Below are 66,093 nucleotides of genomic sequence, written 5' to 3'. Positions count from 1 at the left end.
ATTCTCAAAGAAGGAATTTCTACCTCGGCTAGGATGACAGCCTCAGTACCATAAACCAGCATGTAGGGGGTTGCCCCGGTGGACGTGTGAATTGTGGTGCGGTACCCTAACAGAGCAAAGGGTAACTTCTCATGCCACTGCTTGTGATTCTCTACCATTTTCCTTAGTATCTTCTTAATGTTTTTGTTGGCGGCTTCTACGACTCCATTCATCTGAGGTCTATAGGCGATGGAATTCTTGTGCTTGATTTTGGAAGTTTCACATATAGCTTTCATCAGATCACTGTTGAGGTTGGCGGCATTGTCAGTAATAATGGACTTAGGAACTTCGAATCGGCAGACAATACGATCCTTGACAAAATCTGCGACGACTTTCTTGGTTACAGCTTTGTAAGATGCAGCTTCTACCTATTTTGTGAAGTAATCAATAGCTACCAAAATAAACCTGTGTCCGTTTGAAGTAGTAGGCTAAATTGGACCAACAACATCCATTCCCTAGGCGGCGAATGGCCAAGGTGAGCTTGTTGCATTGAGCTCATTTGGCGGCACTTTTATCATGTCGGCATGCACTTGACATTGAAAGTATTTGCGGACATACTGAATATAATCCGTCTCCATGGTCATCCAGAAGTAACCGACCCTGAGTATCTTTTTAGCCAAGACGAAACCATTCATGTGCGGACCACAAGTCCCAGCATGTACCTTTTCAAGTAATTTAGAAGCCTCTTTTGTGTTGACACATCTCAATAAACCCAAATCAGGAGTTCTTATGTACAAGTTCCCTCCGCTGTGGAAGAAGTGATTTGACACTCTCCGGAGTGTGCATTTCTGAATGTGATTTGCATGCTCTGGGTATTCTTCTTTTGATAAGTACCCCTTGATGTCATGGAACCAAGGCTTTCCATCTGCTTCTTCCTCGACATGAGCACAATATGTTGGCTGATTATGGATCCTCACCAGAATAGGATCAATATAGTTTTTATCTGGATGCTGTATCATTGATGACAAAGTGGCTAATGCGTCGGCAAACTCATTCTGAATTCTGGTACATGTCGGATTTCTATATTTGTAAATCTCTTCCTCAATTCCTGCACGTGGTGCAGATATGGCAATATCTTGGAATTCTTGGTGGCCCACTCTCCTTGTACCTGGTGCACAAGCAAATCTGAATCACCGATCACCAACAACTCTTGAATGTTCATGTCGATTGCCATGTTGATCCCTAGTATACATGCTTCGTACTCTGCCATATTGTTGGTATAGGGAAATCTGAGTTTAGTAGATACGGGATAATGTTGACCCGTTTATGATATCAAAACGACTCCAATGCCCCCTCCTCTGAAATTTGAAGCTCCGTCAAAGAACATCCTCCAACTGTCGTATGCCTCGGTAATGTCTTCTCCTACAAATGATACTTCTTCATCAGAAAAATACATTTTTTAAGGGTTCGTATTCTCCTCCCACCGGATTTTCAGCGAGGTGATCTGCTAATGCTTGTCCCTTGACCGCCTTTTGAGTTACATAGACGATATCGAACTCATTTAGTAGTATCTGCCATTTAGCCAACTTCTCAGTAGGCATGAGTTTCTGAAATATGTACTTTAGAGGATCCATCCTGGATATGAGGTATGTAGTGTAGGCACAAAAGTAATGCCTCAATTTCTGGGCTGTCCAGGTCAAAGCACAGCAAGTGCGTTCAAGCAGAGAATACCGTGCTTCATAGGGTGTGAACTTCTTGCTCAAATAGTATATGGCCTGCTCCTTTCTTCCTGTCTTGTCATGTTGTCCCAAAACACATCCGAAGGCTCCATCTAACAAGAATAGATAAAGTAGCAAAGGTCGTCCTGGTTCTAGCGAGACTTGTCAAAAGCTTTCTAACAGTCCTCATTCCAACTTGTCTCGACAGCTTTCCTCAACATCTTGAAGATGGGTTCACATATGACTGTGGACTGTGCTATGAATCAAGTGATGTAGTTGAGTTGTCCAAGGAAGCTCATCACATCCTTTTTGCTTTTAGGTGGTGGTAACTCCTGAATAGCTTTGACTTTAGTCGGATCTAGCTCGATCCCTCGGCGACTGACAATGAATCCCAATAACTTTCCTGCGAGAACCCCGAACGCACACTTTGCGGGGTTCAACTTCAAATTGTACCTCCTGAGCCCGTCAAAGAACTTCCTCAAGTTTGCTATGTGATCTGCGGCCCTTTTGGATTTGATAATGACATTGTCCACATACCCCTCTATTTTTTTGTGTATCATATCATGGAAGATGGTTGTCATGGCTCTCATGTAGGTGGCCCCAACATTCTTCAAACCGAATGGCATCATCTTATAATAATATACACCCCACGGTGTAATGAAAATTGTCTTCTCTGCATCGTTTTCATCCATCCAGATCTGGTGATAACCCGTGAAGCAATCTACGAAGGATTGGAGTTCATCGATCAAGATGTGTATATTTGGCAGTGGAAAATCATCCTTGGGACTTGTTCTATTTAAATCACGATAATAAACACATACCCTAACATTCTTGTCCTTCTTCGGAACTGGCACGATGTTATCTAACCAGGTTGGATATTCGACTACCCTGAGAACTTTGGCTTTGATCTGCTTGGTAACTTCCTCCTTGATTTTCAGACTCATGTCTAGTTTGAATTTTCTGAGTTTCTACTTGACTGGAGGACACACGGGATTAGTAGGCAACTTGTGAGCAGCTATAGATGTGCTCAAACCGGTCATATCGTCATACGACCATCCGAAGATGTCCTCATATTCCTTTAGAAAATGGATGTATTCTTCCTTCTCTGTTGGTGAAAAATGAATGCTGATGCGAGTCTCCTTGACGGTCTCAGCGTCTCCCAAATTTACTGCTTCTATTTCGTCCAAGTTGGACTTAGGCTTGTTCTCAAAATTCTCAACCTCCCTAACAATTTCCGCGGGTATCTCATATTCCTCCTTTGAGTCACTATTCTCATGTTGTGTTGCCTCATTACATGTCACAGTCACTGGTTCATCAGGAAAAATAATAATAGTGTTGTGGAAAGAGAAAGTGTAAAGATATTAGTGAATAATAAAGAGCAAATGCATTTGATTAAAACTTGAGAAATTGTTCAAACAAAATAGGGCTCAATGAATCGAGCATTTATTTTGAAACAAGTAAAGATTAAAACGAAAATACAGGAAATTTTAAATGCCTAAAATGGCTATAGAAGTAAATCATGCCAAGCTTCCCAGGGACTCGGTGGGCTCGGGATGGTGTGGCGGTCTAGTTTCTGAGAACAACTCTCTTTGCCATAGTTTGAATGGTGAGGCCTTCTTCCTCTTCCTCCTCAATTATGGCACAACAATCCATGTCCTCGTCTTCCAAGAACAAATCCTTCAGCCCAGCTAGTGCTTCTTCTTCTGTAGTTCCCTATATTGTGTCGGCCTGGTGGAAAGCTTGTTCCAAATGTGGTACCGGTTGCTCAAAAGGGTAATATGGTCCGTTCCATGGAGGCATCCACTCCCTATACTCTTGTCATGTATACTGGTATCCGAGACCAAAGGTGGTACCATGATTTTTCAGCCGTATCGGCTTGGTGATACCCTAGAGGTTCTTTCCCAACCCTTTACCGGGTTCATATCCGGACTATACTAGTATGCTTTCTATTTTGTTACTCCACCACTTATCCTTCTCAATGAAATTAACCCGTTTGATGTGATGATATGTTTCCCCTCCTAGCCTTCTTCTATGTCTAATGGTCGGGATGGTTTGACTAGTGTAGATAGGGTTACTCCCATCTCCATGAATGATTACCTCCTGATGGTTCCATTCAAATTTTATGGTTTGATGTAGTATAGAGGGCACGGCTCCAGCAGCATGGATCCATGGTCGGCCCAACAGAAGATTATATGAGGCTGGTATGTCAAGCACTTGGAATTCAATGTCGAACCAAGTTGGCCCCATCTGCAAGCAAAGGTTGATTTCCCCGATCGTGGCCCTCTGGGACCCATCAAAAGCCTTCATATTCATGTTGCCTATCCGTATTTCATGGAAACCTTTGTCCAACCTTTTCAGGGTGTCCCATGGACAAATATTTAGACTCAAACCTCCATCAACTAGGACCCTGGCAATGAACTTGTCTTCAAATTGTACCGTAATATGCAATGCTCGATTGTGATTCTGACCTTCGGGCGGCAGCTCATCTTCGTGGAAGATAATCTTATGGATCTCCAGCACTTGACCGACTGTGTTGGCCATTTCTCCACCATTGATATTATTGGGTACATAAGCCTCACTCAGTACTTTCATCAAGGCGTTCTTGTGTGCCTCTAAATTCTGTAATAGTGACAGGATAGATATTTGAGCAGGGACTTTGTTCAGATGGTCAACAACAAAGTATTCCTTTGCTTTCCCTTTCCTCCATAGGTCATCTGGCCCAGTCTCAATGACAGGCGGCCTAGTAGTGGCATCCTTACTTGAACCTTCCAGGTGTTCAGGTGTATAGACTCTTCCAGTTCTTGTCATTCCTTGTGCAACATCAAATTCCTCTATCTTAGTCTTCCCTTTTCACCGAGCCTCGGCAACATAATCTTAGGGTATTGCTTTTGAGTTGAATGGGTTGTGGTTGACACCGTTACAGTAAAAGGTGTGACCACTTCTACTTCAAATGGAACGGAGGTGGCTACGGGCGAAGCTACTTCTACCTCGAATGGAGCTGATGTAGTTACCTCAACATTAATAGGTGCCTGAGTCTGAACCACGATAGGAGTAAGTGTGACTGCAACCTTAAAGTCATCGCCTTCTTGAATGAGCCCGATTGAGCCCGCAGGGTCCCATTCTTCATTTATTTCTATAACATGTACACCGTCACCTCTATGATCAGGGAGGGGATTGTTGCGGACATTAGGTGTGGCTTCCTTTGCTTGTATGACCTTGTTGTCAATGAGTGTCTGGATCTTATCCTTCAACATTCGGCACTCAGCGGTGGTGTGCCCTTTCATACCGGAATGGTACGCATAAGTTTTGTTTGGATTGACCCATTGGGATTGATTTTCTAATGCCACAGCGGGAACATGAGTGACGTAACCTGCGGCCTTTAACCTTTCATACAATTGGTTGATGGGCTCAGCAATGGCAGTGTATTATCTGGGCGGCTTGCGGTCAAAGTTGGGTCTTGGTCTTGGATAATTTTGGCGAGTTGGTGGATTTGGAAGTGGGATGGTTGGGAATTATAGGTGTGATGGACAATGGTTGGTTGGGAATATCTGGGAGATGAAGGTTGATATATAGGTGGTGATGCTTGGTATGTGGGTGGAGGTGTTTGATATGCGGGTGGATGTGTTTGATATGTGAGTGGAGTTTTTGGGCCTTGGGCCACCATTACTGCCCCAACATCTCTCTTCTTCAATATGCCACCTGATTGTAGTGCCTTATTTGTGGCCTGCAATGCCTCAAAATTTGTTACCATCCCGCTCTTGATTCCTTCCTCGATCCTTTCCTCGAGCTTGTTGATATTGGAGAATTTGTGATTTTTGATGACCATCAGTCTCTCATAATATTGTGAATCATGTGCCCTATCGAAGAATTTATTCATCTATTCTTCATCCAAAGCAGGCCTGACCTTGGTGGCTTCCGACCTCCAACGAGTAGCATATTCGCGGAAAGTCTCAGTAGGTTTCTTCTTGAGATTCTGAATGTAGAAGACATTCGGTGCATTCTCTGTGTTGAACCTGAACCAGTCCATAAAATCTGACGTCATGCTTACCCAATTGGACCATTTCTTGGGATTCTGGCTGATATACCAAGACAAATCATCCCCAGTAAGGCTTCTCATAAAGAGCTTTATCCGAATCTTTTCATCTTTTCCAACCCCGAAAAGTTTGTCACAGTAGGTCCTTAGGTGAACCCTGGGATCACCTGTACCATCAAACATTTCGAACTTGGGAGGTTTGTACCCCTCTGGCAATTCCACATCTGGCTGTATGCATAGATCTTCATAGTTCAAACCTTTTATTCCTCTATCGCCCTCATTACCTTGAACTCGGCTTGTTAACTTCTTGAGTTCTTTGGCCATGTTCTTAATGAGCAGGTCCTTCTCGGAGGGTTCCGGTGCACAGGAGATTGGTTGGGTAGAATGTGGTATATTTTCCACGTATATGGGGTTGCTCTGATGGGTGCCAGGGACTTGGGTATAGTGATGGTCATTGATGGAGTTTTGTAGATCGGGAATGAGTGGTGGTGTATTTTGGGGAGTACGGTAAGTAGTGGTTGGTGGGTACGGAATTGGTTGATGATGATGTTTTGGTAGAGTTGGTATTGGAAATGGATTGATTTAGGGTGGAGTTGCGTATTGATTTGGTGCGGTAGGATTTTGTGGCTGTTGGTTTTGTGTGTTTTGAGGAGGTGTTGGGTTCTTTGTATTCTGTTGGTGGATATCAGGGACATTGAGGGTCAGTGACAAGTTTTCCAAATTGTGGACCTGCTCGAGTTCTCCTTGTAACTCTAGTATCTTTTGTCCCAGTCTCAGAACCAGGTCATTCGGGGCCGGAGTACTACGGCTGTCGGAAGTCTCTGCGTTCTCAACGTTTTCCTTTCGGATTCCACTTAAGTCATCCATCTTTGATTTTCCTCTGCCTTTTGTGTTGCTTGGAGAAGGAGGAGGTGGTGGAGGGCCTCTAAATCTGATATGATATGATGATGAGGCCAGTATGAGCGAACCAACCTAAGGGGATGAGAATAATAATAAAGATAAGCAAAAACAAAAAGGTAACAAGTTAGTGAGGATTCTGAAATGTTTGCATTATTTAAACATATATTGCAAAATGTAAACTCGTATCCTAATTTAGGAGCCTCGTTGTGCTCGAGGTAGGCCTAGCGACAAAGAAATTTGGAGAACTTCGAATGCCAATAAATGCTTCATTTCATAATATAAAAGTATACAAATCCAAAACGACACTAACATAATAATAAAACAAGTTACTACTGGCACTTGGCCTTATTACATATTAGGAAAAGCAAGTAAATCTAATTTATTTGGTCCTAGAAGGACCTTCCCTAGATTTTATCTTTCGGACTCCATCATACAGATCTCCCAGCTCGCGCAGTCCCAACAGCAAGTAGGCTCTAGCCAGATGTCCTCCCTCAGCTCCCTCAGCATTCTGGCAGTTTTCAATCCCCTTTATGACTTTGCCCTCCAACTCCAATATTCTTCGCTCTAGATATTCCAGTTTCCTGTTGGAAGTGATTGCCATCTCTTTCCATTCCTCGATCAACCTCACGTTCCTATCATGTATTTCCCGATGCTCATTCTCAGAGTCGTGGACCCTCTTGCGCAACCTGTTGTATTTGACTTGGGCTTCAGCTTCCTCGTCTATGATTCTGTTCCCTCGACCAGTCCCTGGTGTCACCATCCCTTTCAGATTGTCCTCCAACCATGCCGGGTAGAGAGGCTCGCACCCCGCATGATATCTGTCTGGCTTAATAGTGCTTTCCTCCACAATAATTTTACAGTGCCGCATGTGCCGAGCTTGGCACTTGTAAGGGACGTTGTCGTCTTGGAAATCCGCCCTGAAATGACTCATCTTGACGACCCTTGGTACAACCTGTTTTCTGCCTGCTTGCCTCATAACTCGCATAGGGACATATGGATATATCCCTCTCAACCCAATCAACACCAAGTGCGGTGCATCCCTGGACCTGATAATAAACTCGTATGTTGGGAACATTCAACCATCCACTGCACCTGTCCCTCGGTCAGATTGTCAAAGAACTCTACCCATTCGCTGGCACTTTCCAGCTGAGCAAATATGTCTGGAATGTAGGTCATCTGCTTAGGGTGATGGAAGGCAATGTGGTCGTTCCAAGCCCTTTGCGAAAATTCTTGACGATAGAGACCCTTTTGGTGATGCTCCAACAACCATAACTGCAGCAAAAATTACAACCCTCGAAATGCTTGACCCCTCTTTGACAGCGCTCCAGGGCCCTGTAGATGTCGGCTATGATCATGGGGACTATGGTAAATGTTTGCCCATTAATACCTTCCATCAGAGTCTTGGTGATCATGGCCAACCTAGTTTGGATTCTTCCCTTTTTCATTGGGAAAAATATCAAGCCTAGAAAGTACACAATGAACACGAACACTCTGCGGTGGATGTGACCCAGTGAAGTGAGGGTGATCTCATCATGGTAAGTGTAGAAAGACTTGCTATGGCCATACCTCTCGTACAAATATTCGAAAGGTATGTAGGAATCCTTCAAGATCACTAGGTCGACATTCTTTTTTAGCCCCATCAACTTCAAAAATCCCCTTCCCGTACGGTTTTCTGGTACCAAAAGCCCGGGACTATCCCAAGTCAACCCCGCAAGCAAGTCCTCCTATTTCCTCTAGAAGCGGTGTCATCTCTATGTCATCGAAATGGAACACAACTCTTTCACTATCCCAGAACAAGGTGGCAGCCTCGATCAATTTGTTGTTTGGTTCAATATCTAGCAAGGAAGGCAAGTTACCCAGGTACTTTTTCACATGCTTCTTGTCACTTGAGGAAAGGTCCTCCCACCAATCTAGTAGTAATGGTGGGATGTTGCTAACCATACCGAATCTAGGGACCTCTTGCCTCATTTTCTGCAAAACAAAAGGGTTAGACCTTACCCCCACCGGACTCGACTATTTATACATTTATGATCAACATATCAGCATTTAGTTCTCCAAATTAATGCACAAAATGTGGTTGCGTCCGTTGGGATTATAGAAAACCCGATGGACTTTGGATAGGGCTTATCTTAAAGGATCATTATGTGGACAACATAACTGATCCGACTAGGTTTGACCATGATGCATGCATAATTTAAACAGAGTAAGGTTTCTATGGGGTTTTAGGCTGATACCCTCAAGCGGACAACTTGAGGGAGAAGGCACAGAACCGTCGACTGCTCCACTGATCGATTGGTTTTACCGCAAATAAGCCTTTCCGAATTTAAGGGTAGTAATAAGAAGACCGCAATCACTCATTAAAGCGTTGCTATAGGATTTGAGACGCACGAGTGGAATATGATGCGGAGCATGATTTATGCAGCAATTAATAACATGTAGTCAAGTATTTTCACGTAGGAAAATAAATACAGTATTTAAATAATTGAAAGATAGTTACATGAAAAAGGAAATAATGAGACAAGTCAGTTTCAGGGCAATAAAGAAATAATAAATGCTTAAAAAATAGACAGTTAAATTCAAATAAGGGAGAAGGGTACGGGATAAATATGCTTGGACTAATTTGTAAAAGACAAGTTCGTTATGGTAAGAGCCTAAAGGTATCCCCAACAGAGTCACCATGCTGTCGCGCCCCCTTTTTTTCACCTTTTTGACGGTGAAGTCCGGGTTTCGATATTTACGGGGTGTAATAAATCATCTCCTTTTGGGAATTGGGTAGTTGAAGAGTCACCACCTAACAGATTATGGTGTGTTAGGTCACCTAGAGCGATTAACTCTTGGGTTGGTTTGCATTACTAGAGATTAAGGTAAGGGCTCGAAGTAACCTCGAGGGGAAGGTGTTGGGCACCCCTCTTGGTCCACAACTGTGGGTCCCGGCCGAACTTATATTCACAAATTAGTCTATTACAAGTAAACAATTGAATCAAATATGTTGCAAGTAAAGCACGTTAGATAACTCAAGTAATAAGATTTAGACAAATTGTAAAACAAAGGTTTGAATAAAGGAAATTTTTGGTAAATGAGGTGTCGTAGGTTGGTTATCCTATAGGATCACCCCACACAATATCCGGTAAACACTCCTCAATAAGGGGCTGCACGTGACATTAGCGTATAGTCATCATATCCCATATCTACCCTTCCCATCCCCTTATTGGTCATGCATAGTGAGTGTTTGGTCAACGATTTCTATTGCGTACTGCTACCCGCCCCTTCTTAGTGGTCCTGGAGGGAGTTAGGACCTCTACCTATAGTTGGTTCGAGACGTACCCCTAAGGTTTTAAAGGCGAAAATTCTAAGGCGACAATAAAAAACATTTAGGACTTTCAACACATAAAGGGAGCAATTAGAGGATCAGAGTTTCCTCCTCAAATAAACACATAAGCAACACGACTCAAGCATAATTAAGGTTTTTTATTAGACAATGTCCTAAAACATGATATCTAGGTGAATATGCAGAAGACAAATAACCTCTTTTAGACTCAGAAGTTATAACCCTAGCAGTTGCCTGTGGATGTTTAAAGCCTGTTAGGATTAGAAAACATTAAGCAATAGAAAGAGTTTCAGAGATGCAGTTTTGAAAATGCCCTAAGGGCTTGCCTATACGCGGAGTACTGATGTCTATATTAATACAGAAACAAAGCAGGTTTTGAAACGGACTCCTTTAATACCTATATGCATGATATCTAATGAGATTGAGGCAGTTTGAAAGAACCTGTTTCAAGAAATACTTAATACTTAATAAAACCAATTCAGAAATGAACTAGGCGTGATCAAATTGACTTATTTAGACTAAATTAGATTGAAAGGCAGAATTTTGAATATGATTCCCTATAGGCATGATATCTAAGTGTAATACTGATTTTAACGATTTGCAAGCATGGAAACATACATAACACTCGTTGCACCAGAATCCGAATTAAGTCCTATATGCATGACATCTATAAGTTAATCTAATTTTGTAAGACATTGAAAGCATGATTCTTATTACGAAATTATCCGAATCCTATAGGCATGGTTTCTAGACGTGACAAGATGTAGAACCTTATAGACATGATTTCTACTTAGTAGAGCAAATAGATTTAAAAGTAAAGTCCTATGATCATGATTTCTATTTAGTAGAGCAAACATATTTTAAAAGTAAGGTCCTAGGAGCATGATTTCTACCCGTATTACCCTATAAAGCATGTATCTACCCACCTTTTTTACTAAATACCCCAATATCTGTTTACAAGTTATTACAGACCAATGAATGAATTACACAAGTAAATAAAAAATCAAGAAGCTATTCTATTGGGAGCCTTCAATTAGGCCCAGATTCCCCAAAGCCTCCAATGACTCATATGCCTTAATTCCATAGACAATGACATAGTCTAGGTGTATCAAAGTTCCCTAAGGATCTCAAGGATCCCGGGCAGTGCTTACACATAGACTTGGTAACCAAAATTGAACAAGTGCAGTGTGGAAGGGCCAACCTCAGTATGCCAGAGTTCAGAGGGTTCTCAAGAGGATTCCAAGGCAGTACACATACTGGAGGGGACATAACTTATTGACTAAGAGTAGAGCGAAAGTGATTTACACTAGTTGGAAGGTTTTAGTAAAAAAAAAACTGTATTAAAACAAAAGTCTTTTTGAAAGTAATTTAGTAAAGCAACCGAGACTGTTTGAAAAAAAAAAGATTGGAGTAGTTAACAAAGTCCAAACACCTTAGGATAAGTTCATACACAGCCAGAAGTCACAACATCAAGGCAGGTTTGGTAGTCACAAATAGAGGTAAAGTGGGTTTGGGAATACATATGATACATAATTAAAGAAAGACCTGGGAATTAGTATAGTCATGCCCAGAACAAGCTAAATAGACATAGTCACAAAATCAGACATAAAGAACAGACTCACGTGCAAGGGGATAAAGATTTGGGGAATTCATGGTGGTAAACATATAACAAGTAAGAGATGATTGGTGTAGACATGCTCAGAAACAAACAAAAGGGGAAATATACTGATCTCAAGGGAGGGGAAAACATGATGACATGCTAATAATGTAACCCTCAACTACAAGTTTCACAACAAAACCACAAATAGAAGTAAACTAGAAACAAGATGAACTGAAACAATAAGAGAATCATATTGTTGTTGGAACTTTGAATTGAAACTAGGACATACCAGTAAAAAGGATAGTGAGCAGAATGAAAGAACAAGAGAACACAAATGGTTAGCCTTGGCTTGCAGCTGGCTAACTTAAAGCAGTAGCAAGTAGAACAAGAGAGAGAGAGAGAGAGCAGAAATTTTTAAGTATGGGAGATAGTTTTAAACCAAGAGTTCGTGTCTGTGTGTGTTAATGAGAGAGCATACATATAGTTTGAAACTAGGTAGAATAATAAGGTAAGAATCAAAATCAAGCAGTAATTATGGAACTAGGTATCAATTAGTATGAAATTAGTAGAAGTACTCCCTTAATTAAGGGAGTTAATTTCAAACGGTAAGGACAAATAAGGAAAGAGATCACATAAGACTGGAATATAACACACAAGGAAATAGTTTCAGCATAGTGCAATTATAGAACATGTAATTAAGGCTAAGTACATAATATCCCAATTAAGGAAATAACATAAGAGTCGGTTGACAGCATAGTCGACCATAAAATAAGGCAAGGAAAATAACTTAGAGGCTGAAAATCAGTAAAGAATATTATAAGAGATTAGAAGGATATCAATCACAGGGAATCAAGGAGTCCGATGGAAAATAGTACTGATTTAGGGGGGATTTACCATAAATTTCTATGAACAAACGGAATAAACACATGATAGGCAAGAAAAGGCAAAAATTAGAAACCCTAATAGCACAGTAGGGTAAAAATCACACAAAATCAGGGATTCACATGGAACATAGTACTGATTAAAGGAGTTTAACAGAATAAACATAGTAGAGGCGGAAGAAGCAAAAAATTAGAAACCCTAATGAGCATAGTAGGGTAAAATCTCAGAAAACTCAGGGATTCATGAGAAACAAGCAAGCATATAGATTAAACGAACAAATCATCAAATATAGACTCAGAACCTAGGGTTAAGACCAAGAACTAGGGTTTTTACATAGACGAGTTGAAAAAGGAGTAGAAACACAGAATCAGTCGAGATATGCAAAGGATAGAGGTTTAAACATAAAGAAAATTCGGTTTAAACAAGTGTAGAAGAAGCTCCGAGAAACCCTAACTTTAAAGAAAGTAAAAACAACATGAAGAGGTTCGAGAACAGTGTAAAACATAGAAGGAACGGACTCAAATCGGTTAAAAATGGACCAGATCTAAGAGATACAAACGAAAATTAGGGTTTCAAAAGAAACCTAAATAGAGATGGAAGAACCTGCTTAAAACTTCAAAGATCGTAACAAATATAGTATGACTTTGCCCAAAATCACATCGGAGAAGCCATGAACAGCCAAAACAGCAACCTAGATACAAGTCGGCATGACCCAGGGCCCTTGACGGCCTCAAAGAGGATGAGCAAGGCAATGAAACAGCCATTGGAGGCTTGGGGTTGAAGAGTGATCGCCGGAGAAAATCAGAGAAGGGATGCGGTTGAAAAGGATTTAGGGTTAGGTTGAGAGAAAAGAGGAGACGAGAGGATTCATAGGCGGCGAGCTATAAAGAATGACTAGGGTTAGGGGGTATTAGGATTAAAAAAGGAAAGAATGGGTATGGACCATTGATCTGGGAGATCAATGGCCAATATTTGATTGGGTAGATGGGTTCCTGGTTTGGGTAAGTGTATATAGGATCTGGGTCGGTATTTTATTAAGAAATTGGGTTGGGGTTGGGTCCAATTTGGGTTACAATTGAAATGCCAAATCCGGCTATAATTTAAATAGCCACTTTTCCCTATTTAATTTATAATAATTAATAAACAACTTCTAAAAAACTAATTTTCTAAACAAAAATGATTTAAAATATGTAATTATCATTTTAAAAATATAGGAACTAATTTTATACATATAAAATGTATAATCATTAAATGGGCTAACATTGCAATTATATACCATTTAGCTTAAAAAAATACCAAATATAATTGTTAAAATGCATAAAAAATATATTAATCATATTTTGGCATAAGTATAGAAATTAAATGAATAAATCATCATAACAATAATTTGGGGAATAATTATTGGGATTTTATGAATAAAAGGGGAGGAAATAAATCAATTTAAATCCTTACAATTATGGAAAAATTATAAAAACCTTGTACATGCTTATATATTTATATATATGCTATTTCAAAGGTATTTATGCATATAAAAATATATAGAAAAAAATTAGGTATCAACAACAAGAAGAAAGAATAACTAGCAAAGTTGAACTAGGGCCTAAGAACTCATACCTGAGGTGTGGAGGCAACAACTTCAACTCCAACACCGGAGGTTCCTCAATTGAAAGTTTTGTTGGTGGAGTTTTCCTATTCTCAATATCCAAATAGAGTTTCCTAGGTTTGTAAGAGTAAGAGCCCATTCCATGTAAAGCATTCACGCACTCCACTCGGCCTTTATCCTCATTTACATCAAGATTCAACAACACAGCCTCTAGAGGGTCCTCCACATTGTTCATTGCACTGGTATCATCAATTATCACTGTTGTGACAAGGTCCACAAAAGAGCACACCTCAAAACTGTTGGGATGCTTCATTGACTTGCACACATGAAAGACCACTTTCTCATTACCCACCCGAAAGGTGAGTTCCCCTGCTTCCACATTAACTAAGGCCTTCCCAGTAGCAAGGAAAGGTCTTCCCAGTATGATTGGAACTTCATAATCTACCTCACAATCCAAGATCACAAAATCAGCTGGCAAGATAAATTTGTCCGCCCGGACAAGAGCATCATCAATAATACCCAATGGTCTCTTCATAGTTCAATCTGCCATTTGCAATCTCATGAAAGTCGGCCTCGGTTTCCCAATACCTAAAGTCTTGAAAACTGAGTAGGGCATCAAGTTGATACTTGCCCCTAAATCACATAGAGCTTTTGCAAAGTCCGCACTCCCAATGGTGCAAGGAATGGTGAAAGCACCGGGATCTTCAAGCTTCGGGGCCATGGAGTGCACTATTGTACTAACTTGGTGGGTCATCTTGATAGTTTCACAACCCATGGATCTTTTCTTTGTCACCAAGTCCTTCATGAATTTAGCATAGCCCGACATTTGTTTTAAAGCCTCCACCAACGACACATTAATGGATAAGCTCTTCATCATATCAATAAACTTTTTAAACCGATTCTTATTTTTTTGCTTCGCGAGCCTTTAAGGATAAGGTGGAGGTGGCCTCGGCAAATGAGCCTTGGCTTTAGGCACAACCGTTTTCGGCATGTCTATTACGTGTCCCCTAGATAGGTTCACGTCATTCTGAGTCTCCACCTCGACATCTTGAATATTAATCCTCACTTATTCATTCACGTTCTCATCAATCACATTTTCAATCACCAAAGGAATTTCATCATCTTGCAACTTAACTTTATCACTCAAAATTGCTTTTTGCTTGGAGGCATTCACATCACCACCTCGTCCACTTCTTGTAGTTACCGCCATAGCATGATTGTTTCCACCCTTCGGGTTAACTACCGTATCACTTGGTAGTTCCCCCTTAGGGAGAGTATTTAAGGATTGTGAGATTTGGCCTAATTGAACCTCCAAGTTTCTGATTGAAGTATTGTGGGAAGCTAACTGAGCATCAGAGTCCGAATTCTTTTTCATCATATGTTCAAACATCATTTCAATTCTCCCCATATCATTGTTGGAAGAACTAGGACCTTAGGATAGAAATGGGGGTGGATTGTTCGGTTGTTGATACATTGGGGGCCTTTGAAAGCCTTGCCCCCGATTTCCTTGATTACCATTGTTCCAACCTCCCTGATGGTTGTTACCACCCCAATTGTTGCCATTCCAATTACCCTAGTTGTTCTGATTATTGTTTTGATTGCCCCAATTGGAATTTTGGTTGTTGTTCCCACAATTATTATTGCCTTGTTGTTGTTGATTGCCCCAATTGACTTGGGGTCTCCATTGTTGTTGGTTGGAAGAATTGCCCCTTTGGCCTTGATAGTTGTTCACGTATTGCACCTCTTCATTCTACCCATCATAACCATCATCTTGGAATCTACCATAATCATTGTCAAATTGATCCGAACTCCCTTGGTTATGTTAACCTCTTTGTCTTCTTTTGTTCACTAGCATGTTGACACCCTCCATAGCATTTACTTGGCACGGATTTTGAACTGTTGCAACTGTGCCTTTGCTAACTGGTTCATTGTTGTTGTCAGCTCTGCTATAGCCTGCCCATGGTCATGTAGCTCTTTGTGCAAGTGAGTGACCGTGGGGTCACCCTGTGGAACATTGGCCCTACTTTGCCAAGCGGAGGACGTGTTAGCCATCTCATCAAAAATGTGACAAGACTCATCATACGACAGCTTCATGAAATTGCCCCCAGCAAGTTGGTTCACTATGCACTGGTTTGTTGTGTTAATGCCCCGATAGAAAGTTTGTTGGATCATTGCCTCAGTCATATCATTGTTGGGGCATTCCTTTACCATAGTTCTATATCGCTCTCATATCTCATGTAATGGTTCGGTGGGCTCCTGCTTGAAGGCTAAGATCTCATCTCTCAATACTGCCATGTGCCCCGGTGAGAAAAACTTTGCAATGAACTTATCCGCCAACTCATCCCAAGTAGTGATGGAATAGTTGGGAAGTCGCTCAAGCCAATCCAATGCCTTCCTTCTAAGTGAGAAAGGGAATAGTCTCAACCGAAGTGCATCCTCCAACACATTAGTTTGCTTGCTCCCCCAACAGGTATCCACGAAACCCTTGAGATGTTTGTAAGCATTCTGATTGACAACGCCCGTGAAATACCCATGCTGCTCCAGCAATGTCAGCATCACATTGGTAATTTAAAAATTGCCCACCCGTATCCAGGGTGGGACAATTGCACTTGCATATCCTTTGTTAGGAAGCACTCGAGGAGCCACTCTTGGAGGTGGCGGGGGAGGGTCTAGAATATTATCATTGGCCTGACGGCCTCTCCTTTGTCCTTGAGGTACAATAGGAACCTCATCATCAACATTGTCATCTACCTCCTCCCCCGACGGAAGATCTCTAAGCAGTGGATTGTTTGCTGCCATTTTGTACCTGAAGTTGTGACACACACAAATTAGTAACACAGAAGGAAAGAAGAACAATACACAAAACTATTTAAATAGATAGCCAAAACCGTTAACTCCCCGGCAACGGTGCCAAAAAGTGATCGAGGCCAACCCTGCACTACTACAAAGTAGCGAGAGTGATCGAAACAGCTTTTACCCGAGAAGGTCGGGATCAATTTTTATAGAGAGCTAGAAATGAAGGTTTCTATCTAAGTTAGAGATGTGTAATTGCTCTTAATTGCACTTCTAATCATAGTTGGTTTTGATATTACATCTAAATTTATACTAATAAGATGCTAAATTAAGCTAAGTTAAGCTAAGAGTAAGATACTTGAAGGGTTGTCTAAATAGTTAAAAGGCACTAGGGAAGTAACTTTCTCCTAGGTGGATACTTGACGGGTTCTCGGGTCTAAGACTAGGTTGTCATGTTGGGGATTATGATATAACTAATGCACTGAACTTCTCACTCTATACCTCTCGGTAGTTTGAGTGATTTTTCCCTAATTGATTTTCTCAAGACCAATTGGGTATGATAATTTGTGCCAGCAATTTAGGTTCAAGTCGGGTATTACTATTTTTAGGTTTAACCCTTTAATTGGGGCTATCAATATCTTGAATATGCCCCAATTCCTTGTTGGACTAATTTTCCTAGACCCAAGTTCTCTTTCTCAAGAAGAACCCAAGTCAAATAGGCACAAATTAGTGTTTGCAACCACTAATTCAACATTGAAACCATAAATTAGTCCAAATATCAAACACCCATAGACATTCAAGCATTAAAACACAAGACCCATCAAATACCCACACTAGGGTTGAGCCACAACCCTAGCTAATGGGTCTAGCTACTCATGATAATAGAAGAAAACTGATAAATAGATGAAGAAAAACCCATAATATTTAATTACAAGCTAAAACTTGAAGATTCAATGATAAAACTACTCTAAAATTTACTCAAAATAGGTAAGGAACACTGTTCACGAGCGCAACCCAACGTTAAAATACAACTGATGACCTAAAAATGGGAAAATAAACTATTTACACTAGCCCGAATTTTCTGGACAAAAATACCCCTGCGGGGGTAGTGCGGTCCGCACAAAATCGAATGCAGCCGTAACGAGGCTTCTTGGTTTTAATCTCTGCTCTCTGAACTTGGCCACCGCGGGCCGCATAAAATGTACCGCGACTGCGGTGACTTCTATTGCGATCCGCACAAAAGGGACCGCGGACCGCATTGGCGTTAAGCTCCAAATCTTCAACTCTCTGAACTCCTTCTTTGCGGACCGCACAATATCGAGTACGTCCGCGGTGAGTCCATTGCGGTCCGCATGAAATGCTTTGCGGCCGCAATGCTTGATTTCCTGAAATAGGCACCTCTCTGAACCTCCTCACTGCGGACCGCACCAAGTGGAGTGCGGCCGCAGTGGACCTATTGTACTGTGCTTGGACTTGTTCCTAGTACTTGTGCATGTTTCACTCCTTTTTGAGCTAATTTTGACGAATTGTCACCTTGTTGACCAAACCCTGCAAACAAGTACAACATGTAAGCCTTTGAGACCATATTGTACACATTTTTAATCAAAACTCAAGTAAGAAGGAGTGTAAAATAAACCATAATCCCTAGTTATCAGTCATCAGCTTGGATTCCCAACCTTCCACTACTCAGCTCCCTTGTCCAAGGACCTCTAACCCAACATGACTCCATCCTCAAAATCAAAGATTTGTGGGAAAATAATCAATGAGATTTATCTAAACTATCCTTTCATCTCTCTTTTCACATCACCTAAAAAATCCTCTCTATTAAGATATAAGAATTACAGGATGCAAAAGATATCCCGGTTTGGGATTTCACGTCAAATGGCTCCTTTACCACCAAAATAGCTTATAAACTCATCTCCTCACGAAGCAACATTAGCTACAGGTTCTAATATATCCGGAAGTTAAATATTCTTAACAAAATAAAAATTTTCTTATGGCAATGCTCCCATAATCTACTTCCCACAAATGCTTACTTCATCACATAGGCTTAAATATCGATCCTATATGCTCAATTTGTGAAGGAGCTAACGAGTCTCTAACTCATATTATCTTCGAATGCCCGATAGCCAAGGCCTTTTAGGAGGAAGCAAGTCCACAAAATCAAACTCTGGATTTCAATTCTGACCACTGGCTTATGAAGCTCAAAGAGTGGACCATTAATGTGGACCACCTAAATATCACTTGGAATGAATTCTTCCCTTTTGCCATCTGGCACCTATGGCTTAACAAAAATAATAATCATTTCAATAACCTCTGTAAGTTTCTTGCCCTAAACCTTGTGACTATGCGTTGTATGGAATACAAATACACCGAGTTATCCCCTACCAACAATATAAACACTTCCCCAATAAAGGTAAAATGGAGCCCCCCATTGTCAACTTACCTAACACTCAACATTGATGGGTCGTTCAAAGGCTGCTATAACAAAGGAGGAATCGGCGGAATATTCTGAGATAAATCCTTTAACTGGATCCTGGGCCATAAATGCCCGCTTATGACTATACCCCTATATATATGGAACTCATTGCGCTAAAAAATGGTCTTCTTCTAGCAAAAACAAAAAAACATAATTTGAACAACTTAGAAATTGAAACTGATGCTACTGAAATACCTAATTACTTCCTATAATAACTGTTCTCTATACTCTAATCTTGTTAATGAGTGCAAATTGTTACTGAAGGACCTAGAGAACCCAATGATCAGATACAATTTCCGTGAAGGGAATATACTTGCGCACTTTTTGACAAAGGAAGGGTCTAATTAACCAAGAAATACCCCTATCAATAATGCTCCACCCACCAAATATTTGTTGGAAGCTGCTCCAGGAAGACAAAGCTGGGACAACTACTACTAGACTAGTATCTTCCAATGTTCTAAACAATCTAGCCGAGCTTGGGAACATCAATAATTTTTGTAATATGACTAGCAGGCCTCCTGGCCCAGGTGTTTTGGGTGCCACTGCTGAATCACCATCGATATGTAATGCAACTACTTAATTATTAATATATATTTCGTCATTACTTTACAAAAATAAAGTACTATTCAAATCAATTTTCAGCTCCAAATTTATTATTTCACGTTAGTACTTCAACAATGAACCAAATTTTAAGATACATTGATTTCCACATGTTTGCAATAAATTATTTGTGATACAAAAATAAATTGCAACAAGAATATAAATATGGAGAAGCATAATTTTATTGATAAAATGATGCGGGTACAATTCTGTTTATTTCCTTGATTCTTCTTTCCTGATTATCTCCGTGATTCGAGGGTTGAAGCCGCGTATTTCTCGAATGTAGGATGATACAGACCTCCCGGGGATGTATTTGATCTCCAGCTTCTTGAACTATTTGATTGTCAAGAAGTGTCCGGCCATATTTTAATCTCTTTGTGAATATTGATCCCAAGAGTTTATGGGATTTTAAGACACCATATTTGATCTCTTCGTACATATTCCGAGAGTTTGTGGAATTGCTGAAATGGTTTTTGAAGCACACATGCAACCTTATTTATAGGCATGAATTAGGGTTTGGGTGGAGTAGCCATCAAGTAACCGTAATGGGTTCATGTTATAGAGGCCCTAGTCCAATTTTTTTATGCACTAATTTGACAAAATTTCAATGTCTACAAATGCCTCCTACTTCAAGTCTCGTCGAGGTGTAGACTTAACGAGCCACAGAGACGAAGCTTGAAGTACATTTAGAGCCAACAATCTTGTGTTAAGACTCTTGCTTGATACTGCAGGTGATAGTTGTACTTCTGCATTTCTCGGGATGCAGTTGAACTTTTGAATAGAAGGGAATTTCTATTCCTTACTCCAATAAAATAGAGACTTGCTCATAAAGTTTTCAGCTTAAGCCACGTGAGATTATCATGCCATGCTATGTTATTTTAACCTCCCTTCTTTGCTTTTGTATTTGCCTTTTTCTGTTTCCAAGTACAATTGGAATCTGCCTTTTGACATGCACTTGTAAACAAAAACGTTGTCCCAACTCCAAAGGAAATTAGGATCCTGCCTCTTCCTCAATGTCTTGTAATTTAAGTTGTTTACGTAACTAACTCTTTGGTAGAACCCAAGTTAAAAACAGATTATAAGTCCCACTTTTGAGACTCTGTACAAAGACAGAGTCTGATGTACTACTATATTTGCACTTCGTCAATTCTTGTGCAACATATAGTTATTAGTGTAACTAGAAAATCATGAAAGCAATTTTTTCTAAGACATTCTAGTAAATTGGACTCATCATCATTGAAAGGTGAAAACTTTCCAAAGACGAGGAGTAAAAATGAACCGTCCATGTCCAGTGATGTTGCAATGCTTTTAAATCTGCTACTCCAAGCTTTTCATTCTATTGTCACCGGCAGGAATCATTCATGGACTTCATCTTCTTCTTCCATATGTGGCTTTGCGACTTGACATGTCTCACTTGCCGGTGTGCGGCTTTGTTGAAGGATCGTTTTTTTGACTTTGTGGCTTTCACAAGGAACTTGACGCGTCTTTCTTACAGTTTTGCGGCTTGGATGAGCAATCACTTGCATAGAGAACAATAGATGTTGCCCCAGAGGACTCATCCAAGTCAATAGCCTAGAGCATGCGTCGAGTGATCAGGTCAACATAACGACGATTTACAGTTTTTTTTTTTTTTGGCCAACAATTGTTGATTTTGAAACTTGTAGTTTCTGATTCGTTTGAGGAAGAGATGAAGAGCAGAATTGGTCATGAAGAGCAGAACTGGTCCCATTGGGCGTGCCAATTTGTTTACAACAAATTATTTGTGATATAAAAATAAATTGCAACCACAATATGAATATAGAGAAACATAATTTTATTGATAAAATGATGCGGGTACAATTCTGTTTGTTCCCTTGATTCTTCTCTCCTGATTATCTCCGAGATTCAATGGCTGAATCCGCGTATTTCTCGAATGTAGGATGATATGATTGTCAAGAAGTGTCCGGCCATATTTTAATCTCTTTGTGAATATTGATCCCAAGAGTTTATGGGATTTTGAGACACCATATTTGATCTCTTCATGCATATTCCGAGTTTGTGGAATTGCTGAAATGGTTTTTGAAGCACATATGCAACCTTATTTATAGGCATGAATTAGGGTTTAGGTGGAGTAGCCACCAAGTAACCCTAATGGGCTCATGTTGTAGAGGCCCTAGTCCAATTTTTTTATGCACTAAATTGACAAAATTTCAATGTCCACACCACAATTCACTATGAAAATTGACATGACACAATCCCTGAAGAGTATGATGTGCCCGACCTTGCTTCTCTTGATCCAGCAGCCACAACCAAAATAAGTTCACGATCTGATTATTTGTCACATGACAAGAATCTGCCATCCTTTTAACAAATTTTATTTAAAAAAATCTGACATCATGTTAAGCTTGCGAAAGGGCATCAATTGGAGACGTCCAATTATATAGGGATTTTTTCCTACCAATCTATTCATGCCATACCATGTCACTCTTGAAATATTTCATCTAGGCTCTTTCAATAACTTGTCTTAGTTATATACAAGGGCGCTTTTAAAAGTACTAGTCTTAGTGTACGCGCGTTGCGCGTGTTGTTCGTGTTAATGAAAACAAAATTTTTAAAATAATAAATAATATTTATCGGTTAAAAAAATTTAACAGTAAAATTGACCGTCTATTTGTGTAAATTTCATATTTTTTAATCAAAACTATGTTTTACACACACTTTTCATTTACGTGACTTAGCTAAAACAATTGAATTATATTTATTGCGTCCTAATTGAACTGTGTTTTTTTTAACGTCCTAACTGTTAACTATAATTGAACTATCGTTAACAATTTAATTAAGAAATTGACTTATGTAAGTAAAAAATTTCTTGATTTTGTGTTCCTAAATATTAGAAGTTCCTACATAATTTAAATAAGGAAAGAAATTTTTAGTTGATTTCAAAGTACTAAAAATTACAAATATTATTTAATTACGACTTTGTCTAGTGTGAAACCTATTTTTAAGGTCATTTCAAAGTCCTAGTCTTAGTGTACGTGCTTTGCACATGTACCCATAGCAATATATATAACTTTAAAAAATTACATTATTACTTTGTAATAATGTATTTAAGTTATATAATTAAAAGTAAATGAAAAAGTGTAAGCTCCAAAAAAATTGATAAGTGATTATGTAAAGTTTAAATTGACTGTCGTTGATTTACTATTTATAACATATAACTTAATACTTTATAGTTAATCACAAAAGAAAAGGAAGAGAAGTAGAGAAGCATACCTAGAAGGGCTGATGGATGTATGATTTAGATACTTGCAAACGTGATGAATCCTCTTTTAATCCAAATTCTCAAATAGCTTAATCTTTTGTCTAAAAGAAAATTGAATAGAATGGGAAAAGAAAAGGAAAATACATTAGCCTAAATTTTGAAAGATGCTATTCGATAAGAAAGGAAAACTGAATATTAGACACAAATCTTAACCAACATAATTTTTTTCTTAAAGAAATTGAATTGAATGGTTAATAAGGGGAAAACAAAGGCTTAAATGGAAAATAGTTCTTCCAAAGAAATATAAAAGCATCAAAAACAAAGCTTATATTTTATTCTAAAGAACGACAAAGAAAAGCTTAATGAATTCACCTGCTAAGGAGCAATTTATAACTCATCAAGCAAAGTGCCAGAGATCAACAAGTCTTTTTATATTATTTAGTAAAACAATATAGAAGGAATTACAATTAAGATTATATAAAATAAATAAGGAACAAAATTATGTAAGTAAAATCGTGTAATATATATAGTTCAAATACAAAGAAAATTTTATTAAAAATAAAGACTCTCACATTGAAAAGGAGTTCAAGTACTCCTTCACCTAATCTTCTGAAATCCAATATCCTAATATATTTTTATAAAAAATTAAATTGTAAAAATTCATTAGTTAAAAAAACCCTCCTAAACCTATAGGACTATAAAGCGGTCTAAACATAATGTGAATTGAAAAGTGTAGAAAGTTTAGAATGGTAAGGAATTGAAAAGTCAAATCCTAAATATTAGGAAAATAATTAAATGACTATTTCTAAATATAGGATAAATTACCAAATGACTATTTTGTCCAATGTGAACTCTATTTTAAAAGGATAAAAAAGACGTACGACATTTCGCTAAAGGCCTTCGTACTTTTAATATAGTATAGATATATTTTTAAACTAAGTTATCGCCTAATTATATCAACCCATCTATTCAAATCACTCCTTGCAATGTTCCATCTACGTTCTTTCAACAACTTGTCTAGATTATTTACAGGGGTGCTTTTAAACGTGACAATTAAATCTGAATTAGCACCTATTCCATAGAAAATAATTGTGAGCACATTTGATATTTTACAATTACTAGTCTTAAATTTCATTTAATTAAAAGAAGAGTATCATTAGAAAGAAAAAGTTAGTCATATCATAATTTTTTAATTAACAATAAATAAATTAAAGGAATTATTAAGAGGTTTGGTACCTCGTACTGATTATCCTTCAAAATTTTCATGACAAGCTGTCACGCCATGCCGGCTAGGATAAAGGGGCTTTCAAGTTTCAACCCCTACGTGACAGGCATACCATAAATCACATTTAGCATCTAGCCAAAATATATCAAGTCTCAATCAGCAGAAAAAAGAGATTGAAAGCAACTACATATTTTGTCAGCGTGTTCTTTATTTTATCTCAAAGGATAGATCCGTATCAATTGTGCAAAGCAAGTCAGGACAAAAGATCCAGGCTTATGGCATCTTGTCCTATACTACATTGGATCTTCTATATCTACCTAATGCACAATTATGCTAAGTACATAGTACTAGTATTTCTTTATCCCCTATAAAGCAAGTGCATTACTAAGTGTAGTTTTTTGTCCTTTCAAGTTGACATTATTTCTGAATATGCTTACTTTGTCAATGGAATACATTCTCCTCCTAGTAAGAAACTACTATGACATTCTTCTGGCTTCAATACTTTTCATAAGTATTACACTTTACAAAGTATCAGGAAGAACTAAAGATGCAAAAAGCTGCATACCAGGGAGCTTGGGAATACCTTTTGTGGGAGAGACCTTTGCACTTCTATCAGCAACCAACAGTGTCAAGGGTTGTTATGACTTTGTTAGACTCCGACGTGAGTGGTAAGAAACTCCATTTCTCTCTTAAATCCATTGGAAGTTTTTATTACTATCTTGATCTAACACTTAGGCCTCATTTGTTTGCACTTAATGGATGTGTGAATCTTAATCATTACGTTAGTTTAATTTTTTTTTAACTTCACAACCACTTAATGAGTCGTAATAGGTCTGTATAATTAAAAGCTATAACAAAGACTTAATTTCATTAAGATACTATCATCCACATTCATTATATATTATTAATTACCACCGCTGCCTACCCTTATCAACTATTACCATGCTACCCACCACCGCTATACTCAACCACCACCACCACCACACCACCACCCACCACCATTATTGACAACCACCACCCACGATCCCCACTACCCCACCACCTTCATTTTCAACCACAATCACAAACTCATCCACCTCAACTACCACAACTAACCACCCCATCACCAATAACAACGACCACAACCATCACTACCACCACCATCAACCAAAATCACCACTAACCATCGCCTCTAGTCGGCATTCACAATCACCATCGTTAGCCATTATCATCACTAACTATCATATTTCAAAAAATATATATTATTAATAGAACATTAGATTAATTAGTATTTTATTTGAATTTTATGTTTATTAATTTTCAAATAAAAATAAATTTTATACATTCAAATGTTAAAAACAAATAACCTTATTAATTTAGTATTCAGATCTTAATACACATCTTAATATTCAGATACGTATTCAAATTCAAATGTCTTAATCTGAATATACATCTTGATAGACTTGTTAATCTTAAAAAAAATAAACGAGGCCTTAGATTTTTCTATGTTGAGAAAACATAGCTTTTATTTTGAGATGGGACCCAAGGTCAACTGTTTCAATGATAAAGGTCGGAGACATCAATTTCATGGATTTCAGTTCAACATTTCCCCGAATAATTATCAATCACCATATTTTATGGATCAACAAGTTTCTATTTTATGTCAAAAACCCTTCCTCAAGATGAATACCGTTTTGCTATAAGAAAGAATCATAGATGATCATTTCGTCTCAACAAATTTATGTCATTCCCTCTGTTTCAATGTTTCCTCTAACCAGGACTTGGTCCCATGTTCTATTGCCAAGTCTGTGATATTATGATGTGGAAACGCCAATCCTTTTAGCAAACATTTTTACTTTTATACACTAACAGTGTATAAATGTTTTTTATATGTTTTTAGGTAACTTAAAATACTATAGTAATAGGTAACTATTTATCATAAGTGGAACTATGGTAAGTAACTTTCTATGGCAACTTAAATTATGTTGATAGCGTAAAAGTTTCAGTATAATGTTAGTGTATAAAAACTTAAATCCGTTCCCAAATAATCTACAGTATCAATGCATAAATATGACGCTAGACATTCTGGAAACCTTTTTTTTTTTTTTTTTGGTGTCATTTATTCCTCCGGTAGATTATGCAAATTATGGTAGTGTGATTGTTGTTTAATACAGGCATGGAAAATGGTTTAAAACGAGGATTTTCGGGAAGATACATGTGTTTGTTCCAAGTGTTGAGGGTGCAAAAACAATTTTTACCAATGATTTTACTCTTTTCAACAAGGGCTACGTGAAATCAATGGCGGATGCTGTGGGAAAGAAAAGCTTGTTATGTGTTCCTCAAGAAAGTCACAAAAGGATTAGGCGTCTCCTATCTGATCCTTTCTCTATGCATTCACTGTCTAAGTTTGTCCAGAGGTTTGACAACATGCTATGTGAAAGATTAAAGAAAGTACAAAAGGAAGGGAAGAGTTTCACTGTGCTTGACTTTAACATGAAGGTAAGTAATTTGATGATGAAAGATTCTAAGCAAACTCAACAGAGATTAGACATAAGTTCAAGCATATAAGTGCCCGAGCAAAAAATAATTTAAGTTATATACATGGATAATGTAAAAGATTTTTACATAATCAGTGCAATTTAAGTGCAGGTTATCACTCTTTTCTTCAAGATATCATATTAAGTTTTGCTATGAAGAACTACGTAACGATGTATGCTGCAGTGAGTGTCCTCTGACCTTGTGAAATTTCTTTCTGCAGATAACATTTGATGCAATGTGCGATATGCTGATGAGCATAAAAGATGCTTTGTTGCTAGAACAAATTGAAAGAGACTGCACTGCTGTTTCTGATGCTATGCTATCCTTTCCCGTCATGATTCCAACCACCAGATATTATAAAGGCATCAAGGTATGGTTAGAGTACTGTTGAATGCAAAACATGACTTGCAACTGACGTGAAGCTAGAATTTTAACTTTGTGGGTTCAATATTTTAGAACGATGACTTCTATAGCCTATAACTGCATTCTAAAACCAAGAGTTCTCATGTAATATAAGAGAAATCTATCCTAATTAGGTAATGCCCATCCTCAAATTTCTTTACAGGCACGCACAAGGTTAATGGAGACCTTCAAGGCAATGATAACAAGTCGGCGCAATGGGAAGGAATATCATGAAGACTTCCTGCAGTCAATGTTGGAGAAGGATTCCTGTCCAGTCAATCAAAAGCTTGATGATGAAGAGATCATGGATAATTTGTTAACACTGATAATTGCAGGGCAGACGACTACTGCAGCTGCAATGATGTGGAGTGTCAAGTTTTTGCATGAGCACGGAGAAGTCCAGGACAGGCTCAGAGTGAGTATCCATCGATGAAGGAACTAACAAATTCGATTATAATATGCATTCATTCTTTTGCAAACAAAGAGATTAAATCGCCAACTTACAGGAAGAACAAATTTCAATACTCAAAAGCAAGCCTAATGGAGCCTTACTTACCCTGGATGATCTCAATAGCATGTCCTATGCCTCAAAGGTTCGTAGAAACTATCGCGCATCATCTTTTGCATTTGGCTCTTCTCGCTGTATTATATCTGCACCAAAATCCGATAACAAGTGACTCTATTTCCCTCTATACTTAGGTTGTCAAAGAGACACTGAGGATGTCAAATGTCCTGCTATGGTTCCCTCGAGTTGCACTTGATGACTGCAATATTGAAGGCAAGTTTATCCTTAGCATATTACTCCATGATTTCCAATAGTTTGTGAGACTGTAATGAGTATTTCCCTTTCAAAATTACAAAAAATGATAATCAGAATTCCTCTGTTATAGTTGGAACTTCCACAGGAAATTACAGAACTAATGTTGAACTAAGATTCCTATGTTTGTGGCAGGTTTTGAAATAAAGAAAGGGTGGCATGCCAACATAGATGCGTCATGCATACACTATGATCCAGCATTGTACAAGGACCCTATGCAGTTCAACCCTTCAAGATTTGACGTACTAATTAGTTCTATTGCTTATTTTTGTTGGTAAACTTTGAAATTATATGAACATTATTGAACCATGGACTTAGTAATAGTGCATTCATATTTCTCATTGCCAGGAAATGCAAAAGCCATACAGCTACATTCCTTTTGGATCAGGACCACGAACTTGCTTGGGAATTAACATGGCAAAAATGACCATGTTGGTATTTTTGCACAGACTGACAAGTGGATACAAGTAAGTCAACATCTTTTAGAGTAACTTATCATTTTTTTCAATTTTCATTTCTTATGAATTTCCTATGATAACTAACTTTCGTTTACTGTGATTGTATAGGTGGAAAGTTGACGATCTAGATCCCAGCCTCGAAAGAAAAGCACATATCCCCAGATTGAGAAGTGGGTGTCCAATAACTTTGACAGTCTTGCAAGATGAATAGCAAACTTCTTCAAATGGAGCCACTAAGAAGATGCCTTCAGCATAAGCAAATAAATTTTCCGCAGCCAAAGCTGCCATGTATTGGTACAAATTATGAATATCGAGATGTTAGTTGGTCAGAGAACAGAAAAACATGAATTTTGTAGTGTAGCTACCAAAGTTTATTGTGAAAGAATATGGGGCTTAGTAATAGACAGGATAATCTCATCCACCTTTTCCATGCTTTTGCCAGTTGATAATTCAAAGGTATGAGAGGGAAAAAAAAGAACTACTTCTCTTCGTTTGTGGAGAACTGGAATATTTGCGAGAAGACAACTACAAATTGGAAAGAAGCTTTTTCAGTGTATTAACACAACATCTTTAATGTATTGGGGAAAATAAATATTACATATGGAATTAATTATGTGGTTAACATGGCAAGACACGAAGATCGTTAGAAAAGTGACACCCGGAGAAGAGTACTTAAAAAGATGTGAGTCTTAATAGGTACGAGCAAAATGTCTAAGAGACGAGAAGAAACGGTTGCTCGGTCTCTTTAGTAATTTGAAGAGATACCGGTGGAATGAACCAAGATAGTAAAAAAGATAAATTCATTGGTCTTCAATTAATGGGCATGAATGATTACAAACCTTACAAAATCTTCACGAAACAATTACGATTGCCAATTATAACGTTTCATTAATGTCATTAAATGCTCATAATGACTTAATCATAAAGGGGAAAGACGTTATACTTAGAGATGACTATATAAGGAATAGAAATGTCATTTGTATGGGGATGTTCTAATTATTACTGGAATACAATTATTTACGTTTGCTTTATATTGAGTACTTTGCTATTTCATATTCTAATTTTCCTTTCTTATTGCAAAAATATTCTTTTTCTTGATTATCAGTAACCCGAGTACTTCTAAAAATAGGCTTTGACCGAAATTCTTAATTTTTGGTTAAACAAATTGGTTCCGTTACCGGAAATCTGATAATCTTTTCACTTTCCAAATCCATTCTTCTACTAAAAAATCATGTCGAACAACGACAACAACCAACAAAACCTACAAAATCAGCAACATCAGTTAAATCAGCAAAATCAACAAGGAGATGGAACTCCAATCCCCTCACCACGAAACTCTCCTCAACAATCTCGAGAAGGGACACCTGACAGATCTGAATCGCATATGAATGACCAACATGAGGATGATCAAGCTATCGATGCAGCATTGAAGCAATTAATCACAGAACAGGTTAACAATGCTCTTTAAGCTTTTGTTAGTGGGTTGCCAACTGTACCACCAACTCCGCCTCCAAATGACACCGCAACCATAGAGAATCCACGCTCAGGACTCGCTAATTCAGGCAGCGGAGGAACTCCCATCGAATCTCGCGATGGAGGGTCAGGTATCCCAATTAATTCTGATTTACAAAGTTTAGTACTCCCTCTGTTCCAGTTTATATGAAACTATTTCCTTTTGGTCCGTTCCAAAAAGAATGACCCCTTTATAAATTTGGAAATAATTTAGCTTAAACTTATAATTCTACCCCCAATGAGAAGCTTTTATAACCATACAAATACTCTAGACCCCCTTTTTTATTTGTTTAGGACCACAAATTCTAAAAGTATTTATTTTTTCTTAAACTCCGTGCCCAGTCAAACAAGTTCACATAAATTGGAATGGAGGGAGTACTAACTTTGCAGAAACAGCTCAAGGAGCAGAACGATCGCATAGAACAGATACCTGGTGTTCCACCTATAATCAAAGGAGTGAATATAGATAAATACTCTCAACAACCTTGGACGCCAAGTGCCGCTCCTTTGCCTATTCCAGAAAGTTTAAGATGCTCAATATCCCAAAGTACGATGGGACAACCGATCCACGAGATCATGTAACTGCATTTACAACTAGCGTAAAGGGAAACTACTTGACCAAGTAAGAGATTGAATCAGTGCTGGTTAAAAAAATTCGGTGAAACACTCACGAAGGGAGCACTAACATGATATTCTCTTTTATCTGAAAATTCCATTGATTCTTTTACTGAGCTTGCAGATTCATTTATAAAAGCACACACGGGAGCTCAAAAAGTTGAAAAAAGGATGGAAGACATTTTCAAAATAAAATAGGGAGATACGGAGCTACTCAGGGAATTCGTAGACAGATTCCAACGTGAACGAATGATGTTTCCACATGTACCCGACAATTGGGCAGCTATGGCATTTGCTAGTAATTTAAATGAGAAAAGCTCAGAAGCCACGAGGAGACTTAAAGAAAGCTTACGAGAATTCCCTGCAACAACTTGGTATTGATGTTTACAACAGGTACAACATGAAGCTACGGATAGAAGAAGACACTATCACTCAGTCTCGGAGAGATGAAAGGGTAAGTTCAAGACGGCCAGAAACTGAAAAAAGGTCCGGCAAGAACAGGTACAAACCTTATATGGGGCCAGTAGGAAGGATTCACGTTCAAAACAAGAAAACCTAAGTTATGATTCCAGATCAAGGGGACAGAGATTCGGGTTCGTCGTCCAGGTTTGGAAAGGAGTGAGACACGCGAGATACACGAGACAACGACAGAAGTTCAAAAGAAAAGATTGGTGGTTACAGTTTCAATATTAGCACGTCTGAGTTGGTAGCTGTTTTAAGAAGCATGTGAGATAAAGTGCGGTGGCCAAAAGAAACGAGATCGAACCCAAACAGGAGAAACCTAATTTCTGGTGCGAATTTTACAACGATCACGGTCACAAAACAGCAGATTGCAGACTGCTACAAGGTGAAGTAGAGCACTTATTAAAACAAGGTTACTTAACCGAATTGTTTAGTGAGAAGGGTAAGCAAGCATATATGAAGAATAGATAGGAGCCACCAAAACCTCCATGTGATGACCCAAAAGGTTATTTCTTGTTTTAGGAGTCAAATATGTATTTTGAGGCCTTAACAACCTCCTTTTATCTCTTCTCAATTTGCATGCACAGTCCGAGTGCGATACCAGAAAGCTTTTGTATGAAAAAATTGAGAAATAATGATTTTTGCTTTAAAAAATGATTTTAGTTGACTTCGGTCAACATTTTGGGTAAATGGACCTGGACCCATGTTCCGACAGTCTCGAAGGGTCCATAGTAAAATATGGGACTTAGGCATATACTCGAAATCGAATTCCGAGGTCCCTATCCCGAGAAGAGAATTTTTAAAGAAAATTATTTAACTGAAAATGTAATGACTTTTGGAAATCTAAATAGATTTGATATTGTTGGTATTAGGACCGTATTTTAGTTCCGGAGCCTGGTATAGGTCCGTTATAATATTTAGACCCTATATGTGAAATTTGGTAGGAATCGAAGTTGATTCGGACGTCCGGTTGTGAAAATAGTAAATTTGAAGTGTTATTGAGGAAAATCATGAGTTTGAGGTTAAATTCGTAGTTGTTGATATTATTTTGATGATTTGGTCGCACGAGCAAGTCCGTATGATGTTTTTAGACTTGTGGGTATGTTTGGTTTTTAGCCCCGAGGGCTCGGGTGAGTTTTGGATAGGACACAAAGTGATTAGAACTTAAGAAAACTCAACTGATGCATCTGGTGTTTTGCACAAGCCTCTGATCTCACAAATGCGAGATCAGGCTTTGCAAATGCGAAGTCTGTTGGCCTGGGAAATGCGACAACATTGTCGCAAATGCGAAGAAGGCATGGGAAGGCCAACCTCGCAAATGCGAAACTTTGGCCGGAATTGCGAAGGCCCTAGAGGTCGCAAATGCGAAGGCAGCAGTAAATTCAAGGGTTCGCAATTGCAAACCCCTGATCGTAATTGCGATATCTGCAGCCTGTTAAGTGAGATTTTAGACGGGATTTTCACTTCATTCTTCAAAATTTCTAAACCAAACTCCTAAGAGCGATTTTTCTAGAGCAAGTTCTTCCCCAAATCATAGGTAAATGAATCTTAACTCTTTTTCTTCAATCTATTTCATCTTTTTACATGATTTTACTTCAAAATCTAGGGTTTTTCATAGGAAATTGGGTGTTCTTGGGTAGAAATTAGGATTTTCGAATTTTGGGGAATTAGACCTCAAGTTGAGTTCGGATTCCAAAACCAATTGTCTATCCGGGCTCAGGGGTAAATGGGTAATCATATTTTGGTCCGAATTTCGAGTTTAGACTAAGCGGGCCCGAGGTCGGGTTTTGACGTTTTAGGGAAAATGTTGTAAAACCTATAATTATGCATTCAAGTTGAGTTGTTTAGCATTTATTGATGTTATTGAATTGATTATGACCAGATACGAGTGAATCGATGGTGGAATCGAAAGGTAAAGCGATGATTGAGTGTTGAATTACCCGTTGGCTTGAGGTAAGTATTTGGTCTAACTTCGACTTGAGGGAATATGAATTCCCGACTTATTTGCTTGTGAAATCCCATGTGTGTGGCGTATAGGTGTGGTGACGAGTACCTATGCGCCACCAAATTTTTATTTTTTAGCTTGTTCCCTTTCCCGTTTCCTATTATACTATTCTTGCCTTAATTGCTATGTGCTCAAGATTGCTTCCATGTGTTAATTGCTACTTGCTCATATATGTTCCATGTCTACTTGATTCATATTAATTATTGTTCTCTTTATTGAAGTATTTAATTGTTTCATGGTTTCGTTTTATTACATTGTTGGCTTATATTGGCTTGTTGGTGCCTTATGGCATACCTTGGTTGGTCTCACTAAGTAGTTTATACCGGTGAAGTTTCTTAATCATAGTAATATTCCATTATGTGGATTGTGGTATAAGTATATTGGGGAAATTGAATTTAACTGTGGAACACTTGTTTTTATTCATTTGTGATTGGTACTGATATATATATATTGGGATTGGGTTGTATGCCGTAACATGAGGAATAAGGGTGAAAATGTGATTGTCTGGTGGAATCGGGTTGCACGCCGCATCAAAGAGTAATAAGGGTGGATAGGTGGGATGGGTTTTGCACCGCTACAATAGGAATAAGGTTGATATGTGTTGAGGAGTAATAAGGGTAGACAGGTGGGATCGGGTTGCAAGCTGCAATAGGGAGGAATAAGGGTGAATATTGATTATGTTGTTGTTTATGTGATAGGATCGGGATGCATGCCGCATCAATTGTTGTTAAGTGTTCATATCTGTTGAGGTCCATTATTGTGCTGTTGAAACACCCCTAAGGATTGGTTATAGCTAAATACTATTAGAACAGTTGGATTCTGGATTTATTTAATGCTAGTTATTGCTTATTATATTTTGTATTTCCTTTCTGTTTAGTATAAACTGTTGCAGGTTGTATATGTTGTATGCCCCGCCGTAGCCTCGTTACTACTTCGTTGAGGTTAGGCTCGTCACTTACCAGTACATGGGGTCGGTTGTATTGATACTGTACTCTGCACTTCTTGTGCAGATTCAGAGCTCGTGGCTGATCAGAGTTCGAAGGTGCTGCCTTCAGTTCACAGAAGACCCAAGGTAGTCCTGCAGGCGTCCGCAGGCCCTGGCGTCCCCTTCTATCTTTACTGTATTCTATTTTTTCTTTTCCTCCAAAACAGATGTATATTTTTCTTTCAGACCATTACTTATAGTAATGTTAGACAGTTCGTGAGTTGTGACTCTAGTTCTGGGTGGATTTTATTTCGGATTTTGTTATTGTACAAAGTTAAGCATTTAAACTGTTTTCTTCCGCATTTATTTCTGTTGGTTCATTTTTTTAAGTCTTAAATATTTGAAAGATAAAGGAAAAAGGTGTAGTAATCTGTGACGTTGGCTTGCCTAGCGAGTCCAATGTTAGGCACCATCACAACCCCGAAGGTGGGAAATTTGGGTCGTGACACTCCATCACCAAAAAGAACAGTTAATGTCATAAGCGGAGGGGAGAAGGTCAATGGTGTAACATATGTGGCAGCAAAGAAGGTGTCAAAAATCACAGTTACCCACGGGAAGCGAGTTTGCCAAGTTTTCAAAGAACACGTCATCACATTTGATGATGCAGACGCATATGTCGTGTTGACCCCACACAATGGTGCACTGGTAATATCTTTACTTGTACATGATACTAATATAAAATGAGTTTTGATTGATCCAGGTAGCTCTATAAATATCATTCTTCTATGAGTGGTAAACGAGATGCAAGCCGATGATAAATTGGTACCCAAAGCACGGACCTTATCTATTTTTGACAACTCGAGCGTTATTACAAAAGGGGAGATAATACTCACCACATTCGCAGAAGGAGTAGTCAAAGATACCAGATTTCAAGTGATAGATATGGACATGGCATACAATATGATTCTTGGAAGACCGTGGATTCACGAGATGGATGCTGTTCCATCTACCTTACATCAGGTTATCAAGTTCCCTTTGCAATGGGGAATACGACAAATCCATGGAGATTAATAGGCTTCCCGAAGCATTAACTCAGTGGCAGATTCAAGCGTGAAAAATGACGTTGCAAATGAAAAATAGCAATTATAAAATTCAGTTGAGGATTTAGCAACACAAACCTCAACTGTAGATGGACAAACGGATGTAGACTCAAGGCCTAATACTATTCAAGAACCAGAAGAGAATGAAAACATCAAAACAATAATTGAGGAATTGGAAGCAGTGGTGTTGTTTGTACATTGGCCAGATAGAAAAGTCTACAACGGAACCAACCTCATCCCGGAGATGAAAAGTAAGTTAATTGAATTTTTAAAAGCTAACGCAGATTGCTTTGCTTGTTCTCATTCAGATATGACAGGTATACCACCGGAGGTAATGACCTATAAGCTGAATGAAGATCCAACGTATCCGCCTGTCAAATAGAAGAAAAGGAAGCAAGTATCCTTCAAGAACTAGGTGATTCAGGATGAGGTACAAAAGCTCTTAAAAATCAGGTCTATCTGTAAGGTAAAATATCCTAATTGGCTAGATAATACTGTAGTGGTGCCCAAAAAGAATGGTAATTGATACTACTACAGGATATGAACTGTTAAGTATTTTAGACGCATATTCAGGATATAATCAAATAAAAATGGATCATTCAGATGAGACAAAAACTTCCTTTATTACAGACAGGGGGACTTACCGTTATAAAGTTATGCCTTTCGGCCTAAAGAATGCTGGAGCCACATACCAAAGGTTAGTAACTAAGATGTTTCAAGAACATCTGGGAAAAACCATGGAGGTTTATATCGATGATATCCTAGTCAAATCATAATAGGCGGGGATCATATTCAACATCTGTCAGATACGTTTTAGATTCTCTACAGATTCAATATGAAGTGAAATCCCAAGAAATGTGCATTTAGCATGTCGTCAGGTAAGTTCTTAGGTTTCCTTATTTCTAACTGTGGAATTAAAGTAAATCTTGTGAAGATTAAAGCTATTGATGAAATGCCGGATATACTTACGAGAAAAAAAAAAGTGTAGAGGTTAATAGGTAGGATAGCAACATTGGGAAGATTTATTTCTAAATCTTTGGAGAAAAGCTTTAAGTTCTTTTCAGTTTTGAAAAAGCAAAGTCAATTTGAATGGACTGAAGAATGTCAACTAGCACTCAAAAATTTTAAAGCTTACTTGTCAAACCCACTGTTGCTGGCTAAAACAAAGGACGGAGAAAAGCTACTCATCTACATCGTTGTTTCAGAAGTGGCAGTAAGTACCGTATTAGTTCGGGAGGACAAAGGTAAACAATCTCCGATTTATTATGTTAGCAAGTCTTTATTGGATGCTGAAACTCAATATCCTCATTTAGAAAAATTTGCTTTAGCATTAATTATGGCATCTAGAAAATTAAGGCCTTACTTTCAATGTCACCCTATCTCTATAGTGACTGCCTACCCCTTATGTAATATATTGCATAAGCAAGAGTTATCAGGTAGGTTAGCTAAATGGGTCATAGAACTAAGTGAATATGACATCACATATCAACCTAGAACTACAATAAAATCACAGGTTTTAGCAAATTTTGTGGAAGACATTAGCCTAGGGATGGTAACAGAAGCAGAAAAAGAATTGCAGGTATTTAACGGGTCTAATCCAAGTACTTGGACCCTATTTACCGATGGCTCTTCAAATGTTAAAGGAGCGGGTTTAGGCATTGTCCTAATCTCACATGCGGGAGAGACTATACGACAAGCCATAAAATGCCATCCTATTACTAATAATGAAGCAGAATATGAAGTTGTGATTGCAGGTTTAGAATTGGCACGGGAGCTCGGGATAGAGCAAGTATAATCAAAAGCGACTCGCAACTCGTAGTTAATCAAATGCAGGGGACTTATGTAGCTAGAGAGGCGAGGATGCAACAATATTTGGAAAAGTCACAAGATTTGATTAGACAATTCCAAACTTGGAAAATCATGCAGATACCGAGAGACGAGAATGTCGAAGCAGATGCGTTGGCTAATCTTGCATCCACTGCATAAGTGACACATGAAGAGAATGCTTCTGTAATACATTTGTTTCATTCGGCACTCGACCAAGATAAAAACGAGGTAAATTTTAATAATTTAACCTGGGATTGGAGAAACGAGATCGTCAATTTTTTTGCAGTACGGAATACTATCTGAAGATAAGAAAAAGTCTCAGGCACTTCGTCGAAAGACTGCCCATTATTGTTTGGATCGAGGAAATTTATATCAAAAAATGTTTAGTGATCCTTTAGTAAGGTGTCTCGGACCTTCTCAAATGGAGTATGTGATGTGAGAAGTACATGAAGGACATTATTCATGCCGGAGGAGATCCCTGGTAAAAACTCTAACTAGAGTAGGGTATTACTGGCCAAAAATGGAAGAAGAGGCAGAAAATTTTGTGGCCAAATGTGACAAGTGCCAACGATATGGTAACAACATGCATCGACCAGCAGAGTTATTACGTCCGGTTGTTGCACTGTGGCCTTTTATGAAGTGGGAGATGGATATTGTGGGTCCACTACTATAAGCCAAAGGAAAGGTACGATTTTCTATTAGTACTCACTGATTATTTTACTAAGTGGGTAGAAGCAGGTGCCTTCAAACAGGTACGAGAAAAAGAAGTCAGAGACTTCATTTGGTGAAACATCATATGTTGGTTTGGGGTTCCAAAAGGAATCGTGTGGGATAATGGCCCGTAGTTCGTAGGTGTGCAAATCATAGAATTCTTTCAGAGTTGGCAAATTAAAAGGATTACTTCAACTCCTTATCATCCTGTGGACAATGGACAAACTGAATCCACAAATAAAGTTATTATTAATAACTTGAAGAAAAGACTAGAGGAGTCAAAAGGTAAGTGGCCAGAGATGCTACCTGGAGTCTTGCGGGATTACCGAACAACAACAAAAATAAGTACAGGAGAGACACCACTTTCACTTGTGTACGGTGTTGAAGCCTTAATTCCAGTTGAAATAGGAAAGCCAAGTACGAGATACACCCAAGCAACTGTAGAGTCAAATGAGGAGGAGATGCGAGTAAATCTCGATTTTCTTGAAGAAAGGAGAGAAATAACTTTAATAAGGATGGCTACGCAGAAACAAATTATTTAGCGATATTACAATCAGAAAGCTCATCTTAGGTACTTCAAGATTGGGGACTACGTACTCAAGAAAGCTTTTCAATCCACAAGAACAACCAATGCATGAAAGTTGAGTCCAAATTGGGAAGGACCTTACAAGGTTCGAGGTATCGCTGGAAAAGGTGCATATGAATTGGAAACCATGGATGGCAAAGTTCTACCCTCGAGTTGGAATGCTGTTCATCTGAATAAGTACTATTTCTAAGGAAAGGATATACCCACAGTCAGGTATCCCTTAATTATGATTTTTATTTTTGAACAGTTAAAGTTATACTAATAATTTTAGATGATAGTTAAAAAGCTAGCCCACACCAAATGATGATATTAGACCTGAAAGACACGTGGAAGTAACATAATTCCCGGTCTAGGGTTACAACCTTTCTGATGGGAATATAAAGGGTTAAGCAGTCATCATCTAAATTATACCTCCGAGTCCCGTATATTTTTCCTTTTCAGGAAAAGAACCGCATGAAAGGAATAATTAAGTGCTCAAGATTTCATACTTCAAAGCTCAAACACTTGGGGGACTATATATATATATATATATATATATATATATATATATATATAAAAGGAATTTATAGAAGACTGGAACAATCAGAATTCAAGTCAAGCCTAAAAGTCTACCTAACAAATCGAAAGTTCAGAGAAAAGTCACGAGCTAAAAATGCAAGCCTGATTCAAAAACCTATGAAGAATACACTCGTGGATGCAAATTCCAAAATTTTACGAATGTATAGGTTAAAGGCAATATTTAGTCATGGGTTGCCAAGATATACCCTGGAATATTTTACAAATTTGTTGTAAAGAAAACAGTTACGAAAAAGTTATAGATTATACTTAAATACATGTAAAGTATTGTTGAAAGTTCAAATGAGACAAAACTTTCCTCAAAGTTGTTAAGAAACATGTGTGTTCCTATTTCTTCTTTCGTATGTTTGCAGTATTATGAAGTTGAGACGTCTTCTTCATTAAGTGACGTATATAAAAGGGCCCGCCCTCTTTTATAATTCGTGCTCATTCAAAAAGTCATGAAATTAACAAAGCATTTTTAAATGCAAAAGTTAAAATAACAAAAGGGTAAAACAAAAACTCAAAGATTAAAGTTAAGTGGAAAATAAAGCCCCAAACTTATAAAGAAAAAGGCAAGGGCAAACCACTAACAGAGTAAAACAGAAATTCAAAATAAAGATTGTCACACCTCCTTTTTACACCCCGAGAGTATATGAGAATTTTTCCAATTAAAGTGACATTAATCGAGATAGGATTAAATAATTTATCAGAGTCGCCACTTGGAATAGTTTAATTGGTGTCCCAAGTCACTGTTTTATTTTAAATCCCAAATCGGGGAAGTTTCGACTTTATTTTAAAAGTCTGCAAACCAGAAATTCTAGATAAGGAATTCTGTTAACTCGGGAGAAGGTGTTAGGTATTTCCGGATTCCGTGGTTCTAGCACGGTCACTTAGCGATTTATACTTGGCTTAAATTGTTTAATTACTCATTTTTAGGACCTATGTGCATTTATCTTTTTACCGCTTATAATTAAGAAATTATCCTAAAGCGAGTCATGCGCACGTGTACTGATTTGTTTGGCGTGTCAAAAATCATGTCACGCGTACATGTCCACAATTAATCACGATTTATTAATATTAAGGATGTTTGGCCGAAGTTGTGCGAACACATACCTCAATTTTTGTTTTTAGGATCGTAATTATATCACGCGAATGTATATACAATCACAATGATAGATTAAGTCGCACCAAAAGCAAGCTACGAATATTCATTTTTTAAAATCATACTCGTGTCATGCGAACGTATACACAATTGATAGTATATGTTAGTTATTCACACTTAGAGATGTTTAACACTCACTACTTTATTCGTTGAGCTATTTTGATGTCCATTAATTTGTAGAATGTGGAATTGTTTGTCAGAAAAGGATTGGATACGGATAGAGATTAGGCAACGTTGGCACCGGAACTGGATACCTTCCTGTTTGAAAACTACTGCCGCCGGCAAATCTTATTTTGATAAAGGACCATAGTAGCAGATTGTGATGCTCCTAGAGAGACTTGTAATGACATTTTCTTTTAATTTACTATATATGAGAAAAGGTTTACGGATGTACAAACTTGGCGGTAAATGCAGAAGGAAGAGATAGAGGAAAGGAGTGCGACAAACAGAAACAACTTCGGCATCTTTCTACACGTAAACTCTAGCATAACAAATTGATATAAGTAGAATCAACCATCTACAAGGAAATTGCAGCAGTATGCTACACCCAAAACTATGAGCAACAATCTATATCTGTGTGTGTTTATAAATATTATTGTTTTCTTTTACTCTCAAGTCATTGGGACAAGTGTGTTGCAGAAGAGATAAATTCCAAAGATTGATAAGTATACACAATCTCACTTAAAACCCCAAACAACCCAGTAATTAAAGATTCATTAGAATCAGAAGGAATATAAACTAAAAGCTAGCAATTTGAACTAATCTGCAGAGAAGGACTCAACCTTTTTGTAGAGGTAAACTAGCAATTAAAAATTCAATAGAATCAGAAAAACTATTAATCTAAGAGCCAGTAGTTAAAGATTCCATAGACCCAGAAAGAATCGTTGCCGGATTTCTGGCGAGCTTGGTGATGCGATGGCTGTGTGTGTGCATTTCTGATGGTTTGGTAGAGACCGTCATTCTAGGGTGGTGATGGGGTCACTGGTGGGAGGTTTTTTTGTTTTAGGAAGATGAAGAAGCTTAGATTCTATCCATGGAAATCGGCTGAAGCTTCAAGGTCTGTGTGTCGTTGGATGCTGGAGATGAAGAGCTGATGGGATTATTGGCTCTTCTTCTCTGAAGAAGAAGAAGATCAGTAGGGGGTGGGGTATTTTTTGTTGTAAATGGCGGATGTCTATTAGAGTCCAGGTCTTAGTCGTTAGCTCTAGGTTGTAGGTCTAATGTGTGATCTTGGTCCCTTTTAATATATCTAGATTTTTTAATTAAAGGGTAGTGGGTTTGGGGCTTAGTGGTTTAAGCATTTGGGCCACCTCTTTTGGCCCAATTCCATACAACCAATTTCTTCCTTTTCCTTCTTTATTAGATTTTTGCAAACTCTAGCCATTTAAAACTCAAACCTTAATTAAATCTAGTTTTTATATGGCTAGCCTATTTATTTATTTTGCCTAATGATGGATTAATGCAATTAATTAATTTATTAACCTAAGAATGCAATTGTTTTTGAGTTTTAATTATTTAAAAGATGCATATGGCAATATAATTAATTCCTAAATGCAAATTAAACCTAAGATAGCATGGAATTAAAATGTGATAGTTTTTTTTATGATTTTTCTATGATTTTAAAATATTAAAAATGCATGAAATGCAACTAAATAAAGAAAAAATCCTAGGAATCAATTAAAATTATTTTTGGTTTATTTTTAGGAGTTATTTTCATGTAGGGCAAAAATTAGGTGTTCACAAAGATGTCATAAAAGTTGGACAAAAAACTTTATAATATCATAATAACTTAGTTAAAACTAAGTATGAACTTAGTTTTAACCTAATTGTCTTTACAAAAAACCCCGAAACGGACTAGGGGCAAGATCTTCCAAAACATCACCCCATGGGACCAGGAGTAAACCTCCAAATGTTCCACCAATAAAAAAACAAAAACAAAACAACACTTCAAATTTTCTTAAACTTTCACTAAGGGGCAGAATCAGAACCAGTAGGGTGAAGAACGGGATCATCAGAAGCAAGAAGAGTAACTTGAGCGGAAGGAGATTGAATAGCGGCCTCACTAGGAGTAATTTCATCACCCTCGGGAATGTCAGTCACGGGTGAAGAAAAGCTTTGACTTTGTTGGGTTTTCTCAATGGTCTCTTTGATCTTTGCAATCTCAACAGCTAAGTCAAAGCCTTCCCCTCTTGCTTCCATTAAAGTGTCATGGTGTGTGTTCAGTGTCGCACCCCCTTTTTCCCTCTTCGCATCGGAAAATCGAGTTTATGACATTTTTGGGGTAGGACAACTCATTCCTTTTGGGAACTGGGTTTGCATTTGAAGAGTCGCCACCTAATGATTTAAGGTTCATTAGGACACATATAGGATTCATTTCTAAGTTTGTTTGATAACTAGAGATAGGGCTTGACTTGAAATTATCCTAAGGGGAAGGTGTTAGGCACCCCTCAGGATCCACTAGTTTGGTTCCCGGCCAGACAGTTTTTCTAAATTTTGTACAATTAGCCGATAGACAAATATAGTCTCAAATAGTAGGGGATTTAAGTTTGAACACATAAGAGTTTGGAACAATAATTAAAAGGCAAATTTTTGAAAAAGAGTTACAGTTCTACAAATACTTGAGAATATAAAAGGGGGGGGGGGAGGGTCCTAAGTTTATTTATAATATGGATCACATCAATGCGATACCCAGTATGACACTCCTCAGAAGAGGGGATACACGTGGTATTAGTGCACCAGTCATCATATCGATATCTACCCTTCCTACCCCGTTAAGGTATTAAAGCATGGATTGGTCTCGACCTCTATTGTATGTTATTACCCGTTCCATTCCCATCAGTCCCGGAGGGATTTAAGACTACTATTCCTATAAGAGGGAGGATTTTAGGCTGACTCTTCGTTTTTAAAGGTAAAAAGACTAAGGCAACATACAAAACACGTATGACAACATATTAGGGGAAACATATAAACAACTAAGAGGCCCATATATACCTCCTCAAATAAAGCACATAAATTGCATGACTTAAACACATTTAGGGTCAGAATTTAAAAGTACTAAGGCATGGTGCTTTAATTGTTGAAGTAGACCATATTTATTACATAACTCAGATAAGAAGTCCGAATCAGGCCTGCCTGCTGGTTGTAGCAGTTGCTAATTAAACAAAGCGAATCCAGTTTTATTAAGCCATTACCTAAGGCTTGCCTAAGTGTGTATTGATGATGTCATATAGGCATGATATCTATCACTGATTAAGAATGCATCAGAGCAGTGGTTAATTTAAACAGGCGATTTGGATCCTATAGGCATGCTTTTTAGACTGTATTAATTAAACTTGTAGGTTGTTCAAACTGATTCAGAACAATACGAGTCAAACTAATTTTTAATTAAACTGGTTTTAGATACAATAGACATGATCTCTATTATAGCTGATTTCAATTCCTATAGGCATGGTATCTAAGTGTTAACGACTGATTTTGATCTTATAAGCATGGTATCTAAATGAATATGCAGTGAAGTAGGCATGATTTATTTGATTAAAGTGAAATTCCTATAGGCATGATTTCTATTAAAATACTGAATTTGATCCTATAGACATGATCTCTATTTGTGTGAAAGTAAAGCATGCAGAACTTGAATTAAAACAGAACAGATCCTATAGGCATGTTCTCTACCCTTCTAATAGCTAAAACATGCAGAACTTGAATTAAAACAGAACAGATACTATAGACATGTTCTCTACCTTTCTAATAGCTAAAACATGCATAATTACCCCATCCTTTTTCACTAACCAACCCCAATATTTGTTACAAATTATTACAGACCAAAAGACTGAATTGCATCAGAAAAAAATGTAAAAAATAAGAAGTTACAACTATAGGAAACCTGATTCTGACTTCCTCTCTAAGTTATGGAATAAACTATTTCAAATGCCAATGTTTCTCAAAACCTTTCTCAGACCTGAGTGTGTCAAAGTTCCCTAAGGGTCTTAAGGGACCCCGGGCAATGCTTACACCCATGTTGCATAACAAGATAGAGATGAGTGTAGTGCGGAAGGGCCAGCCCTTATGTGTCCAAGTTCAGAGGGAGCTCAACGATCCCAAGGCAAGGCTCACACAAGAGGGGCAGAACCTAGGTTCTAAGAATATAGTGGAAGTGCAGAACACATAGATTTATTTAAAACTGGATTGAGAATAGTAAGTGGTAAGGGTGATTTGAAAACAATAGTAATAATACTCAAACTACATAGAATCAACAGTTACACAAAGGGGTCAGGGGTTTTGGGATTACATTGCACGAAGCCTATGACCCCAAAAAGGGTCAGGTTTGGTCATGTACAACAATAGATGATGTTAGCATGCCCACAAACCAGCCAGAGAACACAAACATATAGGGGGATATGGGGGTTTGGGATTCATAAGTCAGCAAATCGTATAACAAGTGACTGACAGAGTAATTACATAAGGGAAAACATTAATTTGGAAGGGGAGGGAGCAGATTACAGCATGCTTAGTAATGTAACTTGATTGCATAAACATAAGCAGAAGCAAGCAAGAGTGAAGGAAACTGAAACAGCTAAAGAAACATGTTGTTGTTAATGCTTGAAGATTAACTAGGACATACCAGTAGAGGAACAAAGTGCAGAAAGGAAAAGTAGGAAAAAATTCCACAGTCTAGCCTTGGCTTTCAGCGGGCGAGTCAAAACAGTAACACAAGCAGTAGTAGAGAAAAAAGAGAAAGTTTTAAGTGTAAGTGTGTGTTCTTGAACTCAAATTGTTCGTGTGTGTAAGAAGAGAGGTGCAGGGGTATTTATAGTCTTTGAAAACGAGTGAAGGATAGGTAATAAGTAAAGTCTTAACATAAACATAGAAACAATTACAAGTCAGAATCAATTACCACAAATGATTCCCTTTAATTAAGGAATCACTGTTTAACGTGTAGCAGCAGGTCTACTTAAGGAAAGAAAATCAGATTGGGGACAGATTGATTATTGCCATAAAAGGGGCAGTAAAAGCATGAAACAAACAATCAAGTCTAAGTACAAAATATGCTTATTTTGAGAAAGGATTCAGCAAGGTAAAACATCACAGTAAAGGGAAAGGAATCAATTAATTTTAAACAAGCGAGTGAAATTACGGTTCATAAAAGAAAAGATTATGCAATCATTCACAAAATCGAGATCAATCAAGGAAGAAACTTCAGCATATAAATAGAATGAACAGGAACATCAGACATGCGAGGCCAAATATATTAGCAAAAGAGATAGCACAAACATACAGTAGTGGCAGAAATAAGCTAGGATTCAGTAGTGAACAGAGTCAAGTAGTCGGGGCTCACACGTATTAGCCAAAGTGAAGAAGAGAGTCAAAAACAAGTAAAAGTCTCACAGTACCAGGTGAGGAAAACTTTTGAAAAGTTAGGGTTTCAACAATAGTCGAGTTAAAAAGATAGTAAAACTCAGAATCAGATAAGTCACATAAAGAAAAGAGAGCCTGAAACAAGGAACCTTTAATCGAGTCAAGTATACATTCAAACAAGCAGTCTCAGACCAAAAGACCTAGGGTTTTCCACAATAATCGAGTTTAAAAGATGGTAAAACTCAGAATCAAATAAGTCAAACAAGAACGAAGAACTTAATCGAACAAGTGCACATTTAAACAAATAATTTCAGAACTCGGATAAGACTAAAAGGAACTAGGGTTTTAAACATGCCGACTCAAGTAGAAGGAAAGCATAAACAGATAACATAGCAAAATCATGAAACAACACCAAAATCAGGGAAGAGATCTTTAAAAGAGAGGTTAAGAGAAACCCTAATCGGAAAATGAAGAGTTATTTTGAATGAAAAGTTTCAAGAACCTTTGAGAAAGCACTTAAGAAATTCATAGTAAGTACAGATCTAAGGTAGATCTGAAAGAAAATTGAAAGACCTTGAGGGTTAAGGTTTCAGAAAACCCAGAAAAGGTGAGAAAGACCTTGAAAGTTACCGATCTAACCAGGAAAGTCAAGGAACTGCCTTGAAAGGCCATGGATGGCCGGAGAAAGGCCATGAACAGAAGTCGAGCAAGGACTGGACCGGATCCCTTCAAGGTCTGGCCATGAAACCATAGAACCAAATACCGAGGAGCCATAGGAGGCTGATACACATCTCAAATGACCATGAGCGGCCATGGATTAAGCAGGGGTTGAGGTAGATTAGGGTGGGATTAGATGGCGATGGATAAGGTTCATGAGGGATTTCAGAGAGAGTTGAGAGAGAATATGGATTCAAGGGTGGCGTTTGGTGAAGAATGAGGTAGGGTAAGGGGTCGTTTAAGGTTAAAAATGGTAAGGGGGATCGGTGGCCGTTGATCTAAATGATCAACGACCTAGATTTAAAAAGGTAGGTGGGGAATCTGGGTTTGGGTTGGTTTAATTGGTTGGGGTCGGGTTTAATTGAAATTGGGTCGGGAAATTGGGTCTGATTTAAGGTTTAATTTAGGCTAGAATTTAAATACCAATGAGCTATTATTTAAATAGCCAATTTTCCCCTTTTTAAATTATAAAAAAATAGTAAATATATTTCTGGAAATAAATTGAAAGCATTAAAATGATTTGTAATATATAATTAACAATTTAAAAATACATGGCTTAATTTTTATGAATATAAAACAGAATTGAATCTTAAAAGGGCCAATATTGCAATTATATGCAATTTAGCTTAAAAATACTAAATAACTTTGTAAAAATATGCAAAAATTACCTTATATATATTTTAGCATAAATATAAAAGTCCAACAAATGAATTACCAAAATAATAATTTGGAAATAATTATTGGTTTTTTTGTGAATAAAAGAGGGAAATAAATTGATTTTAAAACCTTTAAAAATTATGGAAAAATAATAAAACACTTGGATATGCTTACATATGCATATATATGCTATTTTGAAGGTATTTTGCATATTGAAAATATATATTGAAAGTATTTTACATATTAAAATATACAGGGAAAATTGGGTATCAACAGTTGCCCCTCTTTACCCGGGAAAGATGAAAGTGTTGTCGGGTAAAGATATGATGGCCAATTTTGACCGAGCGAAATGTTTTGAGGAGGCTTGGGATGCACCTTGGATTCTGAGTTGCCTACATATCCCTGGTTTTACAGGAATTAGTCCATATGTAGTTCAGGAGCCGCCAGCGAAATATGCCGATGGAGACTTTTCAAGAACGGGCACAATATCCAGGATCGGGTGAGTGGCAGGTTTATGGGAATGGTTAGGGTTTGATATGGCTGCGAGAACTGGAGCGGGGTCACTCATGCCGGGATGGCCGTTTGCTCGTCGGTGTACCTGCAATTAGAAACAATACAAGCATATATTGTGCATAAATTTAAACATGATGCAAATTCCCGTCGGACCATGAATGTTGTCTTTAGACGGTTAGGAATGGTGTCCTCAGACCATGATGTCCTGGGCCATGAAGCATATGATAAAGGATTCGCAGGCCATGAAATGATGCTCTCGGGCTATGAGGATGGTGCCTCCGAACCATGATGCCTTTGAATAATGATATGCAAAAGATTAAAAGGGGTCCTCAGGCCATGACATGGTGTTCTCGGGCTATGAAGATGATACCTCCGAACGATGATGCCTTTGGATAATTTGGCGATCTTTCAGCCCATGAGATGCAGTATGAGGGTACCTTTCAGCCCATTAGATGCGGTATGAGGCGATCTTTCAGCCCATGCAGATGCAGTATGAGGCAATCTTTCAACCCATGAGATGTTGTATGAGGCAATCTTTCAGCCCATGAGATGCAGTAGCATGATGCGGACAAGACAGAGCTTAGTCTTGCGAATTGAAGGGCAGAGCTTAGCCCGTAAGAGAATGAAATAAACGATGCTTGAGATAGTGCTTAGTTCCGAAGAAAATTGGAGGCAGAGCTTAGCCTCGGAAGGCAGAATGCTAGCCTTATGCAAAGATGCAAATGCGGAGAGAGGTAGAGCTTAACCTCGGAAGGCAGAATGGTAGCCTCATGCAAGAATGCAGATGCAAATGGATATAGCGTTTAGTCTCGGAAGGCAGAATAGTAGCCTTATGTAAGAACGCAGATACAAATGGAGACAACGTTTAGTCTCGGAAGGCAAAATGGTAGCCTTGTGCAAGAATGCAGATCGAGACAATATTTAGTCTTGGAAGGTAGAATGGTAGCCTTATGCAAGTTGGAAGGCAGAATAGTAGCCTTATGCAATGTAGATGTATATGGAAGTAGAGCTTAACCTCGGAAGGTAGCATGGTAGCCTTATGCAGGAATGCAGATGGAGACAGTGTTTAGTCTCGGAAGGTAGAGTAGTAACCTTATGCAAGAAATAAAAATGGCAAATGGTAGTAGAGCTTTCTTAGCTGATAGCAGATTGCGGTGTGGCAATTACTGGGATCATTGTGACATACAGGGCATCACCGGTGTATGTTGATAGCAGATATTTGCAAGTGTAACGGTTTGGAGAGTCGTGTTCCTGAATGATGTTTGTCCCATAAGTGTATAGTATGTTTGATGATTTCGCAATATAAGTGCCTGCATCCAAAGAAAAATCATGAGTTTTGTAGAGGGGGGAGGTTAGTTCGTATCCCCGGTGACTTTGCTTTACCTGCTCGGCTTTGATCTGGTGATACTATATGTATCATTGGGGTAGCGTTGCTAAACAAAGCGATTTCAGTAATAAACATGCATGGTTTCATAAAGATATGACATAAGTGTATAATTAAGAAATAACTTTTAGATGAACCGACGACTGTGACATGGCTTGGGACATTGCAACCTCTCTAGCTATGGAATTTGAGGGTCCCCCTCAAAATTCTGCCCCAGTTTGATGAGTTGATGTTTCTGACTACTGCTCGCGGCGATTGGCTGAAATTACAAAATTCTGCCCCAGTTTCCAATTGTGGGGTAAATGAAATTTTTTATTGCATTGTGACCGAACCCACAGGGCTGCCTATGTATCCCCTCTTAAACAGGAATTAGGTCAGGCGTAGTTCAATTTACATCATATAAGGAAAGCATAAAGATTACACATAGTAATGCTTGACTGCATCTGAATTGATCGGCTTCAGCCAGACTTCTCCGTCCATTTCTGCAAGTATGAGGGCTCCTCCTGTCAAAACCCTATGAACCATGTATGGACCCTGCCAGTTGGGAGAGAACTTCCCTCCGGTGTGAATTGTCTTGGCTTGACTCTTTTGTTGAAGGCTCTGGACATTCTTTTCTGATATAGTTGACCATGGCAGACTTCATTCAATCTCTTTCTGTCTATAAGGGCTAGTTGCTCATAACGACTTTTCACCCATTCTGTGTCGTCGAGCTCAGCTTCCTGTATGATCCTTAGGGAATGAATTTCTACCTCAGCAGGAATAACAACCTCTGTATCGTAAACTAGCATATAGAGGGTTGCCCCGGTTGATGTGCGTACTGTGGTGCGATACCCCAATAGAGCAAATGATAACTTTTCGTGCCACTGTTTATGCTTTTCTATCATTTTCCTCAATATCTTATTGATATTCTTATTGGCAGCTTCTACAGTTCCATTCATTTAAGGTCTATAGGCTATGGAATTTCTATGTTTGATTCTGAAGGTTTCACACATAGCTTTCATCAAGTCATTGTTGAGGTTGGAGCCATTATCAGTAATGATCGACTCTGGAATCTCGAATCGACAAACAATGCGGTCGCGGACAAAGTCTACCATGACTTTCTTAGTTACTGCTCTGTAAGATGCTGCTTCGACCCATTTGGTGAAATCGTCGATTGCTACTAGGATAAACCTGTGCCCATTTGAAGCGGCAGGCTCGATTGGTCCGATAACATCCGTTCCCCAAGCGGTGAACGGCCATGGTGAGCTTGTTGCATTGAGCTCATTTGGAGGTACCTTTATCATGTCTGCATGTATCTGACAGCAGTAGCATTTCCGAATATACTGGATGCAGTCCGTCTCCATAGTCATCCAAAAGTAATTGGCTCGGAGTATCTTCTTTGCTAAGACAAAACCGTTCATATGTGGACCGCAGGTCCCATCATGAATTTCCTCTAGTAGCATGTATGTTTCCTTTGCGTCGACACACCTTAATAGTCCCAAATCAGGAGTTCTCATATACAGGATTCCTCCACTGTGAAAGAAATTGTTGGACAATCTCCGAAGTGTGCATTTCTGAGTAGGATTTGCAAGCTTTGGGCACTCTCATTTTGCCAAATATTCCTTGATATCATGAAACCAAGGCTTTCTGTCTGCTTCTTCTTCAACATGGGCATAGTAAGTTAGCTGATCATGAATCTTTACTGGAATGGGATCAATGAAATTTTTGTCTGGATGTTGTATCATAGATGACAAGGTAGCCAATGCATCAACGAACTCATTCTGGACTCTGGGAACATGTTGGAATTCCATCTTTGTGAACCTTTTCCTCAGTTCCTGTACATGATGTAGATATAGGTGTATCTTGGTGTTCTTGGTTGCCCATTCTTCACACACCTAATGTATGAGTAGGTCTGAATCTCCAATCACTAGCAATTTTTGAATGTTCATGTTAATGGCCATCTTGAGCCCTAAGATGCAGGCTTCATACTCGGCCATATTGTTGGTGCAGAGGAACCTGAGTTTGGCAGACACTGGATAATGCTGACCGGTTTCTGATACTAGGACTGCTCCTATGCCAATTCCTTTGAAATTTGCTACTCCATCAAAGAACATTCTCCAACCGTCATAGGATTTTGCAATATCTTCTCCTATGAATGATACCTCCTCGTCAGGAAAATATATTTTCAGGGGTTCATATTCTCCATCCACGGGATTCTCAGCAAGATGATCTGCCAGCGCTTGTCCCTTGACCGCTTTCTGAGTTATGTAAATGATGTCGAACTCACTTAACAGGATTTGCCATTTGGCTAGCTTGCCAATGAGCATGGGCTTCTGAAAGATGTACTTCAAGGGGTCCATCCTTAATATGAGATATGTAGTATTGGCACAGAAGTAATGCCTCAGCTTCTGAGCTACCTAGGTAAAAGCACAACAAGTGTGCTCTAATAGAGAATATCGGGCCTTGTACGGGGTGAACTTCTTATTGAGATAATAAATGGCCTATTCTTTCCTCCCCGTTCCATCATGCTGCCCCAGAATGCAACCGAAAGCTCCATCCAATACTACAAGGTAGAGTAATAGGGGTCTACCTGGCTCGGGCGGGACTAAAACTGGCGGTGTTGACAGGTACTCCTTGATTCTGTTGAAGGCCTTTTGGCAGTCATCGGTCTATTTGGTGGCAGCATCCTTCTTTAACATTTTAAAGATTAGTTCACAAATAACTATAGACTATGCTATGAATCGACTGATGTAGTTAAGCCTTCCCAAGAAACTCATCACATCCTTCTTATTCTTTGGCAGTGGTAGTTCTTGAATGACTTTGACTTTTGACGGATCCAGCTGAATCCCTCGACGGCTCACAATAAACCCAAGCAATTTCCTAGAAGGAATCCCAAATGCACACTTCGCGAGGTTCAGTTTTAGGTTATACCTCCGCAATCTATTGAAAAACTTCCTCAAATCTTCCATGTGATCAGTGGCCTTTTTGGACTTGATGATGACATCATCTACATATACCTCAATCTCCTATACATCCCCACATAGGCGGCCCCTGCATTCTTTAGGCCCCTCATGTAGGTGGCCCCTGCATTCTTTAGGAAGAACGACATCATCTTGTAACAGTACATCCCCCATGGCGTAATGAAAGCCATTTTGTGATGACCCGGTCAGTCGTCTCATGAGTTACCGCTCCATTTCCCTCATTTCAGCTTCTTTACGCTTCGTTATCCGTGTTTTATGGGATGTAGATGATTAGTTCGAGTTCGGAGAGGATTTGGTAAGAAATGAGACACTTAGTCCCTTCTACTTTTAAGAAGGCTTAAGTTGGAAAAGTCAACTGGATGTTGACTTATGTGTTAGAGGGTTCGGATGTGAGTTCTGATGGTTCGGTTAGCTTCGGGAGGTGATTTGTGACTTAGGAGAGTGATCGGAAGTGGTTTTGGAGGTACGGTGTAGAATTAGGCTTGAATTGGCGAAGTTAGTATTTTGGCGAATTCCGGTTGATAGGTGAGATTTTGATCCGAGGGTCGGAATGGAATTCCGAGAGTTTCTTTAGCTTCGTTATGTCATTTTGGACTTGTCTGCAAAATTTGAGGTCATTCGGACGTGGTTTGGTTGGGTTTTTGATCAAAAATGGAATTTGGAAGTTCTTACGATTCATAGGCTTGAATTCGATGTGATTTGATGATATTTGGTGTTAGTCGAGGTGTTTTGATAATTGTAAAGAGGTTGAATAATGTTTAGGATGCGTTGGTGCTTTTGGTTGAGGTCCCGGGGGCCTCGGGTATGTTTCGGGTGAGTTTTGAGCGAGTACGGACACCCCGGAACTTAAAAAATGGAGGGAGCAGCAGTTTTGGCGCGGACCGCGCTCATTTTCGGGCTGGGCGCGCTGGCCTAGTGCTGGCCGCGTCAAAGTGGCCGTGGCCATGGTCGTGAAGACTACAGGTTGCTGGTCCTAATTCGGAAGCTCATATCTTTTGATACACAAGGAATTTTGAGGTGATTCAAAACGAAAGTTGTAGCCCTTCGTGTCTATGTTCCAGAAAGGTAAAGATATCGCAATTTGGATATTTGTAGCGAACGTTATGGCCAAAATACTAAAGCCTGTACCTGCAGAGCAAGACTTGCGCGGACGCGGTCATTTTTGCGTGGACCCCGCTGGTTTTGCGCGGACCGCGGTCATTTTTGTGCGGTCAACGGTGTTGGAATCCGAGGGGTACTCTATAAATACGAGGTTTTGGGTTTTATTTGATATTTTGACCTAGAGAGCTCGGATTTTGGCGATTTTTCGAAGGTTTTTCAAGAAATTGGTCGGGGTAAGTGATTTTAACTCAGATTTGGCTAGAATACATGAATCTATCACTAAATTCATCATTTAATTCGTGATTTGAGATGAAATTTGGGAAGAAAATTGTGAAACCTTTAAAAAATATAAAACGATGATTTGAAGGACTAAATGGTATCAGAATTGGATAATTTTGGTATGGTTAGACTCGTGAGGGTATGAGGATTCTGAAAATGTAAATTTTACTCAATTTCGAGATATGGGCCCGGGGCTCGGGTTTTACTAATTTCGAGATTTTTGATATTTTTTGAATGTTTTCGCTTGGGCTTTGTTCCCTTAGCATATTGTAACGTATTTGTTCTGATTTTGGATAGATTCGACGCGCGTGGAAGCCAATTCAAGGGGCAAAGGCATCGTGAGCTAGAGAATTAGCTAGTTCGAGGTGAGTAATGGTTGTAAATGATGTCCTGAGGGTTTGAAACCCCGGATTGCACATCGTAGTGCTATATTAAGGCAAGATATGCGTTGGATGATAAGCGTGAGGTCTTTCACTACTGGGGATTGTGACTTGGTCCATCCCGATTGATGATTTTACTGAATATTTGACTGAAATTCATTTGTTATCATCATGATTTGGGCTGATTGCCATATTTTGGCTTCGTGCCAACTATTTGAACCCTTCGAGGATTTTTATCATTGTTTCCTCACTGTTTTGACTTATTACTTGAACTCAGTCCTGTTTATATCTACTGTTTTACAAACTCAGCCACTTTTACTCAGATTTGAAACTTAAATGATATTTCTAAATGATGTTTTGGCTGAGAACTACTGTTTTATTAATGCTCGAGGGGCTTGTGATGATTTTCGGACTGAGTGAGGCCGAGGGCCATATGTGAGGATATGCTGAGTGATATGAGGCCGAGGGCCTGAGATACTTTATATGCCACGAGGTGGCTTGAGTGATATGAGGATATGCTGAGTGATGATGCCACGAGGTGGCTTGATATAGCGCTTGGGCCGTAAGGGGCCCCTCCGGAGTTTGCACACCCACAGTGAGTGCGGGTACCCATGTGATTTGAAACAGTGGTAACAATGGCACTGTATGATGCAATTTGGTCAGGTAACAATGGCTGACCATTATGCTGAGAGATTGATACTATGCCCGAGGGGCTAATATGAGTGATTGTGAGGTTACAGTGGTAACAATGACACTGTATGATGCAATTTGGCCAGGTAATAATGACTGACCAGGAATAACACAGTGCGGTCAGGTAACAATGGCTGACCAGGAACTAATTTGTGCCCGAGAGGCTGGTACTATTCTATATGATTGCCCGAGGGGCGAGGTTTATGTGTTCATCTTGCATACTTACTTGTCTTTTACTTGTTTAACTGTGGTATTTGTGCCCGAGGGGCGGATTTCTGTGCATAGCGGCACTAATTGTTTTGAAATTATTTCACAACTATTGAAAAGATCATTTTCAAAAGAGGTTTAGAACCGAGCCAAGGTATTTTCTAAGAATGCATAGTTTCACTGATTTTTCTCAAGGAGTTTTACACTGTTTCTATATGGCATGTTGGTTGCTTTACGTGATTTCATGCTGCTCAGTTATTATTTACCTTTATTACTCACTGAGTTGGAGTACTTACTTTACTCCCTGCACCTCACGTGCAGTTGCAGGTATTTATTCACCCGGTAGCGGGTATTGGCTCTGTGGAGGCAGAGTTGTAGAGGTTTTAGCAAGGTGACTGCCGGCGTTCGCAGCACCTGTCTTTCTATGTTATTCATTATTCGTGTTCAATGTATTCTAGACTGTAAAGTGGAAATTTCATTCTTATAGATGCTCGTGACTTGTGGCACCCCGGTTTGGGCTGTGTCGGGATGGTTCCTGCTGTTGTCAACGTTAAAATTTCCGCAATTTATGAGTATCATAGTACATGTTATTACTGTTATGATGATTAACTTTTTAAAAGAGGTGTTCCGTTTTGGTCTGGCTGGCCTTGTCTTCACGAGAGGCGCCATCACGACCGGTTTCGGGGATTGGGTCGTGACGCATTTCTTCGCATCTTCTTCATCCATCCAAATCTGATGATAACCAGCGAAGCAATTTACAAATGACTGTAGCTCATGTTTGGCGCAATTTTCAATCAGGATATGTATGTTCAGTAAAGGGAAGTCGTCTTTCGGACTGGCCCGATTGAGATCTGATAGTCGACACAGAATCTGATCTTACCGTCCTTCTTTGGCACTGGCACGATGTTGGATAACCATGTCGGGTATTCTACTACCCTGAGAACCTTAGCTTTGACATGCTTAGTGACTTCATCTTTGATTTTCAAACTCATATCAGGCTTGAACTTTCTGAGCTTTTGCTTACCGGCGGAAATATCGAATCGGTTGGCAGTTTATGCGCCATAATAGACGTACTCAGACCAGTTATGTCGTCATACGACCAGGCGAATATGTCCTCATATTCCTTTAGAAATTCTGTGTATTCTTTCTTTTCTGATGGCGATAGGTGAACGCTGATTCATGTTTCCTTGATGTTTTCTGCATTCCCCAAGTTAACAATTTCTGTATCGTCCAGGTTGGACTTAGGTCTGTTCTCAAAATTCTCAACTTCTTTGACAATCTCATCAGGTATGTCATCTTCCTCTGAATCATTGTTCGTTTGTTGCGTTGTCTCTTTGCATGTCACAATCATTGGTTCATCAAGATAAGTAATAGTAATGCTGCATATGTAAAGTAATAAGAGAAAAATAATAATGAGTGTTGATTCAACAGAAAATTCAAAATGCATTAATAAATTGCATAACCATTTTAAACATTGGAGATCTTATTGCGTAAATTGAAAAATGCGAAAAGAAAATCATTTAGTAAATAAAAATAGTGCATGATGCCTGTTCCAGCCTTGCTACCCCGAGGCTCGTCGGGCTCTGGTTGTCCTGATGGTCCAATTATTGAGGCATGCTCCTCTGCTCACAACCTGTATGGAAGGGCCTTCCTCCCCCTCCTCCTCGAGAACAACACAACAGTCCATGTCACTGTCTTCTAGAAATAAGTTTTTCACCGCCGCAAGTGCTTCTTCTTCGTTTGACCCATAAACAATGTCAGCCTATTGGAAAGTCTGCTCCAAATGCGGTATTGGCTGCTCCAGGGGATAGTAAGGACCACGCCATGGTGGCGACCAGTTGTTGAATTCTTCCCAGGTGTAATCATATCCCAAACCAAAGGTAGTGCTATGCTTATTGAGTTTTATAGTCTTAGCGATTCCTTGGAGGTTCTTGCCGAGCCCCTTTGCCAGGTTCGTACCCACTCCAATTCAGTATACTCTCGATTTGGTTATCCCACCATTTATCTTTATCAATAGCATTTACCCATTCAATATGGTGGTAAGTCTCTCCACCTAGCTTCCTTCTTCCTTCGATTATCGGAATGGTCTGGCGACTGTATATAGGGTTGCTACCGTCGCTGTGAATGATCACCTCCTGGTAATTCCATTCGAATTTTACTACCTGAAGCAGTGTTGATGCTACGACCCCAGCAGCATGAATCCATGGCCGTCCCAACAACAAGTTGTAAGATACTGGCACGTCTATCACTTGGAAATCGACGTCAAACCATGTTGGTCCCATCTGTAAGCATAGAACAATCTCACCAATAGTGGACCTCTGGGAACCGTCGAAGGCTTTCACATTGATAGCTCCATCTTTTATCTCGTGTAGTCCTTTACCCAACTTCTTGAGTGTTACCAGCGGACAAATGTTGAGACTGGAACCTCCATCGATCAGGATTCTGGTGATGAAATAATCTTCGTATTGCACGGTGATGTGCAGTGCCTTGTTGTGCCCCAGCCCTTCAAGTGGTAGCTCATCTTCATGAAAGGTGATCTTATGGCTTTCCATAACTTGTCCTACCATGTTAGCCATTTCCCCGCTAGTGAGGTTACTTGGTGCGTATGATTCACTTAGTACCTTTAACAGAGTATTCTTGTATGCCTCAGAATTTTGTAGCAAAGCAAGAATGGAGATTGGCGCTGGTGTTTTGTTCAACTGATCGATGACCGAGTATTCCTTGGCATGTATCTTTCTACAAAGATCGTTCGGACCCGTCTCAGTGAGGGGTGGCCGATTCGAGGCCTACTTTCTTGACTCGGTTAGATTTTCAGGGGTATAGACTCTACCAGTTCTTGTCATACCCTGTGCTGCAACAGTCTCTTCGAACCTGACCTTGCCTTTCCTCCTTGCCTCGACTGTATAATCCCAGGGTATAGCCTTTGTATGGAATGGTGTCATGGTCAACATTGCCACTGGGATTGGCATGGCTAACCTCACTCCAAATGGAGCATGTTCCTTGGGTGGTAAAATTGCAACCTCAAATGGTACGAGTGCATTTTCCAGAGACACGAATTCAACCTCAATTGGTGCGTGTGTCTTTGCAGACGATGTTGCTTCAAATTCAAAGGGTACAGACAAGTTCACCTTAGCATCCTCAGACGGTTGTATCTGGACTATGATTGGATTGAGAGTAACTATTGGCTTCTTTGGGTCATCACCTTCTGTGATCAACCCGATTGATCCCTTGGGATCCCAATCATCCTCTATTTCAATCATTTGGATACCTCTACCCTTATGGTCCGACAGAGGGTTGTTGCGGACATTTGGAGCGGGTTCCTTTGCCATAATAATCTTGTTATCAATTAAAGACTGGATCTTGTCTTTCAAGGAACGACATTCATCGATGGTATGCCATTTCATGCCAGAGTGGTATGCACAGGATTTGTTTGGGTTAATCCACTGAGAAGGGTTTTCAGGGGTTGTAGCAAAGATGGGGGTGACATAACCAGTAGCTTTGAGTCTCTCGTACAACTAGTCAATGGATTCGGCAATGGCTGTATATTATTTTGGGGGTTTGCGATCAAAATTAGGTCAAGGTCTAGGGAAGGTTTGGCGTGCATGAGGTGATTGATAGTGGGATGGTTGAGCATTATAAGTTTGGTAGACGTGAGAGGGTAAGGAGTATCTGGGTAAAGTAGGTTGATATGTGGGAGGTGGAGGTGATTGATAAGTTGGTGGTGGAGCATGTCATGAGGGGGAGGGTGCTTGGTAGTTCGGAGTTGGCTGATATGTGAGTGGAGGTGTTGGGTAAGTTTGGTATTTGATGGGAGATTTGGTCCTCTGTGCAACCATTACAGCTCCGACGTCCCTTTTCTTAGACACACCACCGGACTGTAAAGCCTTATTGGTAGCTTGCAAGGCCTCAAAGTTTGTAACCATACCTCTTTTGATACCCTCTTCAATTCTTTCACCCAATTTGATAATGTCGGAAAATTTGTGGCTTTCAATCATCAATAATCACTCATAATATTGTGGGTCTTGGGCCTGGACAAAGAACTTGTTCATCTGTTCCTATTCTAAGGCAGGTCTGACCTTAGCAACTTCGAACCTCCAGCGAGTAGCATACTCACGAAACATTTCTTTAGGCTTCTTCTTTAGATTCTGAATATAGAACACATCCGGCGCATTCTCTGTGTTAAACCTGAACCTGTCCATAAAGTCGGATGCCATGCTTACCCAGCTTGACCACTTCTTTGGATCTTAGCTGATGTACCAGGACAACGCATCTCCTTTTAGACTCCTCATGAACAGCTTCATGCCGATTCTCTCATCTTTCCCTACTCCAATCAATTTGTCGCAGTACGTCCTCAAATGGACCCTTGGATCACCCGTACCATCAAACATCTCGAACTTAGGAGGTTTGTACCCCTCTGGTAGTTTGACATCAGGTTGTATACAGAGATCCTCGTAGTTCAGCCCCTCAATTCCTTTACATCCTTCAACGCCCTGAATCCGGCTTGTCAATTTCTTAAGTTCCTCAGCCAGGTTTCTGATAAGCAGATCCTTTTCATCCGACTCAAGTGTGCTTGATATAGGTTGGGTGGAGTGTGGCATGGTCTCCACGTAGATGTGGGTGTTATGGTGGGTGTGAAAGTGGTCATTTGTGGAGTTTTGGGGTTTTGGGATGAGTAGTGGAGTATTGTTTAGGGTATGGCAGGTGTTGCATTGGGTCTTTGGTGGAACAGTGTGATGGTGAGGAGCGGGATGATTCTGTTGCTTTGGGATGTTTTAAGGAGGTGCAGGGTTTTGAGTATTGGGAAAGTTGATATCTGAGGTGCTGAGGGAAAATGACAGGCTTGCCAGATTTCGAACCTGATCGAGCTCTTCCTGGAATTTCAACAGCTTTTGTTCAAGTTGGGATATATTCTCCTTAGGAACTTGATTACCATGGCCATTAGTGGCCTCTACCCGTTCAGTTGGATTCTCCTTTCTGACATTGTTCAAAGCTTCCATCTTGCCTTTGTTCTTATTTTTGACAGGACTAAGAGGAGGAGTGGGTGGAGGGCCCCTGAATCTCGTGGAATAAGATGATATTGCCAGAGTGCACGAACTAACCTTTGGGGAAGGGAATAATAAAGACAAAAACAAAGAATAAAACAAAAAGGTAACCAAGTTAGTGAGGATCATAAAAAGTATTGCAGTATTTAAACACATAGTGCGGGAATGTAAAACACGTCCTAATTTGGGGACCTCTTTGTGCCCGAGGTAAGCCTCACGACAAATTAATTTGGAGAACTTAAGATGCTACATACCTTATTTTATTGATAAAAAGTAGACGAATCCCAAATTGATATTAAATAAACAGGAAATAAAAGTCACTAATGGCCATGGGCCTTATTACAATTTATAAAGCGAAAAGATAAACTCCTATCTATTTTATCCCAGAAGGACCTTCCCTAGATTCGGCATCCTTGGCTCCGTCAAACAACTTCCCCAACTCGCGAAGTCCTAGCAACAGGTATGCTCTGGATAGATGTCCGCCTTCAGTCCCTTCAGCATTTTGACAATCTTCGACCCTTTTGAGAAACTTTCTCTCCAATTCCACTATGCCTCGCTCTAAGTATCCTAGTCGCTTGTTGGCACTGACAATCATATTCTTCCATTCCTCAATCAGCTTCTGGTTGGACTCTTGTATCTCGCGGTGTTTGCTTTTATACTCCCGGACCCTTTTGCGCAGTTGATTGTATTTGACCTGTGCCTCGACCTTTCATCTATAATATTGTGACCTCGAGCAAATCCTAGCTGGCCCAGACCATCATGATTGTCTTCCAACCAACCGGAGTATAAAGGAGCACAACCAGCATGGTACCTGTCTGGTTCGATGGTATTTCTCCCCATTATGATCTTGCAGTGCCACATATGATGAGCTTGGCACTTGTAAGGACTATCATCATTCTGGAAGTTAGCTCGGAAGTGACTTATCTTGTCGACCCTGGGTATAACTTGCTTCCTACTAGCTTTCCTCATAACTCGAAGAGGGACGTAAGGGTATGTTCCTATCAAACCAATTAATATCAAGAAAGGTGCCTCTATGGATCGGGCGATGAACTCCTCGGTCGGATACCACTCAAACATCCATTGAACCTATTCTTCAGTTAGATTATCAAATATCCCTAACCATCCTTTGGCATCCTTAGGCTGAGCGAACATATTGGGGATGTAATTCATTCACTTTGGATGATGGAAAGCGATGTGATCATCCCAGTCCCTTCGCTAAATTTCTTGTCGGTATTCGCCCCTTTGGAGATGTTCCATGAGCCAGAGTTGAAGTAATAAATTGCAGCCTTCAAAGTGTTTTGCTCCTCGTTGACACTTCTCCAAGGCTCGATATATGTCTGCAATGATCATGGGCACGATACTGAATGGCTGCCCACCAATTCCTTCCATTAGGGTCTTAGTTACCATAGCCAGCCTGATATGGATTCTTGCCTTCTTCATCGGAAACACGATCAGACCCAAGAAACAAAACATGAAGACGAAAACCCTACGGTTAGTGTGCCCCAAGGATGTGATGGCAAACTCGTCAGGGTAGGTATGGTAGGATTTGCTGTGACCATACCTTTCAAACAAATATTCAAAAGGGATGTAGGATTCCTTCAGGCATGTCAATTCTGGATTTTTCTTCAGACCCATCATTTTGAGGAAGCCCTTGTCCTTACGGTTCTCAGCCATTAACAAACCCAGAGTTTCCCACACTAGACCAGCCAATCCTTCTATCTCCTATAGCAAGGGTACCATTTCAATGTCCCCAAAGTGGAATATAGCCCTTTCACAATCCCAAAACAGTGTGGCAACTTCTATGATCTTGTTTTTAGGTTGAATCTCCAGAAGGGATGGTAGATTTCCCAGATATTTTTGGACGAGAGTTTTATCACTAGAGTGAAGATCTTTCCACCAGCTTAGCAGTCTTGGGTGGATGTTGGTAACCATGCCGAATCTAGGGACTTCGTGCCTTATATTTCTGCAAAACAAATAAGGTTAGGCTCTTACCCCCACCAGACTCGACTATTTAATACCAATAATTAGCATGAAGCATTTAGTTCTCCAAATAAATGCACAAAATGTGACGATGTCCATTTGGGTTTAGGGAAACCCGATGGGATTTTGGATAAGGCTATCTTAAAGGATCATTATGCTGACAACATAACCGATCCAGCTAGCTTTGACCATGATGCACGCATAATTTGAACTGAGTAAGGTTTCTATGGGGTTTTAGACTGGTACCCTTGAGCGGACAACTCAAGGGGGAAGGCACAGAACCGTCGACTGCACCGCTGATCGACTAGTTTTACTGCAAATATGCCTTTCCGAATTTAGGGGGTAATAATATAGGAAGAGCGCAACCACTCATGATAAGCGTTGCTATAGTATTTGTTTGGCACGAGTGGAGTATGATGTTGAGCATGATTATGCAATAATTAAAAGCATGTTGGAATGTATTTGCACGTTAAAAAAAGCGTTAAATACAACAGTTCCATAATTTAAAGCGGCAATAAAGGAAAGAAACAAAGAAGACATGTCAGTTTTGTAACTGAAGAAGGAATTAAAGGCTTAAGGAAATTTAAATAGGTAATTGCACATAAAGGGGGTACAAATTCACAAAACAATCTGAAATGGTAAAAGCCTAAATATGCTGTCGCACCCCTGTTTTCCCTCTTCATATCGGAAAATCGGGTTTATGACATTTTTGGGGGTAGGACAACTCATTCCTTTTGGGAACCGGGTTTGAATTTGAAGAGTCGCCACCTAATGATTTAAGGTGCATTAGGACACTTATAGGATTCATTTCTAAGTTTGTTTGATAACCAGAGATAGGGTAAGAGCTTTAAATTATCATAAGGGGAAGGTGTTAGGCACCCCTCAGGATCCACTAGTGTGGTTTCCGACCAGACAGTTTTGTGAATTTTGTACAATTAGCCGATAGACAAATATAGGCTCAAATAAAAGAGGATCTAAGTTTGAACACATAAGAGTTTGGAACAATTATTAAAAGGTGAATTTTTGAAAAAGAGTTACAGTTCTACAAATACTTGAGAATATAAAAGGAGGGGGGTCCTAGGTCCTAGGTTTATTTTTAAGATGGATCACATCAATGCGACACCTGGTATGACACTCCTCAGAAGAGGGGATACACGTGGTATGTCATCATATCCATATCTACCCTTCCCACCTCGTTAAGGTATTAAAGCACGGTTTGGTCTCGACCTCTATTGCATGCTATTAGCCGTCCCATTCCTATCAGCCCCAAAGGGATTTAGGACTACTATTCCTGTAAGAGGGAGGATTTTAGGCTGACTCTTGGTTTTTAAAGGTAAAAAGACTAAGGTGACATACAAAACACGTAGGACTGCATATTAGGGGAAACATATAAACAACTAAGAAGCTCATATAGACCTCCTCAGATAAAGCACATAAATAGCATGACTTAAACACATTTAGGGTCAGAATTTAAAGGTACTAAGGCATGGTGCTTTAATTGTTGAAGTAGACCATATTTATTACATAACTCAGATAAGAAGTCCGAATCAGGCCTGCCTGCTGGTTGTAGCAGTTGCTAATTAAACAAAGCGAATCAAGTTTTATTAAGCCATTACCTAAGGCTTGCCTAAGTGTGTATTGGTGATGTCCTATAGGCATGATATCTATCACTGATTAAGAATGCAGAAGAGCAGTGGTTAATTTAAATAGGCGATTTGGATCCTATAGGCATGCTTTTTAGACTGTATTAATTAAACTTGTAGGTTGTTCAAACTGATTCAGAACAATACGAGTCAAACTAATTTTTAATTAAACTGGTTTTAGATACTATAGACATGATCTCTATTATAGCTGATTTCAATTCCTATAGGCATGGTATCTAAGTGTTAACGACTGATTTTGATCTTATAAGCATGGTATCTAAATGAATATGCAGTGAAGTAGGCAGGATTTATTTGATTAAAGTGAAATTCCTATAGGCATGATTTCTATTAAAATACTGATTTTGATCCTATAGACATGATCTCTATTTGTGCGAAAGTATAGCATGCAGAACTTGAATTAAAATAGAACAGATGCTATAGGCATGTTCCCTATTTGCGTGAAAGTAAAGCATGCAGAACTTGAATTAAAATAGAACAGATCTTATAGGCATGTTCTCTACTCTTCTAATAGCTAAAACATGCATAATTACCCCATCCCTTTTCACTAGCCAACCCCAATATTTGTTACAAATTATTACATACCAAAAGACTGAATTGCATCAAAAAACAATGTAAAAAGTAAGAAGTTACAATCATAGGAAGTCTGATTCTGACTTCCTCTCTGAGTTATGGAATAAACTATCTCAAATGCTAATGTTGCTCAAAACCTTTCTCAGACCTGGGTGTGTCAAAGTTCCTTAAGGGTCTCAAGGGACCCCGGGCAATGCTTACACCCATGTTGCATAACAAGATAGAGATGAGTGTAGTGCGGAAGGGCCAACCCTTATGTGTCCAAGTTCAGAGGGAGCTCAACGATCCCAAGGCAAGGCTCACACAAGAGGGGCAGAACCTAGGTTCTAAGAATATAGTGAAAGTGCAGAACACATAGATTTATTTAAAACTGGATTGAGAATAGTAAGTGGTAAGGGTGATTTGAAAACAATAGTAGTAAAACTCAAACTACACAGAATCAATAGTTACACAAAGGGGTCAGGGGTTTTGGGATTACATTGCACGAAGCCTATAACCCCAGAAAGGGTCAGGTTTGGTCATGTACACCAATAGATGATGCTAGCATGCCCACAAACCAGCCAGAGAACACAAACATATAGAGGGATATGGGGGTTTGGGATTCATAAGTCAGCAAATCGTATAACAAGTGAATGACAGAGTACATACATAAGGGAAAACATTAATTTGGAAGGGGAGGGAGCAAATTACAACATGCTTAGTAATGTAACTTGATTGCATAAACATAAGGAGAAGCAGGCAAGGGTGAAGGAAACTGAAACAGCCAAAGAAATATGTTGTTGTTGATGCTTGAAGATTAACTAGGACATACCAGTAGAGGAATAAAGTGCAGAAAGGAAAAGTAGGCAAAAATTCCACAGTCTAGCCTTGGCTTTCAGCGGGCTAGTCAAAGCAGTTTCACAAGCAGTAGTAGAGAAAAGAGAGAAAGTTTTGAGTGTAAGTGTGTGTTCTTGAACTCAAATTGTTCGTGTGTGTAAGAAGAGGGGTGCAGGGGTATTTATAGTCTTTGAAAACGGGTGAAGGAGAGGTAATAAGTAAAGTCTTAACACAAACATGGAAACAATTACAAGTCAGAATCAATTACCACAAGTGATTCCCTTTAATTAAGGAATCACTATTTAACAGGTAGCAGCAGGTCTACTTAAGGAAAGAAAATCAGATTGGGGACAGATTAATTATTGCAATAAAAGGGGCAGTAAAAGCATGAAACAAACAATCAAGTCTAAGTACAAAATATGCTAATTTTGGGAAAGGATTCAGCAAGGTAAAACATCACAGTAAAGGGAAAGGAATCAATTAATTTTAAACAAGCGAGTGAAATTAGGGTTCATAAAAGAAAAGCTTCTATAATCAATCACAAAATCGAGATCAATCAAGGACGAAACTTCAGCATATAAATAGAGCGAACAGGAACATCAGACATGCGAGGCCAAATATATTGGCAAAAGAGATAGCACAAACATACAGTAGTGGCAGAAATAAGCTAGGATTCAGTAGTGAACAAACTCAAGTAGTCAGGGCTCACATGTATTAGCCAAAGCAAAGAAGAGAGTCAAAAACAAGTAAATGTCTCACAGTACCAGGTGAGGAAACCTTTTGAGAAGTTAGGGTTACAACAATAGTCGAGTTAAAAAGATAGTAAAACTCAGAATCAGATAAGTCACATAAAGAAAAGAGAGTATGAAACAAGGAACCTTTAATCGAGTCAAGTATACATTCAAACAAGCAGTCTCAGACCAAAAGACCTAGGGGTTTCCACTATAATCGAGTTTAAAAGATGGTAAAACTCAGAATCAAATAAGTCAAACAAGAACGAAGAACTTAATCGAACAAGTGCACATTTAAACAAATAATTTCAGAACTCGGATAGGACTAAAAGGAACTAGGGTTTTAAACATACTGACTCAAGTAGAAGGAAAGCATAAACAGATAACATAGAAAAATCATAAAACAACACCAAAATTAGGGAAGAGATCTTTAAAAGAGAGGTTAAGAGAAACCCTAATCGGAAAATGAAGAGTCATTTTGAAAGAAAAGTTTCAAGAACCTTCGAGAAAATACTTAAGAAATTCATAGTAAGTATAGATCTAAGGTAGATCTAAAAGAAAATTAAAAAACCCTGAAGGTTAGGGTTTCAAAAAACCCAGAAAAGGTGAGAAAGACCTTGAAAGTTACCGATCTAACCAAGAAAGTCAATGACATGCCTTGAAAGGCCATGGATGGCCGAAGAAAGGCCATGAACAGAAGTCGAGCAAGGACTGGACCAGATCCCTTCAAGGTCTGGCCATGAAACCATAGAAACAAACACCCAGGAGCCATTGGAGACTGATACACATATCAAATGACCATGAGCGACCATGGATTAGGTAGGGGTTGAGGTAGATAAGGGTGGGATTAGATGGCGGTAGCTAGGGTTCATGAGGGATTTTAGAGAGAGTTGAGAGAGAAAGGGGATTCAAGGGCGGCATTTGGTGAAGAATGAGGTAGGGTAAGGGGTCGTTTAAGGTTAAAAATGGTAAGGGGGAACAGTGGTCGTTGATCTAAATGATCAACGGC

The 66,093-nt window shown here is 39.1% G+C and overlaps 1 protein-coding gene across 1 annotated transcript; it reads left to right on the top strand.

Moving 5' to 3' along the window:
• Positions 1-24,736: 24,736 nt before the first annotated feature.
• LOC107798887 (abscisic acid 8'-hydroxylase 1) lies at positions 24,737-28,977 on the top strand. Its single transcript, XM_016621921.2, has 9 exons — positions 24,737-25,049; positions 26,535-26,859; positions 27,119-27,268; positions 27,464-27,715; positions 27,807-27,893; positions 28,000-28,078; positions 28,253-28,359; positions 28,466-28,584; positions 28,684-28,977. The coding sequence occupies exons 1-9, from the start codon at positions 24,811-24,813 to the stop codon at positions 28,784-28,786; spliced, it is 1,461 nt and encodes a 486-aa protein (XP_016477407.2). The 5' UTR covers positions 24,737-24,810; the 3' UTR covers positions 28,787-28,977.
• The last annotated feature ends 37,116 nt before the right edge of the window (positions 28,978-66,093 follow it).

This window comes from Nicotiana tabacum, chromosome 3 (assembly GCF_000715075.1).
Source record: "Nicotiana tabacum cultivar K326 chromosome 3, ASM71507v2, whole genome shotgun sequence".
Classification (NCBI taxonomy): Eukaryota; Viridiplantae; Streptophyta; class Magnoliopsida; order Solanales; family Solanaceae; genus Nicotiana; species Nicotiana tabacum.
Note: the sequence above shows the minus strand (reverse complement) of the source record. Positions and strands in the feature narration are given on the sequence as shown.

Coding starts and splice junctions, on each gene's coding strand:
- LOC107798887 (XM_016621921.2), top strand. CDS start 24,811: ATGCTTACTTTGTCAATGGAATACATTCTCCTCCTAGTAAGAAACTAC. Junction 26,860..27,118: donor TGCTTGACTTTAACATGAAG/GTAAGTAATTTG, acceptor TTCTTTCTGCAG/ATAACATTTGATGCAATGTG. Junction 28,360..28,465: donor TCAACCCTTCAAGATTTGAC/GTACTAATTAGT, acceptor TCTCATTGCCAG/GAAATGCAAAAGCCATACAG.